Source organism: Lobosporangium transversale (assembly GCF_002105155.1).
Source record: "Lobosporangium transversale strain NRRL 3116 chromosome Unknown BCR41scaffold_16, whole genome shotgun sequence".
NCBI classification, from domain to species: domain Eukaryota; kingdom Fungi; phylum Mortierellomycota; class Mortierellomycetes; order Mortierellales; family Mortierellaceae; genus Lobosporangium; species Lobosporangium transversale.
In genome coordinates, this window is record NW_019028994.1 from 678966 (window position 1) to 746845 (window position 67880).

The window sequence follows — 67880 nt, forward strand, 5'->3', positions numbered from 1 at the left end:
GTCTTGAATCTTCTCCTTGTATTACATAATGTCTACCTTTTGGCTGTACTATGATCAACTTGGCGTATAATATTACTGTTCCTATTGTCCCATGTTATGAAGCATCCAGATAAGGATAGGAAAAAATGCTAATGATGGGCATCCAACACGATCTGTTTTGTTTTTTTGGTCCTTCTTCCTCTAAAGAATTCCGATCTATTTCTCCATATCTTTTTACGGATCTCTTTTTTCAGTAATATAAAGCATTTGTACATGTAAATACATATTAATATCGATACTCAAGTGGCGGCAAATTGAGACAGGGCACAGAGGCGCACATGCCAGGCGTCAATAATCTAACACAAAGTTATTCAGTCGGTCTTACATGGATCATTTCATTTATCCTCTCCTTCACAGCCCACTAAACCCCATATTTTTTTTTCATTTCTTTTGATACAACAACACTAAAGTCTTGAGGATTCATTTTGATTTTTTTTCTCACAGTGTGACACGAATATAAAACATCAAAAAATAAAAAATAAAAAATAAAAAATAAAAAATAAAAAAATTCGCTCTCCGCTTGTCCTTGGTATTGACCATATTAGATTTCGGATGGCTGTATTTGAACCATTCCTTCCTTTTTTCCATCTTTCTGATATCTCCCATCTACCTCTTATACCTTGTCTCGAGATTTTACCAAGGTGGGATGGTGGGAGAATCGAAGCAAGAATATGGGGGACATACAGTAGTCTTGCATATATATAATATATATATACATCTCCCATGTTGGGGTTGGCTTTCTTTTTTCTTTTTTCTTTTTTTTTCTGTACCGTGTTCTGTTCCTATTCCTGTGCTGTACTGCGTCTGTGTGTGAATCTTTTGGTTTTATATAAATCATTGTTCACCTCTTGCCCGATTGTACGCTATGAATTCATTTAATCCCCTTTTTTTTTTTTTTTTTTTTTTTTTACGACGATATAAACAACACAATCATGCATCAAATCATGTCATCCCACAGCTGCTCTTGACTTTTTGCTGCTTTGTTAAAATATTGATTCAGTCAATGATGACACGGATGTCCCAAGCAGGATTGTGAGACTGTCATCCATGCATCCACAGTACAAAAAAGAAAATACCACATCCAAACTTCTGTCGCGACAATCCATTCCGACGATTGACATCAGCTGCATAAAAAGAAAGCGTTTTTCTCCGCTCCGAAAAGGAAAAGGAGACAGAATGAAAAGAGAACACGTCCGGTAGTCAATCGTCAACGAAAGGAAAGAAAAAGTCCCCCGCCTTTGCACTGTCACTTCATCCTATTCAATCTTCCTCATCCTCTCTCTTTTTTTTTTTCTTTTTTTCTTTTTACTTTTTTTCATCTTTCACTCTTTGAACGATACTCCTCTCGCATCTCATCTCTCCATCCTTTTTCCCTTTTCCTTTCCCTTTACTTCATCCTCTCCATCAACATCAAGACCCTCTCTGGCCTTTCGTCTCTTTGTCCTACCCAACCCTTTACGACCAAACATCTTAATATCCAAGCTGACTGCGGTCGCTGACATATTGCTCAAACCTTGTACAGCAAATGGCCAACAATACACTGAGCGTTCCTTCGCTCGAGACGCTCCATCCAGAGCCAAAGATCTCTCGTCGCGCGCCAAATCGCTCGACCCCTAGCGAAAAGCCACAGACATCCATCCTTCATCGTCTCCGAAAATCATCTAGTAAGCAATTAAAGCAGCAGCAACAACAACGACAGCCTCAGGATCACCAATCTTCTCAGGTACAGCACACACACCTTCTAGTCAGACCTCCACCACTGGACCTGAATAAATCCACAGATACCTCCCCTACTATGGCTCAATCCTCTCTTCCTTCTGCACCATGCTCACCTGCCTCATCCATCTCCTTCAACTCCTCTTCTTCTTCTTCTCCTTCTTCTTCATCTTCAGACCTGCACGAGAATCTTGAAAGTCACGAACATGACCATGCCCATGACAATGCCCATGGATCATCGCGTCGATCATCCAAAGACTCGACCTCGTCTCAGTCCTCTACCGTCCCACGCACTTCATCCCATGGAAACTCTTTGGCCCGTTTGAAGCAATCATTCTCTTTGAAGGTGAAAGGCCGACGCGTCGGAACTGATCCTGAACCCTCCCCTGCCTCTGACCCTGTCCCCATTCCTATTGTTACTTCTACTTCTACTTCTACAACTACCACTACTATCGTTCGCAATAGTAGTAAAACTGGCGCAACGGAGAAAGCCCCTTTACCGATCACTATGAAGGCTAGCAACCAGGCTTCTCCAACGGTCGATTCATTCTCTAGAAAGAAGAGCACTCTGAAGCGATGGCAAAACAGAGGTGCAACCAAATTAAAAGATTGGTTGCATATTCAGCAACATCCTTATCCTAATGATCAAAACCAAAGCCAAAACCAAGGTCAAGGTCAAGGTCAACACCACCGACATCACCTCGTTCGCCACCCCTCGCGACGCGAGACTCCCTCGTTTGCACCACCACTAACACCACCCTCATCACCCTCTCTCCGCCCGGTCATTGGTACTGATAACAACAGCAAGGAAATTGTTGATGAACAGATCAATATCGTTGCACAAGAGCCCGAATTCTTGGATACACATTTGCTCTCACCCAATGTAGAAATCCCAACAGCCACCATTGAAGGAATGTTTGCTCTTCAGACCGTTTCGCAGGACGAAAATCATGCTCATGATCTCAACAACCACGTCACCAATGATAACGACGACACCGTCCCGGTTCATCGCCGTACATCATCATCCGACCGTCCATTATTCGCTTATTCTTCTCATTATCAATCTGCACAAGAGTACCAACGCACTCATCGCCGTCGACGTAGTGACATTGGCCCCTCATTGTCTCACAAGAAAGTATCTGCCTCTGTGGCGGCAGCAGGACCAGGCCGTATCCCACCTCGATCCTCATCCTTACCCCGTTCATTTGGTCCGAGAAGAAGTAGCTCCCATAATTTGCCTACTTTGAACAAAACCAGGGCATCACAATCAATCTCAACCGAACATCACAAAGATAATGACATCGAGCACTCTATTCATGATCAAGATGATTACTTAGATGAGTCTGATCCATACAATCAGATATATCCACAAAGTACTACCATCCTGGAAGACGTTCTCGAAGACAATGTTGAAGAACAGGAACTGGGATCAGAACTACGACTGAAGCTGCAGGAACAGGAGCCGGCCCTTTGTCTCGAATACCCTTCAGAAACTGTTGCCCTTGAGCAAGTCATAGTTGAGCCAATCACACCACCATCAGACCAACGGGTAGTAACTGTCGACGACTTGCTGGATCAAGTTGACGAGCATCTGAAACACAATGTGGCTCAACAACTCCATAGAATGGCCCATCCACCCCATCGTCGTCGTCTACATGTTCGTTCACTCCCTAGGCGTCAACTATGGGCAAAATTGGAGCTGAAACGTCGCGAAAAGAAAAACTGCAAGGCTTCAAAGAGCCAAGGTAATATACATTTACAAATTGTTACGGATCTTTTTTTTTTTTTTTTTTTTTTTTTTTTTTTGGTATACTGTTTAATTAATAATGACTATATAACCTTCACTTTATTATTAGACATGAAATCCCCAAGGAGCCTACAGATAATCAAAAAGATCCAAATCAACGCAACATCAGAGAAGGAGGAAGAGGAGGACGCGAACAGCGATAGTGATTCGCTGGAGATGTTATCTGTTGGATCCTCATCCTCTCAGAGTGATGTAGAATCAACCATGTTTGAGTTATTCAGGGCCATCGATGAGGCCATAGACGAGACTTCCGATACCTCTTTTAGTCTGTCTTCAAGCGACGATGACGGTGAAGACCAAGAAGAGGACCAAGACTATGCACATGGCCATGGACACATAGAGTCGATGATGGATCCAGATGACGACAACGACAACGACTACGACTATGACTATGACTATGACTACGAGAGGATGGATCGTTCTTTTTGGTCATCTTCATCTTGTACACTTCATGATGCAGTACTACCTGAAACAGAGCAAGCAGCGAAAATGACGGATCTCACAACGATAACAACAACAACAAGAGATGATGATGAACCTCTCCTTTCAAGAAAAAAAGGTGAACATCATTCTTTGGTTGTGGCCACGACTAACAACAACAATAGCAGTAACTCTCGAGGCATTGTGATCGGTACTCTCGAATCTATGTATCCAACGACCAGTACTCGGTGGTGTCGCCAGTCTGGACCATGCACCCTTGCTGTCATTGACTTTTGGTCCACAGAGCCCCACTTGAAAGAGCCGTTGGGTCTTTAAAAAAAAAAAAAAAAAAAAAAAAAGCAACAAAGTAATAAATTATACCTCCGTTTTTTTTTTTTTTTTTTTTTTTTTTTCTTTTTCTTTTACAAAGATTATATTAGCTTTCTGGACCTTTAATTCCCATCCCACGCTCTTCGGAACGCATCTACTGAGGCTTTTTTTATTTTTTTTTATTTTTTTTTATTTTTATTTCCTTTGATCAGTTGCAATGATAAATCTCGTATTCGCGACAGAAGAAAAAAAAAAAAAAAAAAGGAAAAGAAAAAAAGCTGATCGCGATCAGCTTGAAGATGGCATGTGGTTCTCACACGGCAACGACATACATGCTTTGTTTCGTAAAATACCCATATTTTTTTTTTTTTTTTTTTTTTTCTTGCTTTTATTTTCTCTTTCTTTCGTTTCATTTCATCTTTTTCACATTGCACATAACTCGAACAATTAACTACAAGAACAACAGTAATAAAAAAAAAAAGGAAATATACATATAAAAATGTGTCATGGTGAGTTTACGGCGTCAATAAATAAAAAAAAAGTTCAGTAACTAGAGTAAAAGTAAAAGCATTGGACTAAATGAGATCGATTGGAATCTTTCTGTGGGTTATAAAACACACACAAGCTACTCCCAAACAAATTTACTGCCGTCGAAACGGTTGCAGCTTGCCCATCAATGTAGATCTGGTTAGGAATACCCGTCATGGCTATTGCTCAATCGGCTGTGCTCGTGCCTGTGGTGAGAACCCACGCGTTGTCCCCCTTTCCGCTCTCGCTCCTGCTCCTGCTTCTACCTCTGCTTCTGTTTCTGCTTCTGTTTTTGCTTATGCTCCTACCTCTGTTCCTGCTCCTTCTCCCGCTCGCACCGGCTTCGAAATGGACCTGAAAAATCGTCTGGCTCAAGAGTCAAAGCCTCTCCCTCCTCTCCCCAGATCCGCTGCAGAGCGTCAATACCTGACCCCACCTGACACTGAAATGTCTTCTCCTGTTGATTCTGACATCAACTAGACAGTCTTTGGGATCATTAAATTGACTGCTTTCTCTTTCAAGTCGAGAAACATTTACTTTTTTTTTTTTTTTTTGTTATTGTTTTGTCAAGATTAAGACTCGTAGTATGCAGACACATCTTGTCATGTAATTCATAGTGGCAAAACATATTGATCCACTGAATAAAAAAAAACAATAATCATAATAAAAAAAAGATATAATATAGTGTATATTGATGATATGATAGATGTCTACGTTCTGAAGTATTAGAAAAGGTATATTAACACTTCTGAGTTAGGTTTAGTATATAATGGCATTCTTTTTTTTTTTTTTTTTTTTTTTTTTTTCTATACAAAATACAGTAATGCGTGATATGATATTTTCTTGTTCCAGCGACCGAAAGAAGAAATCCGTTGCTCTCTCATTTCACTGCCTCTTGGACCAAAAAAAGAAAAAAAGGAGTCCTTAAAAGTTCTCTGTAATAATCAAAATATTAAAGTAAGACAAGCATTAATAAATGAATATTATGAACATTTGTAAACATTGGGACAAGATGAATCAGAAAGGGGCTAGGCTTCTCTCTTTTTTTTTTTTTTTACCTTTGTGCCAGAAAAAGGATGTTCCTGAACCGCTGAATTTAGTACAGCAGGCATGCAACTGTTTACCCATCCTCTTGGGTCCGCAGAAAAAGACACCAATATCTGTGTCTGGATGGCTATTGCGGATGCGATCGAATTCCATGTCGAGGTTGGGGCGTCCAAATCGCGTCCTTGCTCTCAGTCCTGTCACTGTATCTGCGAATGCACTATCCTCGTTGATCATCAAATTACCGACTTCAGAGTGGCGCAGACGACCGGTCAAGAACGTGTGAATTTCAATGAACTGGTTCAAATCCTGGGACTCGAGCGCCAACAGCAATGACTGGAACCATTCGAACGACTCCTTGTCACGACAAATCCAGAAAAAGTAGACTTTATGCAGCTTTGTCGGTTTGGTCGGATAGTTAACTCTGTACCAGATACTCTTGAGGACACTGGCAAAAGGCGTGACACCAATACCTGCGCCCACAAGCACAGTCACCTCATATTTGAACACATCTTCTGAAGCTGCTCCGAAGGGTCCATCAATCATAATCCTTGGCAAGACTGTCACCAATCCATTACGGTCACCCAGATTCTCCTCCCACTCGCCAACACCCTCAGCATCACATCCAAGTTTCTTGCTCAGCTCCTTTGTAAAGTCTCCGACCACACGCATATGTACACTAATATAATCCTCTTCGGGCGCGCTGGTGAGTGTGAAAGGATGCCATTGCCATAATGAAACTTCGGGACAGCACAAAAAGATATATTGGCCAGCCAGAGCATGACAGTCCTCTTTTTTGATTTGGATCTCTACGACCTTGGAGGGATGGAGGATGACACGAGAAATGACGGTCTTTTGCTGAGCTCGATACTCGCGTGCAATACGTTCGAGTAAATAGACGAATCCACTGGCAACCCAGTACTTCCAGAAGCTCGAGATATCCTTGCAGTAGGGTGGGCGGTCTGGGGTGAGGAGACAGAATGCACCGTGGAAGGAGAAGAAGAAGAAAAAGACGAGGAAGAGATGGTGCCAGTACCAAAAGACCTCGAATTTCTTCATGCGGACACTAGGCAGGGCCGTGACGACGATGACGAGCAAGACAATGAGCATGATATGACCAGTGAGTCCTGGTCCAGATACAAACATGAGATGCCAAAAGTTATACTTTGAAGGATCCGCTTGAGAAAGCTTGTAGTAGTTGACATAATGAGCAATGGTGTGGACGAGACTGAAGATGACGATACTCCAAGCGATGGCCTTGTGGAAAGTAACGGCCTTGTCGAAGGGCACGATTCTGTTGAGAGGTGTGGATCGAAGCCAGGAGATAAGGGTCCTGCAGACTGGGAGCAGAATAACACCCGAGTCAACATGAAGAACCAAGGCTGCGCCACGGGCAATAGGAAGAGTAATGCCAACAATTGCACGAGCTTTTTCAAAGTTGTCCGAGTAAAAATAGTTGAAGAAGGCGAGGCCGAACAATCCAATGTGTACCAAGATCCAAACACCGAAAAAGATGACACGATTTCCTGGATTGATTTAATATACAAAAAAAAAAAAAAAAAAAAAAAAAGTTAAAGAAGAGGTTTTTTTGGAGCAGGTGCCCAGACCAGAAATGAAAACAATGTTATTATTGTTGCTTTCACAGCCTCAAACATGAACTTTCTCCGTTCAGTTTTTTTTTTTTTTTTTTTTTTTTTTTACCGACTCAAATAAATCAAAGATGGAAATAAACTTTGTACTGCCGGAAAATAAAGAAATACAATCCTGACATGAACTTTTTTTTTACCTTCATTGATCATCCAGATGCTAATCTTTTGATGCCATGAGAATTCTTTTTCTGCAAACTTGTTATCGTTGCTCGGAGGGAGGGGTCGGAGATGGTCTAGTTCACCTCTTGGAAGACCTGGAGCGGGTCTGCCTAGGTCGCTGTCGTCGTTGAGGCTGCTGAAAGGAGGCTTACCACCCATTTCCTGAAGACGAAAGTAAGTTGGAGAAGGTGGAGGAATAAGAGAAGAGTAAGTGGTAACAGGACGCTGTTTGGCAATATGGGCTTGATGGTCAGCAGAGTTTCGTCTGTTGGCAAGGGTATTGGCTTGGGTCTGGTCATAATTAGAGGAAGAGTTGCCAGTGGGCTGCACTCCTGTGCGGTTGCGTTGTGAAGCCATAATACTTTGTCTATGTGAAAAACAAAAACAAAAAAAAGGCCGATGAAGGAGGACTGCCTACAGGAGTCGTCTCTTTCTCAGGGGAAAGGATGGAATGGAAGGGGATAGGAAGTGATAAAGAGGGGGAGAAAGAACGAAGAAGAGAACTGAAGGTGTGGAGGCAAACAGCCCGAAAAAAGACTGAGTACAAACTCGATGTGAGACAAGGAGAAGAGACTCAGAAAGGGGGAAAGGAAGGCTTATTAAAGATTTCAGGAGAGAAGTATAATAAGAAAGAGAGCTTGAAATATGACCCGATGGAGTCAATGTGGAGTTGAAGAGATAACCAAGATGATGGAAAAGATGATTGACAATCAGATGATGGATGATGTAGGAAAAAGAGAATTAGAAAGAAGTCTGCATTGTGTATGTGAGATGAGTGGTGTCGAGGAAATAGACTAAGTCAAATAAGTAAAACATTTGTATAAATGCAAATGGCACACATATAACACACATATAAATATTATTATATATATATAAATGTGTATATTTATAAATGATCGCTAAAAATGTATTGTTGTAAACTGGTATGTTTACCCGAGGCACTATTTTGGAACTAGCTTTTTTAATGTGCATCCCACTGAAGACTATCTATATCACTTACCGATGTCTGAATGCACCTTTATTTGTATATCCAGTGTCCATGCGATTGCAATTGCGATTGCCATGCATCTTCTCCATCTTGCTTGCAGCACTGCATGATTATATATGCCCACAACATCCCCCCCCCCCCCACATCACTGTCAAAGATCATAAAGACAACACCGAACGGTAGATCAAAATCAAATGTCACAACTACGGACAAAACAACTGCTAAAAGAAATAGCTCTTATTCCTATAATTTCTATGCTCTAGTAATACTTCATGGATTGCCTAATCAAAACTAAACAAACGAACCTCCTGACAAGACTAGCCCTTGTTTTTGTTTTTTGCCTATGGCTGCATGGACAGGATCGATTTTTTGTTACTGCCGTCGATAATCTATCAACCCCTCCATCAACCCATCAACCTCATGATGATGCAGACAAAACACATTTGTGAATTCAGTGAAAGATGTTGAGCTAAAATTACAGATACTCAAGGACGCAATCAACCTTCTTTGATGGCGACAACGACTACAAGTGGTAGTTAGTTGGTGGTATACACTTTATTCCCACTCCTATTCTTATCAAGAGATAAGTGAAGTGTTAACATCTTGACAAAGTAGATAATCCCATAGGCTCAACCAAAGGCTGTTTCTCGTAATTCAAGTATGAAACCATGAAACCCTGACTCTACCCCTTTCTCTGCCCATTCTACCTTCTCTTGGACTTTTATGACATGTCGTACAAGAAGGAATAAAGAGCATTGGAGGTTTCAATTTTGATCTCTGGAGCCAAAAAGCTCAGTCAGGTCTCATTGCATTTTAATTGTTAATAGATCTAACATTAAAATGAAGGGCGATCTTAAAAGATAATCGTGCCCATTCCCGTTTCTCTGGTTACACATCATTTGTGGACGAATAAATATACATCTCAATCGTCTCCATCATTCTTAGCCATGAGACGCAGTGAGCAAGCAATTGGCTCCTGAATGATTTTTTTCTTTTTCTTTTTCTTTTTAAATTGATTTCTGTCATCAAGCAACGAGATGCTTGGTTTTACCCAGTTCATTGATGCAAAGTTCTTTTAGCTTGTTTTCTCATTAACATCACCTTCTTTTTCTCTTAAAAGTCTTTTTTTTTTTTTTTTTTTTTTTTTTTTTTCTAATCCTTTTAGTAATAGTCTCAACCACTCCTTCTTTTTTTTTTTAGGGGTAATCTAATGAGCTATTGAAGATGGCCGCATCTGATAAATCGGGATATCGCATTTTTATTTTTTCTTGTTTTTTCCTTTGGTAAGACTCTCGAGCCTATTTTCTTTAAACTTTGATCGGTGGACTGTAGGACAGGGGTATTGAAAATAAAAAATGACACTTTCTGCATCAGAACTACCCTGAGCACTGGCCTAATGTATAACCTTCTAGACGTTCACAATGCATTCGATCGCGATTTAGAGACAACTTGCTTACACTCTTTCCCGCACTGACCTGTATACATGCATGCAAACTGACTATGTAAAAGGAGTCAAGACCAAAAGAATACTGGAACAGGAGGAAGGGATGCCATTTGTTGACACTGTCGTTTGTAATAACTCAATTACTGTTGTTGGTGTTGATGAATGACGATGAGAAATGGAGAGGAGGGAGAAGCACAAGCAAGCACGTAAAAAGAGCCAAAACCGACAAAAACTAGATCCCTATCCCCCATGGGAAAAAGGAGATCCTCCTTCGAATGTTTGCGTTCACCCCTGTGTGTGAGGATCGGTGCAACAGTGTACAAACAAAAGTAAAAGGGACCGTTGTACTTGTCTTGTCTCTTTTTATTTATTTATTCAACTCTCATTCTCATCCCCATTCTCATTCTCTTTTCATTCATTTTCACATTCTTGCATTCGTTTGTATGTCAAGAGGAAATTGTCTACAGTTCCGTTGTGTCATATCCCACAATCCACCTCCTTTTTTTTACTTTCCCCCCTCTCCTCTTCCCCTTCCCCTCCCCCTTCCCCTTCCCCTTCCCCCTTCTCCACCAATCTAATCGGCACTATACCTCATAATTGAACTCTGCAGCAATACTGCACCCTATACCATGAGTTAGGAAACAGCATTTCACTGTGCGTAAAAAAAAAAAAAAAAAAAAAAAAAGAGAGAAAGAAAGAAAAAAAAAAAAAAAAAAAAAAAAAAAAAAAAGACGCGTCCGAGACTCGCCTACCTACACACAACATAGAAACTATAGTTTTGTTTATTTCATACCCCGCTCTCAGGTGACTAAAAAGAGGGCTAAAAGACAAACTTGTCCAACGCGTACGACGTTGTGGAGTGCTCTTTGGACCTTTTGACAAGATAAATAACCTGCAACAACAATAACAATAACAAAGCAAAAAAAAAAAAAAAAGGCCATTCATTATGCTTGCCGCGACATCTCCTACTGTCACGCCCAATGATGATTCATCTTGTAGTGCTCCTCACACCTGTCACCAGTCGCTAACCCTAAAACCAATGACAAAGGAGTCAATCTTGATTCCACATTTTCAACATGTCAGCCATACCCCACTCCATGGGATCAATGACAGTAGCATCAATAGAAGCCCTCCAATACATGTAGGCCAAACCATGCCTAGGAGCTTGTCTACCTCTGCTATTTGTACTAGTGAAAAGAAGTGGGCCATCATCCCGCGTGCTCTCACATCTACCGATCTAGTGTATCTCTCAATGTCAATGATGGCCTCTAACTCTGCACGGAAGCTTGATCGACCAACAGATTTACGATCGTCTACAGCATGTACGTCTCGAACTGACCAACAACACCAGGAATTGCATTTTCCAATGTCGGTTGTACAAGAACAAACAACAGAAATAGACGTTCATAGACCTAATCTTAATCCTACAAGAACAGATACACTGATGCTGAAGATGATGCCGTAAGTTAAAAAAAGTGAAAACGCTCGTAAGCTTGCCTTCCCTGCCAGAAGAGTTCGCTTTCTTCCATTTCAGAGGGTTCATGTGGTTTATTTTTGTCATTACTATTATCATTGTTCACGTCATCTCTTTTTTTTTTTTTTTTATTTGATGGAGGGAACTGAGTTTACTAACAATGTGAGCAATATCCAAATACGCAGAGTAGTAGAAATTAGGAGAGTAGGAGAGAAGAAAGTCTGGGCCTCCAATAGCTATTTGGATAGCAGGGTTGTGGACGAGTGAGAGTGGTGTACTCAAAAAAAAAAAAAAAAAAAAAAAAAAAAAAAACAAAGAAAGCGGATCTCCAGTCTCCAGAAATGAAAAAAAGGGACCAGTTGTGGATTATGGGTCATGGAGAGTAAAGACATTTCAAATCCGTTGGACCCTTAGAATTTTGTCTGCATTTGCTCATTCAGCCGGGCTTTTTTTTCCCTTAACCTTTACTCCTCCTCTTTTTCTTATTCTCCAACTTTTTTTTTTTTATTTTGCAGATTCGTGTCACATTTTTTTTTTTTCTTCCTCCTTTTCCATCCCACTGGCTTTCTTTTGGCGCACAAACCTCCCTCTTTTCTCCAAATCCCTGCATTTGGCTTTTGTAAAGTATAAAAGCGCTATCACCAGTTCTCACTTTCCCGACATACTGGGTCTTCTGCTTGTTTGGGGCATTAAAGATTGCAGATGACCACCCAGTTGCTCATGTCTATACTATTAAATAATAAATGCAAATAGACAACCAAACTCCTTTAATCGACCCGCAGCATCAGTGTCAGTAGAGCACAAGCGCCAGTCACCTGAACCTGTGGCTTTCCCTGCTATCTCAACCAACGAGTGCCAAGAAGAAGATAGCATGGGTGGCCAGATCATCAGTAAAGGCAACACTACTCATACGCGGGATAACACTTTTTTCCGTTACAACGGGAATGTTGAAGCACATAGTATGGTGACACAGAGCGAACTTGGACAGGAGATTTCCTCCCACCTAGACACATCTTTGCCCATGAATTCCCCGACCATAAATGAGCCACACTCTACGACAACTTGCCAAGGAAACAACATCAATGCCGAGCAAGCCGGAAGCACCAGCGATAATAGTAGTTACAGTACCAATAATGATACCGACCAGAACGCTTCATCGTCATCTTCAATGAGAATTGTCAACCAGACTTCTCCATGGGTTCTTCCTCCCATTCCTTCCTTCTCAGAGCTCAACTTGCGCTTCGACAAAAGTCGTACAAGCACTCCTTATCCCAACGCTTTTAGTAACTCTAGTAGTAACAGCGTCACGGAGCAGGTTCCCAGCCAAAAAGCGCATAGTGATCAGTCGGACAGAATCAGTATCGTCAGCATCTCAATGCCAATACCACAGTATCAACGGATTGACATGGATAGGCCAGGATTCCATACGGAAACGCTACTTTCCCCTGCACCAGGCATCGATGGTCGTTCAGAGACATTTTCAGCGAGTCCTACATCTATCCTTGCTCCCTCAATCTTTGATGATATTCAATCAGACGACAATGAATCATACATCATGTGGAGTGCTTCATCACCGCTGCCTATACACAAACCTTCCACTTCAGTGACAGTGAGTGCGCCGCCATCGGTAGGAGGGACTCCTACTATAGAGGCGGCTGTAACCGCTCCAATAACAGGGGGGCCTCGGAGTGAATATCCATCAACTATGAAAAAGCCAGTCCATTCATTATCACCTATGACAGCAAGCTCTAGCCCTATGGGAAAGCCTAGCAGTCCAACTATAACGGTATCACCTATATCACACCCCCCACATACCATCTCTATAGCGCGGCCAAATGATTCGTTATCACTTTCATCAACACAGAAAGGACGCACAGAAGCTGGACGGTGGTCCTCTGGAGAGCTGTCTAAGGGCGATATAAAGTTGGCTCAAGGTAGAGATAATCCTGAGTCGCATTGCGACCCTATAGAGCAGTCCTTGGAGGACAACAATAATATTCGCTCAGTTGAAGATGTTGCTCGGTTTGCAGGTTCATCAATACAAAAGAAACAGCTGTCGTATCCCCCCAGACTCCAGCTAAAGCGCAATAATACCCTGGAAGCGACAGCTACAAATATAAGGAGGAGCATTAGCGAAGGGCCACCACCACCGGCATTGAAAAAGTCGACTAGCAATACAGCATCCCCGTTAAACCAAAGTGAAGCTGAAGGGGATCGTATTATCATGGCTGCCACTGTAGAAAAGTTGGTGGAGAAGTTAACAAGTGAAATTGGTAAGAACCTTAGTGAAAGCTTTTTGATTTTCGAATTATCAGTTGGTCTCTAAATTTTTTTTTTCCTTCTTCTGAACTTCCCTTCCTTCCGGGTATATATGGGCGATAGATTATACATTTTTGACAGACTTCTTCCTGATCTACCGATTGTTCATAACACCAATGGCCCTATTGAATTTGATCATCCTTCGGTTTCAATGGGCTCTCGCTGACAACTCTCCTCATCGGCAGATTGTCCGCATCCGAACATTTGTCACTCTCCGCCATTGGCTTCTCAATTACTTTGGATATGACTTTATGCGATCCAGGGAATTGCGCAAAACCCTTGAGCTACATTTGAGTTCGTTGAGTCAACATCCGCTTGTGCTCCAAAGCACGCGCGACCAGCGTATCATTAAGGAATTGTGCCAATATTCTCAGAGTCTAAAGAAGATTTACTATAGGAAGGTGGCTCAAAAAAGGCTCGAAAGACTTAATCGTAGAAATGACGAGCGTCAACAACGTCGCCCGCAGGTCAGGCGGATGTCATCGCCAGGTATGTGAACCAACGCAGCTCTGATGGGTTTTTTAAAAAAAAAAAAAAAAAAAAAAAAGACAAGAAACACACCTTATTTCATTTGTGATCTTACTTTCAAAAAAATCCATTTGAATGATTATTATTTTTAGAAACGTCTACAGAGTGGTCTGATTACGAGGATAGCCAACAACACTCGTTCAGGTCACCAAGCGGGGCGGCATATGCTACAGCAGACAGAAGGAACACCACATCAGATTGTTTTACAGAAGAATTGGAGGTAGAGTTTCGATCCAGTGATCAGTCCAACGACGATGACACTGATGAAGTTGACTCTGAATTAGAGGACTCTGATGATGACTATGAGCTGTCTTCAGAAGGTAGTATAGATGATAACAAAGACAGGTCTGACTTGTCATCAGAGCAAGAAGGCTGTTGTGATAATTTCCATAGCAACGAGCCTCGCATGCAAGTAGACAGGCAAAAAGAGTTTATATCCGAGTCTGATTTTGAGTCCGAGGTTCTAAACACCCGTCGAGGCCCAACTCGCTCTGCTGTTGTTGCCACCTCAATAAAAAAGCAAGATGGAATTGATAATGGCTCTAACGTAGAGGTGATCCCACATTCACCTCAGTCCCCCAGGTCGCATGGGCAGGCACAGGGACACCAGAATGAATCAGATTTTATCCAATCTCGCCAACAGCCTGTCGATACTTTCAGTCCAACGTCACCGAGACATCGTGTCAGCATCCGGAGGACACGGCCTGCGCTTCCAGATTTTGACTCATTGGAGGAAGCTACCCATTCAGTAATGCTAGACTCCCCTAGCCCCAGTCACCACCGTAGCAAGAGCACCTCTCGATTTAATCGTAGTAAGGCCCAGGTTACTCCAGCGTTACTTCCTACTATGCCGGCAGGGCCTTTGCTTCCGACACGGAGCTCTATACGACCGGTTGAGCCCTACATAAACCCGCCCCCACGAGCTGCTTCATCAACAGAGAAGAAGAAGCCATGGTCCCGATACATGGCTGCCACTGTTGGCCATCTATCAAAGATGAAAAACGCATTTTCATCCAATACTAAAAAAAGCCATCGGCGTCCGCATTCATCTTCTGTTATCTCTGGAGCCCCTAGTAGCCGGACAACTTCTGTCGACCGGCCTGGACAGCATCGGCAAGGCGGCCGTTCAGGTTTAGAGGGTGAGAGGTTTTCGCATTTCCTCCTGGGGTCCTGCACGGGAAGAAACACGGTTTTTTCGCCGGAAGATTGCCGCCTTTCCAGCAATCGTCGCCTCGGTTTAGAAAGGAGCCGGCAGCGTGAAGAATCTGGAAGTAACTGCTCAAGTGGTGATGACTATCCTCAATATATAATGACACAAAGAAATAGCCGTCAGCTACCATTACGGGAGAATCACCATATAGAGCAACAAGACATGTTGGGTTCACAGCTGTCGGATAGAAGGTTAGAACAAGCACAGCATCCACCCAATGTGGGGCTTGCGCCAGTCTCATCTAGTGGACCCCAAAATAGGGGTCCTGTAGTCTGCAAGGATGTGATAGTCGATTTTGAGGGTCGTAAGGAGAGTCCTGTCTGTAATGAGATTGAATGTGAGCGAGTATATTCTGGGCCATCGTACCCACCCCATACAATCGACTCTGTGGCTTCAGGGGATAATGCTTCCGCTGCTCCTATGGGCACTGCTACTCCTGTTACCACCAATGCTTCAGAAGCGAGTCCAAGCTCCACAGGCAGGGGAGGCACCTGGAATGTTGTACCTCCTGCCGAAATGATTCAGGGCTTACAGCAGCGGAGCCCATCGCAACGAGCATCTTGGGTAGGATTCCCTCCGGAGTCCACCTCACACAGCCAAGATGTTACCTTGGTGAAAACGGGAAAAGTTGAGATCAAACAAGAAGAATGCTTCTTACCAAAGAGGGCTCAGAGTTATGGCCCAAGCTCCGCGGTGGAAGGTATGTCCACATTTGTTGATGACCTGCAGCTCCATCGTCGAAATAGTTGCCAACAACATCAACCGTCCACTCAAGGTCAAGGGAAAGTCCTATTTAATCGGACTCAACGACGGCATTCTTCAGATATGCTAGGTACTGACGATCAGTCTAAAAGACAGGTGTCGACAAGGCATATGAAGATATGTTTTATTTTGTACATCTTCTAATTCCATTCCTATACCTTCACCCGTGTAAACAACACAGGAAGCATTTCTAAGCTGAGCCATGTCCAAGCTGACCCGAATGTGCAGCAATCCTCTGGTCTCCGGCGCGGATCTCTACCTTTGGTACCCACTTTTTCAATCTGGAAGAGCCATTCCCGTCCCCAGTCTCATTCACTTAATCGGATTTCTGGCTTGGACATGACTATATCCGGCACCAGTCATCCGCCACAGATAGAGCCTACTCTCAACTCGCGTATAGAAGACTCTGGTAATATGTCTGTCACCGCTGGACAAGCTCAAGCACCCTCCAATACCATGGCTGACTCTTTGGCTAACAGAGCCGATCCTTGCCAATCGGAGAACCATCGAGCTGACCAAGCTATGTATTCCGATCAACAGGATTTTCATCATGATTCGGCCTCGTTTCATCCACTTGAATCTACATCGTTTTCAACGAAGAGGTCCCTTTCATTACCCTTAGTTCTCCGATATAGATCGGAATTAATTGCTCAGCAACTCTGCCTGATCGAGCGAGAGTTGTTGAGCCAGATTCAGTGGTATGAACTTGTTGATGCAGGCTGGACAAAAAAAGTCAATGCAACCACACATAGTGCGAACCAAAAGGAAAAAACGGGGAAAGGAACTCTCAATAAGAGACAGTATCAAGGGTCAGAGGGCGCAGCTGCGGGGGTCTATCCAGACGAACAAAATCCTGGTATCGTGCCATTGGATCATCCTGTTGAGGCTACATCCACATATGTATCTAGGTCTACTGCAGGCAAGAGGCCAAAAAATGCTTTGAAGGACACTAAGCGACGGCTTGTGAAGCGCGAGGAAAGTCGTGGTATCAGAAGGCTTGTAGAGCGGTTCAACTTGGTAAGTAGAATTATCTATTTATTTATTTTATTATTTTATTTTATTTTATTTTATTTTTTTGCTTGTTGGTGTTGCTGTTGTTGAACGCTTTATTTTTATTTTTATTTTTTTTAAAAAAAAAAAAAAAAAAAAAAAAAAAACGATTACATGAACAGACATGCCAATGGGTAACATATGAGATCGTTCGAACACGAAATTTGAGTATGAGAGTCAAGGTTGTGGAAAAGTTCATTAGGATAGCCCACGTAAGTCTATGGAAATACCAAATCCTTCTTTTGTGTTGAATCATGCACAAGAACGCGCGCAGCTCAACCATGTATATTTCCTCTGATCTCAAACAAAAAAAAAAAAAAAAAAAAAAAAAAAAAACGTTCATAGACCTGTTACAACCATTCCAACTTTAGCTCACTCATACAATTGATGCTCGGATTGCAATCTTTGCCCGTGTCCAGATTAAGCCAGACTTGGGCCAGAGTCCGAGCACAGGAAATGAAGACTATGGAGGAGTTAGTCGAGTTTACATTGCCTTTCCACAACTGGAAACACCTACGGGAGGCAATGAAGAATATCGCAGATGAATGGGGCGGTAGTGGTGCTAATGTCAGTACCAGTGCCAATAGTAGTACCGGTGGTGATGCTGATTCTGGTGCTAGTTCTGGTGCTGGTGTTGGTGTTGATGTTGGCGCTGGTGTTGGACCTTCTACACCATCCGCAGTCGCCGAAAAGCCGACGATAAGCACGGGTGGGGGAACGTTCTTCAGTCGGAAGCCTTCAAAATCTATGGCCAGTCTAAGTGTCAAGGTTGGAAGAGGAACCATTCGTTGGCCATCAACAACGCCTCAGCCTTTGGGAACAAACACAGGGACTGTTTCAGTATTATCAAACGCTCAGCGGATGAACCATCCATTGGAACAAAAGAGCGTGTCTAGTCCAGTCTCACCTGTAGCATCAGTGAAACAGACAGTGCCGCTGATACCGATTTCTGCAAGCTCAAAAGGTAAAGAGAAAGAAAGGGATAAGGATATTTCCAGATCAGGACAGCAGGGAGGATGTATCCCATTTCTTGGTATGTATAGTATACATATACATATATATTTGTATGTAAAAAAAAAAAAAAAAAAAAAAAAAAAAGATCGCGTGTCTGATAATTTGCTCACATTCTTTCCTCTACGCTCACTCTAACTCTGTAATATTTGTTCTTATTGAAAAGGTCTCTATCTGTCTGATCTTGTGTTTAATTCTGAGCTACCATCGTTTGTTGAGCCGCCGGCTTCGCCTTCGATGATGAGCTCAGCGAGCGAAATGCATCCTACCCCTGTCCCTGTCCCTGTTCTTGCCCCTGACCCTGACCCTGCCCCTGTACCGACTCGTGCTCCTACCTCTGCTTGTACCTCTGCTCCAACCCCTGGCCCTGTTCCAGTGATGAGGGCTGATAATGGTCGGTTGATCAATATTCACAAACATAGGACGACTGCCACGATCATCAAGCGTATTCTAGGGTTTAAGATCATGGCAGCACGATATCCATTTGAGCCGGAGGCAGAGATACAATATCTATTACAGACGATTGAAGGTGCGGAGTCAGCAGAACTGCTTCGATTAAGCAAACTTTGTGAAGAGTGATCATAAAAAAAGAAAGAAGAAGAAGAAAAAAAAAAAAAAAAAAAAAAAAAAAAGAGGGGGAGAAAGCATCTCCCAGAACCCAAGGCAGTGTATACACTATTTGATCACTGATCACTGAGCAAAACTTTATGGTTTCAACGTTATTTTCTTTGATTTAAAGATGGTTTTTTTTTTTTTTTTTTTTTTTTACAACGCTTGTATATATAAATATATAAAACTACTCCTCCCAGACACTACGATTGTGAGGAGAGGAAAGAGGATGTTTTTGCTTTTTTATTTTTTAAATGTTTTTTTGTTTGTTTTGTCAGGGCTAGAGTAGATTGTAATAATAGAAATAAATAAATACCGTACAGTACACAGTACAGAAACAAGGACGTGTAAAGATGTATAAGATGTATGTGATGTATAACAAAGAAAGAGTTGGAAGTAAACTCCATTTAGTGGCGCATGAAAAAAGACTATTTTAAGTGGCACAGGGGGGCACAGGCAGGAGGAGGAGGGGGCATAGAGAGGGGCCAAGCAAAAGAAAGGGCCAGAACACACTCAAAGTTCAGACAACTTGCAACGCTTGAAACTTTTTTTTTTTTTTTTTTTTTTTTTGTTTTTAATCAATTGGTGTTGGTGTCGGCAATATCCTAGCTCATCTTTTTTCCCTTTTTCCTTTTTTTTTGTTGACATTGACATTGACATTGACATTGTTGATCTTTTTAGACTAAGGGGGTGAAATAGTAGATAATTATTTATACAAACGTTGAATAACAACATGTGTATACAGTTGACCGTTTGTTTAGCAGGAATAACAAAAGGATTCGGGGGATACACATTTAAAAAAAAAGGGGGGAGAGAAAGATTATTGTATACTATTTTTTTTTACATTTTTACGTTTTATTAAATACTAATTATTATTTATTTATTTATTATTACGATGATTATTATTCCTTGATATATATGTATATAAAAAAAAAGAAGCTATTTTACATGATATTACAGCCACATCCAGTGGCCTGGGTCTCAAAAGGATCCTCCTTCTTATCCACTTCACCCCAAACGGTGGGAATGAACATGTCTCTCCTTGCTTGACAGTATTGAATAAGCCTATGATCAAAGACGTAAAGAGGAAAAAAGAGTGAGAAAGTTTGAGCTTGTTACACGGTCAGGAGTCTGATCAATTTCATTTTTGCATTTGTTGTCGATGTTTGTGTTTCCTGTATGTTTCTGTATTTGTGTGTACTCCTTTCCTAGTTTCCTGCTTTTTTATTTCGCTTCGTTACGATAAAATCTTTTTTTTTTTTTTTTTTTTTTTTTGTTTTTTTGTTTTGTTTTTGTTTTTTTTTTTTTTTTTGTTTGTATTGATTATAACCTTGTGATGAATTGGAGCTTTGGGTTGCACAAAAACAAAAAACAAGACTAAAAAATTATCCTTTTAATAATAATAAAAAAAAAAAAAAAAAACTTACAGGATGCTTGCCTGGGATACAGAGATACGTTCACGTTCATATTGCTCACGTAGCTTCTTGTTATGCTCCAGCTGACGCTGGAGCCTCATTTCTGTCGACATTGAGATTAGAAATGTCGTCTATTTTATTTTCTTTTTCTTTTTCTTTTTCTTTTTCTTTTTTAAATATGATCTATTAGGAATATAGAATAAAGAGTAGAAAAGGTGATGCTGCTGTGTAAGTTGGTGAAAGAAAAGGCAAGGTAGAAGAGGAGCAAGGCTCTACTGGTTTTTATTTCTTTTTTTTTATTTTTTTTATTTTTTCCTTTTTTCAAAGCAAAGTAATTGGAGAAAAGAAAAGAGTGGATCGATCAGATGTGTTGTTGTTGATAAAGTGAAATTGATTTTTATCGGGAGGGGGGGATGTGGAGAAGGAATTGAATTGAATTAAAGTGAAACGAATTGAATGTGGAGAGAGAGGAGAACGTGACAACTAGCAAATTACAACTTACAAGAGAGATAATGAAATGTAATGTTAGGGGGAAATATTAAGAGAGAGAGAGAGAGAGAGAGAGAGAGAGAGAGAGAGAGAGAGAGAGAGAGAGAGAAAATGAATGTGGAGATGAATATTAAAAGTGGATACAAAGAAACTGAGTGAGCGAGAGGAATTGTCGTAATGTGGTCAATGGATATGTGCCGCAAGAGCTTGGTTCTTTTTTTTTTTTTTTTTTTTTAACAGAAAAAGAAAAGTGTGGGGAAGAGGTGTGATGCAAAGTGCGAATAAAAAAAAGAATGAATAATAAAGTGGAATAAACAGAATGAAGAGATCAATGAGCTGAATGAATGAATGAATGAATAAATAAATAAATGAATAAATAAATGAACGAATGAATGAATGAACGGATGAATCAAAGTATCTTTTAAAGGAAAGAAAAAGAAGTAAGAGAGAAAGAAAAGGAAGTAAGAGAGGAAGAAAAGGAGGAAAGAAAGAAAAAAAGAGAGAAAGAGAAAGAGAAAGTAAATTAGGGGTGGAGATGTATGCCGACATCCGACATGGGATGATGTATGGGGTCCGGTACACACAGGACAGGTAAGAGAACCAATCCTTTACAGAATAAAATAAATAGAAATAATTCATTCATGCAACCCAAAAAACCCGCCCTAGTTTATCCTAACAATTCTTTTCAGGCATCGGGCTCTGTTCAGTCTAAAAACTACGATCATTGGCAAAAATGTTGGTTGATGGTTGTTTGTGCATGTGTATCACTTCTGTTAGGGGGCTGTTTAGAAACATCGTTGTCGTTCGTGGATGGCGGATCATTTATTTTTCTAATGCTCACTCCTTTTTGAAAAAAGTATAGCATTGACATTGGTGATGTGATGTTGTGTTGTACATGTTATGTTGTGTGGCGTAGACACAATTGCAAGTTCATCAATGTCCATTGCAGCGCAGGTTGGAAAAGATTATCACTCTTGCTCACAACTCTTTTTTTTTTTTTTTTTTTTTTTTTCTTTTAATGAGAGCAAGCAATTAGAGCCAAAACCCGTAGGAGTGGTTGGTTGATGAGGAATATCTATCCTTTATCTGGTAGAGTGGGATTAGAAAGCAAGAGAGAGAAAGTGTCGTGTGCTTTTATCTACGCTTTGTCTCCTCCCATCTTCTATATTTATCTGTAAAACACGCGTCTTTCTTGGAGTTGTATCCATTCACACAATACATACGTCAAACACCCTCCCGCAGCGTATCTTTCTTTGCTACTGAAACACAAAAGACGGAATATATTTATATATTTTAATCATAATCTGATGGTTTCGCAATGTTCATATGCTCGTGCATGCGTTATTCTCATAGTGTAAAGTAAAGATGAGACTGCAATTTGGGTTGTCACATTCCGGGACAGCTCAGTCACGGGGGAAAAGGGTCAAGTTATCAAGTTGCAGTCCCTCCAAGTTATCAAGTTGCAAGTTGCTCCCCTTCAATGTCCTTCCTCTTTACTTTCTTTTTGTAACCCATAGAATAAAAAACCCTTGAAAGGGTAATAAGTTTAACTTTTTCATTTCTCATTTCTTTATTTCTTTTTCTTTTCTTTATTTCCTTCTTTCTTCCTCCAAATACAAAGCCATGTCGACGGTCCCAACCGTCCAACGCTCGCCTCAAAAGAGTCGGTCTGACCAAGCTTTTACCCAGAACACGCGCCAGAACCTGTCCTCTACATCTCCAACAAATGCGTCCCAAGGTATTAAACAATACAACCTTTTTTTCTTTATTTATTTTACAGCAATTATAATTTTTGCTCAGTTTAAACATGTTGCAAACTACGTAGGCGTGTGAATAACGGTCTATGTGTGTGTGTGTGTGTGTGTGTGTGTGCATGTCTATGCAAAAGGAACGAGGAATGAAAAAAAAAAAAAAAAAAAAAAAAAAAAAAGTCTTTGCCAGGTCTGATGTAATTTAGCAAATGAATAGTTGCTGATCGTTGTTTTTTTTTTTTTTTATACCATATGATGCCGATGTTAATGTAGATGATCCCATGAAGATGTTCAAAATCCTCGAAGCATTGCAGAAAGGTATATTCTCTTTTTTTTATTTTTTTTTTATTCATTACATTCGCTTGCTTACCCTCTGCCCCATTCTTTTTCTTTTCTTTAGGCGACTTGAATTCACTCTCTGTGCTCTTACCCACCTACAAGACTGGACCGACCTTTCACAACCCCAGCGCCTCAATCTCCAGCACTCATTCATTCGAGAGTGCATCTCAAGGAAGTCAGACCACACCTGTTCACCTTGCAGTTCAATGTGCACAATACCCAGTCGTAGAATATGTCGTCAACACTACACCTCAAATAGATCTTAATGCTAGAGATAGTCATGGCTCAACCGCCCTTCATATCGCATCCAGTATGGGCCGTCTTGATGTAGTCAAACTATTGCTTTCGAAGGCTGAGGTGAACGACGGTATCTTGGACTATAAGGGCAAGAGTGCTCTCGATGTAGCCTCCATAGTTGAAGTGCGCGTTGTCCTCAAAGGTATAAACAACTTGAACATTGACATTGACATTAACATTATAACATTATTACAAGGCACCATGAAACTGCTTTCTTTCTTTCTTTCTTTCCTCCCCTTTTCCAACTCCTGACGAGTACAAGATACTAAATGACTATGCGTCTCTGATATTAAAAAAAAAAAAAAAAAAAAAATAAATCCTATTTTAGCCCATCGAACTGAATACCTTTCAAAGACGACAGCACTCATGCACCAATATGCAGAAGCAGGAGATTTGACTAGTTTGAAAGGGCTTTTTGATCATCCTCGTGCTGCGTTTGTACTCAACATCAGTCACCAAGACACCGAGACAGGATCAACCATATTACATTCTGCCAGTCGGCGAAAGGATATGGCTATGGTGCAATGGTGTCTGGATCAAGGGATTGATACACTTCTTCGAGACAAGAAAGGAAAAACTGCTGCCGATGTTACCAAGGATACAAAAATTAAGAATCTATTACGAGATTCTCGTTCCCAAGGTAATAATATAATAAGAAAAATAGAATGACATAACTATTTTACTTTTATTTTGATTGATTGATGTAATGCATTTCTTTGAAATGAAGCGTAAAATTAAAAAAGCTAATTATCATTATTATTAATTTTTTATTTTATTTTATTTTATTTTATTTTATTTCATTTCATTTTTATTTTATTTTATTTTTTTTTTATATAAATAGCATCCACTGCACCTATAGTTCCAACCACACCTGGGCAACCACCTAAACTTGAGGGAACACTCTTCAAATGGACCAACTACGCTTCAGGATATAAAGCGAGGTGGTTCGTACTTGAGGATGGTATCCTATCATATTTTCACAACCAGGAAGACGCTGGAAATGCATGTAGAGGAAGTATCAACTTGAGAATCGCCAAGGTCGATATCGATTCGAATGACAAGCAGCGATTTGACATCGTTGGCAAAGGCTCCGTTCGATATCATCTCAAAGCAGGTCACGCTCAAGAGGCTCAGCGTTGGATCCTTGCACTGAACCAATCAAAACAGTGGATAGAAGAGACCTCGGGAACCAATGATCGCATGTCATTCATGGAACCTCGCCAGAGCTTGAGCCTTTCAGGTACCGATCTTTCTCGACAAAGAGACTCGATGTTGGCTCGTGGACGAACCGTTGTTCGGGAAGGGAAATCTTTGGCTCGTTCACAACGATCCCGCTCTTCTTCTGCCAGCCCAGATGAGGCTGCTGTCGAGGACAGTGTTGTTCCACATGCAGAATCGTTTATCACAACAAATAACTATGTACAGTCTCAGATCCAGATTCACACCGAGTTTGCAGAGAACCTGATCCGACTCCAGAGAGCTGCAGAAGTCCCAGAGGACTCTGAAATCATGAAGCTGACCTTGGCCACCCATGAATCATCACTTGCCATCAAGAACTCGCTTCAAAAACTCCAGGCCATGACCAAGGATCGTGAGGATTATTGGAAGCGAATTCTACAACAAGAGTCACAAAAACGTGAGCTTTGGGAAGAAAATTTAAGGATTCTCTCTGAGGAGCAACTGCAGATGCAGGATCTCTTGAAACGCACAGAAGAATCTAAGCGAAAGTTGAAGAAGGGTCGACCAGCTCGTTCCAAGGCCAGCACGCCCACCTTGACCACCACTGCCGTAATGGCAACTTCCGAAAATCCAACAGAAGGAGCCACGGCCCATCCAGCATTAGATATGTCCAAGGTTGGGGCTGAAAAAGAGGCTAAGGATGACATTGACTCTGATGAGTCTAGTGAGTCTGATGCAGAGTCTGGAGATGAGTTTTTCGATGCTGTGGACGACGATGACATTGTGGAGCTTGAAGATGATGAAGTGCAGAATGAAAAAGAGACGGAGGGGCATCAGGAAATAGAGAAGAAGGAAGAAGTTGGGCAGAAAGAAGGTGCTGTAGCGGCAGGAACAGGAGAAACTGATCATGAAGCCACCTCTACCAAGCCGGGAGAGCCCTACGTTGCGCCTTCCTTCAAGGGATATCCAGCAAAGGTCCGCGATCGCCTTCCTACAAAGCAAACGTCGCTGCGTCCGGATGTGTCCCTTTGGGCCATTTTAAAGAACTCGATTGGAAAAGATCTCTCCAAAATCACGCTGCCAGTCTACTTTAATGAGCCAACATCCATGTTACAGCGCATGGCCGAAGACGCCGAGTATATTGAGCTTCTTGACAAGGCTGTACGACACCGTGGGGCGACGGAGCGTATTCTATTTATTGCAGCATTCGCTATGAGCAACTACTCCAGTACGATCGGCAGAGTTGCCAAACCATTCAACCCTCTTTTAGGCGAGACGTACGAGTATTGTCGTGAGGACAAGCAATTTCGCTACATTTCCGAGCAGGTGTCACACCATCCAGTATGTCTCATTGCACTCATTTCTCTTTCTTTCTTTTTCTTTTTCTTTTTTTATTTTTTATTTTTTTTATTTTTTTATTTTTATTATTGTTTTCTAACCATTAACCTTATTTGCTTCGATTGGAATCTTGAATGTAGCCTATCAGCGCATGCTACTGCGAGTCACCTAATTATAACTTTTACGCCGAGGTTGATGTAAAGTCGAAGTTCTGGGGCAAGTCCTTTGAAGTGCTCCCCAAGGGAACTTCGAACGTTGAGCTCAAAGTCCCTAAAGCCTTTGCGGAGGGATCAGAAGAACTTTTGACTGATCCGAATGACGAAAACAAGTTTATTGAACGTTATTCCTGGAGGAAGGTGACAACCTGTGTGCAAAATTTGATTGTGGGTACACCTTGGATTGATAACTATGGTGATATGATTATTACAAACCATCGTACAGGAGAGAAATGTCAGCTGACGTTCAAGCCTCGTGGTTGGAGAGGCAAAGATGCTTACGAGATCAGAGGATTCGCTTTGGATGCCAAGGGTAACGAGGTCTGGGAAGTAGCAGGTCGATGGAACGAACGTCTGGTGGCACGTCGCGCTGGCAAGGGCAATGGCGAAGACTTGGGGAGCGATGCTGTCGCTGCTGGCGCTGTCCATGTGGCAGAGGATGACCATGGTGAATTAGCTCAATCAGGAGCATCCCATCACGCAAAAGCAAGATCAGGAGGCGGATCAACCTATGCTGCTTCGCTTTCACCCAAGCAGGTGCTCTTGTTGTGGAAGCGTGACCCTGTTCCTTCTACCCCAACACCATTCAACCTTACACCTTTTGCTATGACCCTGAATGACTGTCCGGACTCACTCAAGAAACATCTCTGTCCCACAGATTCACGTTTGAGACCCGATCAACGAGCGATGGAGAATGGAGAGTTTGATCTAGCAAATACAGAAAAGCAGCGTTTGGAAGAAAAGCAACGTGCCAAGCGCAGGATGCTTCCTCCTGGGAAAGAGCATCAACCCCGTTGGTTCAAGCGTAATGGCCAGGATGATGGATGGGAATTTATTGGACGTGATCTCCCTGGAGAACCCAAGGGCAGTGGCAACCTCAGGGATGGACGTGCTGGCTATTGGGAGGAGCGTGAGAGATGCGCACCGACGAAGGATCGCCCCGAGCAGCTCAAGTGGGATATAGAAGATGACGATATTTTTTAAATAATTAGTCCATGTAATAGAATGATTACCATTGGCATGTAGTTAATAAAACCTTCTTCCCTTACTCTTTAAAAATAGCGACAAGTGCTGTATTAAAAGCTAAAAGATTACAATCAAAAGCGCCACATCTGCATGATAATTATGCGAATCCTAAACCAAATAGAAATATTGGTTACAGAATATCTACTTCCTATATTATAAATGACCTATTATACACGGTTTTGCTTGATTCTGGTTCCAACATATCCTTCAGCAATCGAGAGATCGCTAAAGACCTCAGAATAAGGACTACAACCTCGAAAAACACTGTAATTAAATTTGCAGATGACACTACTGGTTTTCAAAATGTTGGTATAGTAGATGCTATTACTCTATCATGTAATAACCGCACAGTTGAATGCAGAGTCAGCGTGACGCCTATGGGATATTACGACTTCCTTATCGGAATGGATCTATTTTACCGCTTCGGCTTTGGGATCCATGGCGTAGCCACAGCTGTTGCTGAAAAAGTAAAAGACTTCTTAGCTGAAGAAAGTAAACCGCCACTTGTGCCTTCTACTATGGAAGACCAAGAGTTAGAAACTGAATTCATCAAACAGAAGCAGTTCTTATTAGCCATTGAGTCCTTCCGTTGCTCCAATAGCCAGATTGGCCCTAAGAGTCACTGCCCATTAGACATTATGCAAGTCCATCTAAAAGTCAGAGATGACTGCGTGATTCAAAGAACGCTCTCTGAGTTCTATGCGCAAGTAGAAATAGACGAAGTCAACACCACCGTGCTACGTACCGAGGCTTGGGAGTACACCTCAGGGGCACGTCCATTTTTATTCATAAGGTCAGAACATTGTGTGACGGTCATGGCGAGCCCTTAATAAAAGGCTCCTGCCTGTAGTGATCTAAGCTGGAAGCGAAGCAGCAGCGATTTTTGAGAACAAGCACGTGCTGGTTAATTTTTTCAGCATGCTGGTTCAATTTTTCAGCATGCTGGTTCGTTTTTCCAGCATGCTGGTTTATTTTTCCAGCATGCTGGTTCGATATTTCAGCATACTTGTTAAAATTTATTAAAATTTTTAACTTGCATAACCAAGTGCTCCTCCATGCACTGCTACCTCAGAATCTCGAGCATCAATAAAAGCTTGATTACTCACAGCTACAGAATGGATAATCCTCATTCAAACATTTGTCAGTTTTGTATATGCACATGCCTAAAAAAAGATGTCAGCCATAGTTTGGCATCTGTTTTAGAAATTAAGCGTTGCCATAGAAGTCCTTTATTTTAATAAAAAAGTTAGCTGCTACTGCTAGTAATTTTTTCAGGGCAGAGACAAAGCTGTGATAAAATATGATGCTACGGAAGTTTTGATTGGTCATTCGGTTTCTGCGTGCAGACAGGATCCATCCGGCTCTGCTGAATAACCTTTCAGAATCATTGGAAGTAGCCTGGACAGAAAGGTATGCTCGTGCAAATGGAGCAATATAATCCATTCCTCTTAATCCCTTGTCCTTTTGCTCCTTCCAGTAAAGCTCAGGAGTAAGAGCAAAACGCGCGATGTCCATCATCGGCGTTCTTGAAATAGACGCATCATAATATACCATATCGACACTAACTATCGAATGGTAATATTCTTGTTCCAAAAGAGGAAGTTGATCCCAACATGCTCCATCTTGGGTGGCGGCAAACTTTTTTGCTGCATCTCTGGTCACCTCTAGAGCTTTCTTCCTGAGAGAGTCACCATTGGTTGTCATTATGTCTTTAATGATACTCAAGGTCACCGGGTTCAGGAATAGCGATATGAGCATAACATCGGGAATGTCATCCACGGCCCACATCGTATTGATAAGCCTGTTAAGGTTTCTCCAGAGCTCCTGTGCCGTCTCGGTGTCGTATGTGCGAGAGTCCGGTAGCAACTCTTTCAACTTCACATACATTTGTGACAGTTTTGGATGGTCGGTACTGCCCACCCATTCAGTGAATTTGACTGCATCTGTCATCATATGAATGATTTCACGGAGAGCTTTGACCTCATCACGATCGAGTAGGTTTGGCTCTAATTCCTTTGCTTTCAACCTTATCTCCCTTTTTTCGGAGGATTCCATGCGATGGTAGGTGCGAGAAATTGCTTGAGAGTAAAGTAGCACTCTATTTGCCATCTTGTACTGGGAGTTCCATCTTGTAATGTTCCTCGACAGCAACTTGGCACCCTTGCCTTCCTGTTCTTCCACTAAGATAGACATCGCCGCGGCATTGCCTCTGAAAAAAACTGAAATATCTTGGCACTTGTCCAATAATTTCTTAGCGGGTTCGCATAGCTCCAAAGACTTATTGATGCAAAGCTGGATCTTATGTGAGGCGCATGCCAACCAGTGCGCCCCCTTGTGATCTTCTTGGTAGAGAGCTATCGCTTTTTTTATATTAGCACCTTGGTCTGTTGTTGCGCAAATGAGTCTTTCGCTCATATCCATGCTATCAATAGCCTCAGCTGGTAAATGAATCAAAAGACCACAAAAAAAAAAAAAAAAAAAAACGTTAAGAACGTTAAGAACGTTGCAATACTTATGAAAATATAAAGATAAGGGGCAGATGTATCAGCATTTTACTTACCAAACTTCCGGTGAATATTTTGGGATGTTTGCACCCCATAGACTTGTTCCATCCCTATTGCAATAGATACTGGCTCGAAATTTGGCGTGAAAAAATGCATTGTAGTCCCCAAGAACTTCCTGTGATCGACGCTTGTCCAGCAATCTGTCGTGACGGCAGCGTAAAGCTTATAATAGGTAATGTACTCTTTGATTTCGCGTCTCATCTCTCGAACTCGTCGATCCATCCTGTCTTGCATAGCCATTGTGGTAGGGATATTGAAATAAGGATTGGTCATTTCAATGATTGATCTGAAGATCGTCGAATTAACTGCAGTAAAAGCGTATCCTCGAATGCTTCTTGTTCATGAGGGAGCGGCTTCTTGAGGCTCTCATTAACAATCTCATCTCGTGCGATGTCGAATTTTGCCTTTCTTGGTGGAGCCACGTCAACTTCTTCCGGATCAGGTGGCAGCATGATACCTTTAACCCTGCTCTGACAATTGCGAAATTCTTGGAGGGCACTATATAAATCGCCATGGCACTGAGTTAAGTGAACAGATCTTGAATATCCACTCCCAGTTTTCTTGTATGTAGTACCACAGATTACTCCATCTTTCAGGACCAGACACTGGAATTCTTCCTTGCTTGATTTGAAAAAATGACCAATCACGCTGTTTTTGCGAAAGGATTTTTGATTTGGAATCAGGGCTAATGCTTTTTGAGAGGGAGGGGCGTCAGAGAATTGTTCTGGCGTAGGAATGGTACCAAAATCCAGTAACTCGTACAAATCATACCATCCGTTTGATGCAAAATGACTATCCCTCAGCTCTCTCCGCCGGTTGGCCAATGCTTCAGCATCAATGGCACGTGTAAAGTCAAAAGAGGGAAGATTAATAGATCTTGAACGCGTAAATATTGCGCTGTTGCGTGGAGCTCAATGTAGAAATCGAGGAGACTGAAGATGGGCCTGGTTTTGACTCCCGATATTGGGAGAAGCTGTTGGATGAACGGAGAGATGACAGTGGGGCTTGCTGTGCAGCAAGTAGCGTATGATTATAACGTGATGTAGGCAAAGCTGTTGATGATTGAGAACGTCCAAACGTCCTTGGTCTGGCATGATGAACCGATTGCGCAAATCCACCGGGAGGAGAAGAAGTTTTGATGAACCTCCTCTTTTCGCGACCAATGCTTACCATGGGTCTCATCGTCTGGGATGAAGACGAGATTGGGTTCGCACCAAGATAGGAGTCTAGTACCTCAAGCTCATCACACGGCATATCTTGCGTCTCGAACGATTCGCCATTGTAGGCTGCATCACTAGTTTGGGGAGAATCGATTCTATTTGCTGGAAGACTTTTCTGGAGTTGCATTCTTCGTTCGATTTGATTTCGGCGAGGTATAAGGGTCTCTTCCTCGTCACTGGTGTGCTCCTCCTGATACTCATTCCCCTCCTCGTGTCCATCCTCATACTCATCCTCATCTTCATCCTCATCCTCATACCCCTGTTCTCCATTCTCATCCTGGTGAAGAGGATCATGTGTATGATTTGCCATTATTTCTTAAAGATTTTGTGTGAAAGTAAAACGGGTAACAATGGAAAGAAGATAAAGAAGATAAAGAAGATAAAGGCAACGTTGTAGCATTCAATTGGTGTTTGGTTTTGTGTAGCATGAAAACCTTTCTGTTCCACCAGCTGCAGTTAGCACGCCATTTTTGTTTTTTTGTGAAGAGGCAATGAAGGGTGACTACGGCTGACATCTTTTTTTAGGCATGTGCATATACAAAACTGACAAATGTTTGAATGAGGATTATCCATTCTGTAGCTGTGAGTAATCAAGCTTTTATTGATGCTCGAGATTCTGAGGTAGCAGTGCATGGAGGAGCACTTGGTTATGCAAGTTAAAAATTTTAATAAATTTTAACAAGTATGCTGAAATATCGAACCAGCATGCTGGAAAAATAAACCAGCATGCTGGAAAAACGAACCAGCATGCTGGAAAAACGAACCAGCATGCTGAAAAAATTAACCAGCACGTGCTTGTTCTCAAAAATCGCTGCTGCTTCGCTTCCAGCTTAGATCACTGCTGCCTGGCAACAATAATAAAAACAACTTTGGTCTCCTTGACTCGCGACCACATAGAAAACATCTCACACCATACCGAAATGGTTAGACAACGGAGTTATCGTTGAGGTACCTAAAGGCAATCCCTACAAAAACTCTCTCACGCTTGCAGCAAGGAAAAACTTAGAAGGTGAAATTATTAAATACAGAGTCTGTCTTGACCCAAGAACGCTGAACAAGCAGCTCGTGGATATTGATAACTTTCCTATCCCTATCATTTCCGAAATATTGGAACGAGCTGCAGGTCATAAGTATTTTACTACAATTGACTTGTCACAAGCATATCATAGATTACCTCTGGATGAGAAAAGCCAACCCTACACGGCATTTAAGCATATGAACAAACAATATATGTTTGCTCGTGCTCCTTTTGGGTTGAAGCCTATGACCAGTATATTCCAAAGAGGAATGTCTCAATTGCTTGGAGATCTTCACTTCGTTAGCGTTTATGTTGATGACATTGTCATTTTCTCCGACAGCATTGAAGAGCACACTGAACATGTCAAATTGGTGATCAAACTATTGACAAGTGCCAATCTGATTATCAATAAGGAAAAAAGCAATTTCTTCCGCATGGAAGTTTTGTTGCTCGGGTTCGTCATCGATGCAAATGGTAGAAGGATTAATCCAGAAAAAGTTGCTGATGTTCAATCATGGGCTCCTCCCACCGATGGCAAAATGGTACAAAGATACCTTGGGATGTTTAACTACTTCAGAGAATACATACCCCTCTTTAGTACTTTGGCAGCACCTTTGGATAAATTGAGACACGTCAAAGGACACTTTACACTTGGTGATTTAGAAATGCGTTGTTTTAATCAGTTGAAACAGCTCACCGTATCAGCACCTGTATTGTCATTCCCTGATTTCTCTCAGCCCTTTTATGTGGCCACTGACGCGTCCAATCTAGGCATTGGCGCAGTGCTTTACCAATTACCAAATGGTCCTGAAGATGGAACCAAAGTCAATTATATTTCTTTTATGACTAGAGCTTTAAAGAACCACGAACGCAACTACCCAGCATATAAGAAAGAACTTTTAGGCATTATCTAAGCTTGCAAAAAGTTTCACTACTACTTATGGGGTCGCAAATTCACCCCTATACACTGATCACAAACCACTCACTTATATTCATGAATAAAAGGAACTTTCTCAGATCTTAGCGGACTGGAGAGAAACCCTTCTCAGCTATGATTTCCAATGCATCTACAGACCTGGATTGCTGAACATTATTCCTGGTGCGCTATCGAGAGCTTTTCCTGATGAATTATGGGCCCGAGAAAATAGTCCGACCCATCCAGAGTCTTCTCAATCAGAGTCTACAAGAGTATCTGCAGTATCAACAAGATGCAGCTTACGTTCCATTGACACAACTGATCCTCCAATAGTTACGCAATCAGCAGATCTTATTCCAAGGATTGAAAGTTTTAATACTTCTTTACCTTATGTGCGCCAGATTCAAGATCAAGAAGTGCAACGAGTGACGCCTACTGATCAGCAAAAGCAACTTTTGAAAGATACACACAGCTTTGGACATCTTGGCATTAATGCTATGGTTGTATCATTGCAGCAGCAAGGGTATAACTGGCCCAAAATGCGTGAAGCCTGCAATCAGTGGATAAGACAATGCTCTGCTTGCCAGCACTATAATATCGTGCGTAAAGGCTATCATCCACTCAAAGCGATACATGCTACTCTACCAGGCGAGCACATAGCCATTGACCTAGCCCAATTTCCTGTCAGTGACGCAGGCAACGAATACGCTCTTCTCGCCGTAGATGTATGCACGAGGTTTGTTTTTATCGAACCAATACCTAATCGGAATGCGGTTACTGTCGCCGCTCGCCTTTTCAAATTATTCTGCTCCATTGGGTTCCCTAAAATTATCCAGAGTGATAATGGGACTGAATTTGTCAACTCTGTTGTCACATCGTTAACTACCAAGCCTAAGATTGATCATAGGCTTACAACGCCTTATCATCCTCGGGCCAATGGATTAGCAGAACGTAATGTCCGTACCCTTAAAGATCTCTTGCAGAAATCTATTCAAGGCGAAATCATTAAATGGGATGACCAGCTTCCTATGGTCCAGTTACAAATGAATACTAGAGCTTCCAGCCTTCATGGCTCGGCGCCTTTTTCGCTGTTTTATGGTCGATCTTTCGCCGGCATATCTGACTTCTAGGCATCGGAATCACGATTGCTATCTGAATCAGAATTGAATGAGCGCTTAAAGTATCTTACTGACCTTGTATTCCCTGCTATTGCAGATAAGAGTACAGCCTCGCAGCAGAAGATGGTGGATAAATTCAACTCAAATCATTTTATAACTGACTTCCCTATTGCCGCTTATTTGATGATCAAAGTCCCCTTGACTAATAGTACATTTGATAATAAGTACATTGGGCCGTTTCAAGTCGTGCGCTGCACTGTTCGTGGTACCTATGTTCTCCGTGACGCGATGAGACAACTACTACCTCGTAATTTTGCTCCTGAACAGCTTAAGCTAGTGGATCGACCACTTGATGCTTCGGATGATGCCGATGATCATTATGAAGTCGAAGCTATCTTGAGTCATGAAACTTCTGAGGGGGGGGAGAGACACTGTACACAGTTAAGTGGTAAGGATATGACGATGAGCACAACTCGCAACTTAGGTACGAAGACTTTGACTCCAAAGCAATGATCAATAAGTACTATAAAAAGCTTAATCAGTAAAACCCTCATATGATTGTCAAAATGGCTAAGAGGAAGCAACCCGCAACAGTTGTAGAGTCAAGGGTTCAGAAAAGACATAAGAACAGAAAGTAGAAGCAAAAACGAATGAAGCTTCACTGAGGTTTTTGTACGCATATCTTAACAAGCATGAACGTTTTCCTCATTTTCCTTCAAAGAATTTATTTATTTATTTAATCAAACAAGAAGGTTTTTATACTTTTCCTTCGATACTAATTATCCTAATAGGAAGATTTTATATAGTTTCCTTCCAAGCTTTGTAAGCACTCGCTCTTACCTGGACGCTCGTCTGGAGGAGTTATGTTGCGATTAGCAGTCATTTATATGGGTTTTTACTATAGCTAAGATTTTTACCCTTTTTATTTAACGAAGATCCCAGGATCATAATAAACACATCTTTCTTTCGTTCTCGTTACTTATTATGATCCTGGCATATTTCACCAAGAAAGCACTGATACAAAAAATTATTGTTCGCGTCTGAACACTTACAATATCAGTAACAGCTTCTTGTTCTTGGAATGAGGTATTAGACATGCTCATAGTGGGATGAATGTAAGGTGAAGAGTGGATGTGCACACTTTCGATTGTGTGGTGAAAACAAGAGAGTTAAAGAGATGAATAGTGTTTGTGTATTTAAATAATACATGTTCTGTCACACTCGGGGGCCAATTTAATCTTTAATCGCATGGCGTCTTGTGCAACAAGAAAAAAAAATTTCTCACACACACAGCATAGCCCAACCTTGAAATAAAGGAACAAATTTATCAATTGTCGCTCCTTTCTTTAACTTGCTTCACTTCATTTTTGCACTCTCCTCTTCCTTTTCTTCCTTTATCCTCTTTTCACTTTTTTCTTATTTCCCCCCAGTTTTGCTCCCTTCACATATCTTCTCCTCTTCCTTTTTCATTTATTCCAAGCTTTCATTCATTGCCTTTCCTTTCCTTTCCTTTCCTTTCCTTTCCTTCCTTTTTTTTTTTTTTTTTTTTTCTTTTCCTCCCTCATCTTCATCTCCACAGCTTACATTGTCACAATTTTGAACCATCCTGCTACTGACTTACCATACTTAACAATTTGATCAAACTTTTCCTGTTTTCTGTCCTCCGTCCATTTACACCCTTGTTTTTAAACAGTTTTGAAACCACAATGGGAAGCTCCAAATCGTCACCACGACAATCACCTCGACATAATCCGTTAGGAGCGAACGAAGGAAGAAGCATCAGTGGATCTAACACCCCCAAGCCAATCGATCTAAAGATTTTTTGCATTATCGAGGGAGAAGCAACTTCTTTTTCTGTAAAGATTCTTTCCAATTGTTCAGTCGATGAACTCAAGCAAGCCATCAAGGCAGCGAAGAAAAATGCGTTTAAGGACTTCGATGCTGACCAGCTCACGCTCTGGAGAACAGTCAACCCCAGGAGAGATAAGGACAATAAAGTAGATCTTGATGGCACCGTTGAAAAGACAGAGCTCGATGACGAGAGGGCACTTCTTTCTGAGCTGGACGAGCTGACCAGCCGAAGGACATATGTTATTGTCAAGCTGCCGCCGCCAGGTATGTATTTAGCTCTTGATGGACTGATGGCTGTTGATATTTTTAATTGACGAAGCTTATTGTCATTCATGACGTCATTGATGTAATTCAAAACAGCTCTTTATGTTTGAGATGTATCATGGCTAAACTATCTAACCAGGGGCGGCTTTGGATTTCTTTATAAAAAGAATTTGAAAAGTCGCCCCATGTTTCGTGCCTATACTCTGACTCTCACTGTCCTCTCGCGAGTCTTTTTACTTGGGCTTATTTCGGCTCCCCACTGCCCTATCGCATACAAGTACTTTTATCAAGGCCCTATCTAACTATCCTCTTGTTTGTTTATTGCGTGGATTTAAACAGCCCCAAGAAGTCCAAAAAGGAGCCTAGAAGACATAGAAGACGGAGGTTCAGAAGGTGAGTTCATCCCGCTCATAGTTTTGATGATTCTTGAGGAAGTTTGTTTATTTCATACTCACGTCAGTCTCGCTATTCTTTTATGCTCAAAGAGCACTTTACAAAGCGCCTTCGCCCCTCGGAATCCCGAGAAGTTTATACTTTAGCCAATGGGCAGACAGTATCTTTACCCAAGTTCATGATAGATATGCTCAATGAGACCAGCCTCCAGCCGGAAAGTCGCTTGAATTTCTCATCACTGAAGGATGTTAAGGTAGGCGAAGAGGTCGAGATAAGAAGCCTTGGTCGTAGCCCAAAGTTCTTTGGATTAGCTAGTCAGAATCTCCTTGTTACCGAGCAGATGATGGAATTATGGGAAGCGATGACCGAGTCTAAGTTTCCGTTTACAAAATGTTTGTCTGGCCCCATGGGAGTCGGGAAGTCCTATATAACCTGGTTTCTTGCCGCTAAGGCATATGCTCACGGCTGGCAAGTTCTTTACATCCCTGATGCAAAGAACTTTTCTGTCTGTAGGGCGGAAGATGACGCATCAGCAATAATTTGTCAGATCTTCCTAGATCTCAATAAGGATATCTTGACTGCAGAAGAACTCTCCATCATGGCAAACCTTGAAAGCAGTGGATCACTTATTTCAACTATTGCTAGGCATATAATATGCTTATTCCAACGAGGACGTCAAAAGACTCTCTTCATCGTCGATGAGCATGGTTCTTTGTTTTATGGTGACAAAGCAGCAACAGATAGGTTTCCTGTCCTGTCTAATCTGGATAGCTTCAACACTTGGTTAACAAATGGTGGTGGAGTATGTGTTGTGTTTACGGGCACTGCGCATGGCAAGTTTGAAAGGACCATCCTCAGGGATCCAGACGAATATCTCGTTTATGTCGAACCTTTATCACAAGATACATTCGAAAAACTATTCAAAATTACCATTGCTCCCTTCGATTTGACATCTCAAAAGAGCCTCATGAGCCGCATGAACGCAATTATCGGGATTATCAACCGAGTGCCACGTGATTTGGTCAGATTCGCCAAATCAATTATGCTCATAAAAGGAGGACAGCTCACGGTGGAACAGATCGACGACGGTTTAGAAGCATACGACAGAAAATGCTTCGATTCCTATTCCAATGAAATATCGGCTCATTTGAACAAGCTCGAAGGAATCTGGAAGGAAATAACTATCCAAGCGCTGACAAAAATGTTCTTACCTGGACGTCAGGGCTCACAACCGGGAACTTTTGGATGGGAGTTCCTTGATACGGGGATGGTTTATCGGTCGACTAACGAGAGAAATGTGCCTGAATACCGTCCCATTAATTACCCTGCACAAAGAGCGATATTGAATTTATACAGAGTCATCCCATTGCCAGATTCTCTTCGAAGTGTACTTGCTTCTGGTAATTTTGATGGGAGCCAATTTCAAGAGGCCCTATTTCGGGAGCTTATTAGAGGATATTCTCATACATTCGAGTCAACAGATCTTGCAGGCGGAAACAAGATGGATACTATTTTCAACATCTCGGGATACGAGCTATTAGGAAAGCCACCAAGGATGCTTGGAACTGTAGAAGAAGATGGCAAAAGGATCCTGATAAACGGAGGCTCGTATGCACGATTCGATTTTATATTGGGCTACATGTTCATCCAAGTGTCGGTTAGTTCGTTCACGGTCCATAACGACCCAAATCGCTCAACATGCATTGACAGGGCATTTTGGAAAAGGAAGACCACAGGCAAGAACCAGATTGAGGAATATTTGGATGTTGCATTTGGTGGTGTTCACCAAGCAACTATGACTGAAGAGCCTGCTGATGACAAGAACGACAATATAACCAGCAATAACAAGGGAAAGAGCAATAGGGGGAGAGGTAACAACCAGAGCGATGGCAAAGGAACCAATAACGGAGTTAAGAAAAGAAAGAAGGGAAATGATGAGGGTAGTGATAACAAGAATGGTGAAGGGAGCAGTAAGAAAAGAAAGACCGTCAAGAAGTTTGCGGTCACAAGAGATGGAAAGCCCTGCAATGACTTTCAAATTGTCTACATCTGTGGTGGAAATAAAGCTGATAAAAATGCAGAGCCTCCTAATCACACAGGCAAAGTCACCGAATATCCTCAAGTCAGACATATATGCTACGATGAACTCAAGTCGAAGTTATTTCGGGCTTAAATGTCGTAGTCACCTAAATCAACTCGAAATTTTGGACAGTCAATAAAAGACTTGTATTATACATCTGCATCACAAAAGGCGCTATTTCAATCGCCATTGCCGATCCACTCAAGTATCCATTCATTCATTCATAGCTATGGGAGCTGTTCTGTTCAAAACTGTGAACCCGTTTCATTGCTCCACCTCGGTGAAATGTTTAGCCGGGGACGACTTTGGATTTCTTTATAAAAAGAATTTGAAAAGTCGCCCCCATGGTCCGTGCGCGCCATAGAGATCCTCGCTCACTTGTTAAGGCGACTGTTCGATGCTTGTTGGTTTTCCAAATCTGCTCTGATTTCACCGCAATCTAGCGGAAATGATTAGCATCCCCTGAATAGCTGCCATCCAAAGGGACTAACTTCGAATGGACAGGATTTACTGTGTTGTTCAAAACAATAAAACTTGACTGAAAGTCTGCTAATCCTCAAACTATGAGGCAAATAATGCCTCTGAACGCTTCAATAGGATTATGGCGAGCTTTTGGGGTGCAGAAAAGACAAGATTGTCTCTTTTGAGCAATGAAGGATATAAGATTTGTTCCTTGGAGGCACACCTTTTTGAAACCACGCTTGTTGCTAGTAAAAACACAAATGGTTCCCGTTTTCCGCATAATTTCAGCGCTTCCACAATCCAAGGGCTGTGATATAGCCATTAATTGCTACATGTTTGTCGAAGTATTGACACATCCCTTGCAAAAGTTCAGATGTATGCTAAGAATATTGTTTAAGGGACGTAGAGTAGTCAATAGCATGTGGCAGTGTTCAGGTGTTTATACAGTATCAAATGGAGTCCGAACAGTCGCCATAGCAAGATGTTGTCTTAGGAGAATCTTTTCGTTGAAATCCAATTCCCTGACGAGGATATCGCGAGTTAAACTCTCGGCTATAGCTCTGTAGTGTTGCTGTTCCATTTCGACTCACTTGAAGTTAGCCATTCTCGTTATGCCTCCTCTTGCATATATCGCATTGCCCAGATTGAGCTCGTCGCAGCTTGTAGGTCCCACACTGGCCATCATAGTGTATTCTGTACAGATTCGTATGCTTGTACTGCGTAAATATTCTATGTACAACAATGAAAATGATAGGCATGGGCAACTGGCAAGGTAATATCATGACTTTAGATGCATATCCAAGTGCTGATGAAATCAACCGTATGTGGTTACGCTAGCGCCTTGGGATCCTGTTGGTACCTGAGGCTTTGTCCACTTTGGGCTGAACATCGGTGATGAAAAACTCTGCATCCATATTGGTGCCATGGGGCACGGATGAAACGCCTGATCGTGCCATTGCGTTTGCAGCTTCCCAGACACCGGATCCCCCTACTCTTGCTATGTACGCCCATGTCAATGTAGTCGCCTAGACTGTCCTTATATTGATCTTGCTTAACCCTTGGAACCTTGAAGTGCCACATGAATTTAGGCACATGCTGGTTGTTGTTCTTAAAGATAGGTTGATATTGTATAACAATGTGTAGTGACGCCTTAGACTTGGGTGATGAACTTAGGACTCGGGATTGATCCTCCGACACTGGGCATTCGGATGCATATTGGATACGTTGCTGAAGGAATTTCTCGAAAACTCGCTGCTCAAGCTGTAGGATCTTTTCTCGATTCTCGACAGGCGGTTTGAGAGAGGTTTGTAAACTCATAAAACGATCTCTTGCTATCGGGAGAAAGGCGAGAATTGTGAAGTAGATTCAAATGTTAGAATAATAGATGTCAATGCAGGTGATGGAAACAAGAGATGATTGGTAAAAATGAGGCTAGTGATTTGGGTGTGTGTGTAGGGCCGATTAGAAAGCGCCATCCCGTTTGTCAAAAGGGTAAGTGGATAGTGATGGCTTCGTTCATAAAGGATGAACGATTGTAAAGAATACTCAATAGATATGGTATTTTCATTACAAGACAAAATTCCTTTCACTTGACTGACATTCGACTCTTTTCTTCATGCTTGAACCTTGGCGATCCTCCTGCATATGCGGTATTGATGTGAGTTTTTATGACACACTGTCCCGCATGTTTTAAATATCTAGGTGTTGCCTTAACATTCTGATCATTGTTGGTAACGAGCTTCTGAATCTTAAGCTTGACGTGTATGTCGCCTGGGGCCATGGAACAGAGGAATGTGATATTGTCACTTTTCTCCGAGGTTTGATCGGTTTCTCTTCAAGCAGGATCCAGTAATATTATCGATTATCTCCTTGAATGATGCTTGCTTGATCGGATGTTCCTCTGATGTGACCTGGAATGGCTTGTCGGGTTCCAACACAAAACTTATGGGTGGAAAGATAGGAATAGACAATAGAAACAACTTGCCACTTGCTTGAGAAGATTCCGATAATGCAGCTGCTGTAGCAATCCGCTTGGTGTGCCCACTTCTCCTTGCTCAGGTTTACTGAATAGTGATATTTTAATTTATCTATTAGTGTAATATTACAAAATTGTGTCTGTGCCATTGTCATAAACAATGGCGAGTAAAAAGAAGTAAAAGAAACGATCGCTACTTTTTCCTTGGTTTCCTATCCCTGCTTGACCTATTGGACTTGTCGTCCTCCGCTTGAGTCGACTCACTTTTTCTTTTATTTGATCCGCTGGCTTTGCTCAACTCTTCCTTATTTTCCATAGCTTGAGCTTTATTGACAATTCTCTTTGATGTCCTCCTTGCCTGTGGTTCTTTGGGCTTGCTTCCTTCTCCCTCATCCTCCACAACTCGAGTCAATTCTGGCTTCTTGAGGGACTCCCTTGCACTTTCAAGGAAGTTCAACAAGCTAGTATTGAGTACATCGTTTCTATTCGTTTGTCTTTGATGACAGGGACCTCTTTGACTTTAGCTACTGAATAATCACCCTGTTCGTGATAAGACAACATGATAAGGCAACGTGATAAGTAAGGCCTAAACAACAGCAACAAGGATATGTCATTCGGGCAAAAGCCGGGTAGAGAGGACGGTGATGAGAGGTGTTCTTTGATGCAATTAAGGCAAGTTGTATTATGGGCATCTGTTGCGATTAGCAGTCATTTATATGGGTTTTTACTGTAGCTAAGATTTTTACCCTTTTTATTTAACGAAGATCCCAGGATCAGAATAAACACATCTTTCTTTCGTTTTCCTCCTGGCATATTTCACTTTTTTTAACGTAGAAAGATAAAACCCTTATTAAGCGGGGATGAGGACCTATTCATACTATTCATATCATCTCAACTATCATTTTCCTCATCATATTTACATATTTATCATACAACCCGCAATTTCTTTCCTTTGCGATTTCTACCACTACGACGAACAGTAGGGTAGGAGAAGGAATGGATTTCTTCAAAAGTTCTATATCAATTTCCAAACTCAGTATCCTCTCATCCTGCTCTTTAACCCGCTTGCAGAGGGCCCTGACAGTGTCCTCAAGACGTTCCTGCGTCGTCTTGCTAATGCGCTGACGACGCCTCGAAGGTTCAGCCTCTTCATCATCGGTCTCACTGCGGCTCCTTCGACCGAGCACAGTCTCAGTGGCACTGGAAGAAACGGCATGAGTGGAAGAACCGATCTCCAAACAAGGGGATCGAGAGATATCCCTCAACCCCTTCTCTAGCATACGCTGGTGTCGATTGTATTGCTCAAAGGCAGGATCAGCATAAGGATCCAAACTGAGTATGGGATCCTTCCTGGGCTTGAGAATCCTCTTACGTCCACGTTCCTCCTCACTTCCACTACTCTCCTCAGCGCCGGTCAGTGAATAATCAAGGGTGACAAGGTTTTCACCCTTCTCCTGAACAGATTGATTTTTGGCCTTATCCTGAGCAGCGGAAGAGGTGGAAAGGGTTTTAGGGGAAACAACGCTGGAAGACGAGTGTTAAGAACTTGTAAAAAGTGTATGTGAAGTGTTGGAAGTGCCAGAGTGTTAAGGTCAAAAAGTTTGAGGAGTGAAATGAGGAATGGAGGAATGAAAAATGACAAATAATTTATAATCACAATCATCCATCCATCACCATCCATTCTCCATTCTCATTCGCCATGAAAAGACGATGGCGTGATCCTCAGCTCTAATGGACCAATGAATGATTGAGATTTTGACATGCGTAAAAAAAAAAAAAAAAAGAGAGAGCTTTACAAATATTTTGCCTGTGCTCGCTCCATTCAAACACTCCAAACACAAAACAAAGCTTATTTGCTCTCAGCGATACTCTTGATATGTTTCTGCACTTTCAATTCAGGAACAGCTCACTTCCACACAGTTGCATTATTGAAATATTTATTTTAAATCAAAAATTATGATGAGTCGAAGAGCTTGACCCCAAGGTGTGATGAGCTTCTAAATATCGTATGCTCTCTAAAAGAGCATTGATAGTCTTTTTCTGCTCGTGAATGGTCTTGTCCAGATCATTAATCCTTTTGTATGCACCTCGGAGATAATGCAAGACTAGCATAAAGTCATTCGCACAATTACAATCTACAACATCCGGCCTAAGTTCAATCGTTCGATCTTGTCCTTTCAAAAATCTATTCTTATTAAGAGGAGAAGAGGAAAACCCAACAGACCCTAAGTCATCCTCACTAGGACACTTTCTCTTTTGTGACCCTCGTGAAGAGCCTAGTGCGTTAGTCTGACAAGACTCTTCAGTAGAAGAACTAATGGCACGTGAATATGATTCCGGCTATGGAGATAAGGAATCAGGCACTCTTATTCTGGCTCTTGATACGTTCCCCTGAAAGATGAGTCCAGTGGGTCGAGCTTTGATATTAGGAGACAGTGATAAAAGAAGACGGTTATTTCTTCGAGTAGGCCTTGACTCTCGAGCTTCTAACTCAGACTGTTGACGTATCGCTGATCTAGTGGTACGTGAACAAACAGAAGTGTTGTTGGTATTTGAAGACATATTGATGTTGCTTTATTGGTGACAACGGGTGCAGTTTGAGCGTATAAAAAAAAAAAAAAAAAAAAAAAAAGAAGACTTGATAGTGATCGTGGTTTAGGAATGAGGAATGGAGAAGCGAGAATGCCTCAAAACGATTCTTCAAGAATGACATTCCCCATTGACATTCCCCATCCAATCCGCATTCACCATGCATGGCATGACCATCAACCAATCACTGATCTTGATTTTGCCAATGTTACTAAGCGTCACACCCTCACAAAACAATTCAAAATGTTTATTTTGGACCAGGAGACAGAGCAATGTGGGGTAATTATGGATTCCTGCAGATCAGAGCGATCTATTGTTAATTTGCCTCAATTTGGAACGTGGTATACAAACCATGCCATCCTGACGCGTTGTGTCTTAACATGGATAGAGATGATGGCACTCGTATATATATGTATAAAAAAATATAAAAAAAAAAAAAAAAAAAAATCGGAACCTTTTTCGAACACACTCAATTCACATCAAGATATCCACAGATTCATCTCACCTTTCTAATTCACCCTCACTCAATCATTTTTTTTAAAAAAAAAAAAAAAAAAAAAAAAAAAAAGAACTCTACTTCAATCAATTCCACTCCCTCTTCCTCTGTCGTTGAAGCTCAAAACCCTACCGTTGCGATGCCCTCGACAATCGAAGTAAACTTGTCTCCCCAAGCCTTATTGAACTTAAACAGTCTCTCCAAGAGGCTGATGCGGAAAGACAGCAATGTATGGACGAAAAAACTCGCCTGCTCGCCAACTACAACAATAACCAAAAATCTAAATTACGACCTCGCTCCCCAGAAGAGCAAGAAGCTCAGCGAGAATTTCACAATCAGCTCAAATCCCTACAAGAAGACTATGACGCGGCTGAAGCCCATTATAAGCTTATCAAAGATCACCTTGAAGCCCAGGAAGCCATCTGCAAGGAACGTCAACGGATTGTCAAGCAACGAGCCGCTTCTTCTCCCAGCGATGTTGATATGCAGGACAGCGGCAGTCTTGATATCGCACCTGATTATGAAATCAAGAAACATGCTGCATTGATCCGAGTTTTCAACTACAAACGGATCCCTGTCCTAGACATAACTACCAAAGAAATCGACTTCTCAAGGGTCCAGCTGGAGAAGAAAGCGAATGCCCCTACGCTTAAATTCCAGTTGGACAATGTACCTGAGAAAGAAATAGCTCTAAAGGTGGCAAGAACTGTTATCGACTTCCTCAAGGCTTTCGAGACGTACTACCATAACTTCCTGACGGACGATCTCTTCGAGGACTTAGCTTGGCGGTACATGGGATTTGCTCTAGAACAGATCCGCTTGGATAACAAGTACAACCGCCTGCTAAAGACAGAAGCTTATGGCGATCGCTCTTGGAAGCAAGTCAAAAGGAGCATCCATTTGGCCCTGAAGCTTGATTTAATTCGATCCTGGATCACTTGCCAAATTACAGACCTTACTGTCTTGCCTCACGAAGATGCCAATACCTTCGCGGACAGAATAGAGTCAATTGTTGAAGCTGGTGGGCCTACAGCCCATGGGCGTGCTCCTTTACGGCAAGGTCATAACGGCGTTGTCCGATGCCGGTCAGGAAAGAGTCTTCGGAGAATTCAAGTCCTTAGACGCTATAAAGGACATTGATCAGTTGTTGGATTTTGTATCAAATTCTAAAAAACCACAATCAAAAGCACCACATCCGCATGACAATTATGCGGATCCCAAACCTAATAGAAATATTGGTTATAGAGGACCTGAACCGGAAGACAACAGAATATCTGTTCTCATAACTATAAATGGCCTATTGCACACGGCTGTACTTGATCCTGGTTCCAACGTATCCTTCATCAATCGAGAAGTAGCCAAAGCCCTCAAAATAAGGACTGCAACCTCGAAAAATACTGTAATTAAATTTGCAGACGACACTACTGATTTTCAAAATGCCGGCACAGTAGATGCTATTACTCTCTCTTGTAATCACCGAACAGTAGAATGCAGAGTCGGTATGATGCCTATGGGCTATTACGACTTCCTTATCGGAATGGATCTATTTTATCGCTTCGGCTTTGGGATCCATGGCATAGCTACAGCTGTTGCTGAAAAGGCAGATGATTTCTTAGATGATGAAAGTAAACCGCCACTTGTGCCCTCCACTATGAAAGACCAAGAGTTAGAAACTGAATTCGTCGAACAGAAGAAGCAGTTCTTATTAGCCATTTATCCCTTCCTTTGCTCCAATAGCCAGATTGGCCCTAAGAGTCACTGCCCATTAGACACTATGCAAGTCCATCTAAAAGTCAGAGATGACTGCGTGATTCAAAGGACGCTCTCTGAGTTCTATGCGCAAGTAGAAATAGACGAAGTCAACACCACCGTGCTACGTACCGAGGCTTGGGAGTGCACCTCAGGGGCAGGTAACCTTCAACCGGACATCCTATTAATGGATAGTGACTCAGCAATGGATACGGCATGTTCGGAAGTGTTCAGAGAAACTCGTATCGTAAATTGTATATGGTATATTAACAAAAAATCTCCGTTCAACTGTGCAGACTGTGCTCGGTGAGAGGGGATTTATTATCTTCAAGAAGCGGTTTGAACAATTGCGCGAGGTCCTAACAGAGGAGGCATTCGATTATCTCTGGAGAGAGTTATTGGTTGAGTATGAAGATGCTGTCAAGATTGCTCCCTATTTGCGAACTCTCCATAACCGACGGTCTCTGCAAACGTATCACTCACATCGCTCGCTACTATATACTATACATTACTCATATTAGTGCCGGCTCTCACGTCGCTACCAATTAGTATAAATAACCAGCACCATCTTTCAACTAACAAAGGCTTTGTTTGCCGACACTACTTTTGGATGATGCAAGAAGACGACAGGTTTACTTACCACATCAAAATGGTCCTAAGCCGATGACTCCAAGAGAACAAGCAGGAAGACATGGCTGTTGATGACATGATCGAAGAAGAGCCGTTCATCAATACATCAATCCGCAAGGTCCTAGACTTCATTGACACTCTACCTGACGAAAGTACGGCGATCCTACAAGATTTTTATCCTCCTTTATCTGTACCTAAATGCAAGCGAAATTACTATTATGATACTGTACGACACAGCATTTCGCCCAATTTTCTAGAGCATTCGTTGCAGCAGGACGTTAGCTAGTATAAATAGACTCACTTTTCTATCTAGTTCTGCAGCATGAATTCCCTGACTAAAAACACGTTTATTATACCCTTAGATCCCCTAGAATACTACTTTGACTTTTGCACTAAATCTAACAGACGATCAAAGAAGCGTTTCGCGGCAGTGATAGGGACATCGAAAGCCATTGCGGAAGATATGGCGGGGGCTTCAGTACAGAACGATGATTTTTGGCAAGGTCATGGTCAGTTTGGACACGATACAAAAAAGTATGAGCACATAAACAAAAGTAGCTGGGCTTACCGCAGATTCTGATGAGGTTGTCAAGACACAGGGTATTGGGATGGCTTGCGACCATATTGCTTGCAGATGCCTGGATGGTCCCCCGGCGTCTACCCTATCATTCTATCAGAGGCCATGTTTGTAATAGTAGGTGCTTTGGAGATTGTTTAGTTTGATAGACAGTCAGTCTACTTCATTAGATGTGAAAAATAACGTGTTGACGTGTGAAAAAAAAAAAAAAAAATAAAAAAAAAAAAAAAAAAAAAGATATGGCTGGGTAAGCTTACAAAGGAGTATGGATAGAAGTGTTGAAGACAGAGAGAGTCATCTTGGAGCGATGACACCTGATAAAGAGCAATGAATGCGAAACTTTTTTTTATTGACATTGCTTTATCTGAGTCCCCACAGCTTCACAGCTCCATCTTCAAGCCTGCGTCGTAACAACTGATAATAGAAAAATAATTAAAATCTTTGGTTAGTCTGTTTACAGATCGGTAAAATACTCGAATACAAAATAAAGAATAACGAATACAAAAGACTGAGCGAGATCAGCCAGCACTCCAACGGTTCTTGTGTAAAAGAACCAGTTTCCTGAAGTACTGCCCGTTAAATGGTTGGTGGCGGACGTCCCACGTGACTAAAATAAACCAAACAGCATTTAAATTTCCGTGTAGCAAAGCCACCCATTGATCAAAATGAAAATGACACTGACACTTGTAACCATAAAAACAAAAGAAATAGGAAACATGAATGCAGACCCCGATCAAGGATATATCTGTACATAATATATACATGCGTTTTTTTTTTTATTTAATATTATTCACAATCTTTAGATGAAGGCTGATTCCTAACATCCTTGATTCTTTGATCTTTTTTTTTTTTGTTTTTTTTTTGTTTTTTAAGCTGTTCCCCACCAGTGCATTAGACAAGCCAAAAGGACAGTGCTACTGAATCCGCTGAGAAGCTTAAACTTTTGAAGATCGCAAGGACGGTTCTCCCACATGGATTCGGACAGGACTGTGGGAACGAGAACACCAAAATACAAGAAGGCACCGAGTTGAGCTGCTTGCGAGACTGTATTAGCTTGGGTCAAATTGAGAAGCAGTCCAACAAACCATGACTATTTTATTCACATTATTACAGAAAAAAAAAATTGTTTCAATTAAAAACAGACGCGTCAGTACAATTTAAAAATTCAATTGATACATTTGGTTTCTGATGACATCATAATACTGCATTAATCTTCTTTTTTTCTTTTGGATATTTACTTTTCCAGCGTTCAATGCGAATTCTTTGAGTAATGATACAGTCATATTGTTTCTTGCGTTCTCACGCATCCAGCTATCATTTCCCTTATCCTAAGGAACAAGAAAAAGAAAAAGAAAAAGAAAAAGAAAAAAAGGAATAAAAAAAAAAAAAAAACTCGTTAGCAATCAAAAAGAAAAAACCTCCAAAAAGTTGGATAATTGGATCTTGAAAACTGATGAGATGCCTTTGTATCTAGATGTGAGGTCATTTGAATGGACCCAATTTCCGTCTTTGTTTTTCCCTTACCTTCGACATGGCATTGCGCCAGACCTGACCAAAGAGAGGTCCATAGATAAATGCACCAGCACACTGATTGTAAATACTACCCAAGACTATTGATGATAATAGAGAAAGGATAAGAAGATAAGAAGCCAAGTCAGTGATCACATTAATTACAATAATAGATCTTTTTTTTTTTTTTTTTTTTTTCCCTCTCTTTACATTTTGACCCGTTGCCTTGTTTGAGGAGGACATTGAAATGACTTTCAAGAGAAACACTTACGGACAGATCCTCCGGCGACATATGGGATATGAATCATCTTTTTTACTTTGTGTATTTAGAGGTTAGATAGTCAGTAATTTTGAAGATTAAAAGGAAATGATGTGTTATAATAGGAATGACAGTAGATAGTAGTGAAAAATGTGAAAAGAGTATAGAAAAAAGAGTTATGAGTGACAGAAAAAGTCTTTACTTGTAGGCTTTGCCCAAATTCTTTTAAAAGCCATTTGCATCACGTGCACGGACGCGACCTTGCAAAAATGCGCATTGCATTCGCCACCAAAAAAAAAAAAAAAAAAAAAAAAAAGATGCATGTTGGAGGATTGCATTTCTCATTCATTTTTAGAAAAAACAGATCAAAAGACCTTTTTCAAAAAAAAAAAAAAAAAAAAATGTCCTTCTTTGCAAAGCGACAAACCGCAAGTTCATCATCAAGTGTAGCTGCGGCAGCAGCAGCAGCAGCCGCTGCTCAAAAACCTTGGATCGAGAAATAGTAAGTTAAAAAAAAAAAAAATTAACATATAAAGTAATTTCTCCAAATGAAGACTTCATTTCACAATTGCGGACAATTGTGTAGTTCGCTTTCTTGGGTTTTGAGACTTGACAACGTTTCTACTGACTTGCGCTTATTTATTCATTCATTTATTTTCTCTTGCTGGTATTGATTTTATTTAGCCGTCCAAAAACTATGGACGATATCAGCTCTCAAGAACAGGCTGTTGCTGTTCTCAAAAAGACAATGGAGTCGCAGAACGTAATGATTTAGTTTGATTTGATTTGATTTGATTTGAGACTCTTAGTCGTACTACTTGAAGCCAGGAAAACATCAGCATAACCCGCTTTATATCGGTTATTATACAAATGACATCAATAGTTGCCTCACTTGTTGTTTTATGGACCACCAGGAACAGGAAAAACCTCGACCATTCTAGCCCTCGCTAGAGATATCTATGGGTAATGATGGTCAATAATATGCTGTCTTTTTTTTTTTTTTTTTTTTTTTTTTTTTTACAAATGATCTATAAACCATCTTTTTAATCATCATTTTGGAGGGAATTGCTTTCCTTTTTCTTTTTCTTTTTCTTTTTCTTTTATAAACATATAGCCCCGAAATGATTGGGTCGCGTGTGTTGGAACTTAATGCCTCTGATGAGCGTGGAATTCAGGTTATTCGTGAGAAGGTCAAGAATTTCGCGCGATCAACTGTCACTCATAACATTGGGTATGTCCCTCAGATGCGGTTTAAATCCTGAAGCGTGCTTGACGTTGTTACGGATGCACTAATGTTTGAATGTCTGCTCGACAAATTTTATATGTTTATATAGCAATCAAACTTGTCCTCCTTACAAGATTATTATTCTGGATGAAGCTGATTCGATGACTTCGGATGCACAATCAGCACTTAGGAGAACGATGGAGACATATTCAAAGCTGACTCGGTTTTGCTTGATCTGCAATTACGTCACACGTATTATCGAACCCCTGGCCTCACGTTGTGCCAAATTCCGATTCAAACCATTAGAGGAAATGCACAGCAAGGAACGGTTGGGGATGATCTGTCAACAGGAGAATGTAAAGATTACACCAGAGGCTACCCTTAGTTTGGTCAGGATTTCGGAAGGAGATTTACGCAAGGCCATTATGTATCTTCAGAGCGCATCACGTTTAGTGGGCAAGGATGGTGAAATCGATATAGATGTCATAGCAGATATCGCAGGTGTAAGTGCTCTTCTCTAGTCTTTTGATTGTCAATATTGCAACGGTTAATGATGACTCTTATATACTGACAAACAACTTTCCACGATATACAATAATGGGAATGAAAAAAAAAAAAAAAAAAAAAAAAAAAAAGACTGTACCTGAATCGATCATTGATAGTCTGGAAGCATGCTGGCGTACCAAGGACTATAGCAAAATTTCACTTGAAGTTCAGAACGTAGTTGCGGATGGACATTCTGCTGCAAAGGTACTGTCTCAACTTCAAGGAAGACTATTGAAGAACGACATGTTGAATTCGATACAGAAGGCCAAGATTGCGGAGGTTTTTGGTGATATGGATAAGGCCCTCTGTGATGGAGCAGACGAGCAGTTGCAGTTGCTGAATATGATGACCCGTGTATCGACAATTGCTGCATAGAATACACCAAGTTTTTTTTTTTTTTTTTATCATTAAGCATAAAAATATACAACAATTTAATAAGTCAAGAAAAAAAAAGTGACGTATTTTCATGCAATTTTTCTCTAGTCGTTCAGGACTCCTTTTTAATTATGACAGAACGTTGGTTTGGCTGTATGCCTTTTTTAATCTTTTTTAAGACGTTCTGGATTCTTTAATAGTTTTTGGGTAAAATATAAACGGACGACCACATCTCTCCTTCTTCTCTATCCCCTTCCTGCTTCTGTTTTACCCCTTGGGTTGCCTTTTTATTTATTCATGCAATATCCTGCAGTGCATGTTGTGCATACTTAGCATACTTAGGGCTTTTTTTTTTTTTTTTTTTTTTTATTCTTTTTCATCCCTTTGCCGAGCTTTGTCGAGACTTGCTACCTATGAGAGAAGCTAACAAGGTGGTTTTGTATTATCAATTGCATCTTTAGTAGTCTGATTAGGAAGATACAAAAAAGAAAAGAACATTCCAACGGATTCCTTTATCAGCTGCCTTTCTAAACGTTCATTATGAGTCTTGATCAAACTAAGAATAAATTAAAAGTGTGGAATGTCATATCGATTGCATAGATTACACAATACGCGAATGACTAGTAGAATCTTGCCATGCTAACCTGTCCTGTTTAATAAGACAATAGGGACTTGAATAGATGTGACATGACTGTTTTTTCTTTTATAAAATATAAAAGAGAGAGAAAGAGAGAGAGAGAGAGAGAGAGAGAGAGAGAGGAAGAAAAGCAAAGCACAAGAATAGCCTTCCAGGGGTAAATATAATAATGGATTCAAGGGGGGGGGGGAGGAAAGAGAAAAAAGAGTAGGACACAGGTTGATGGGAATGGGCTCCCTCCTGGATACTTGTACATGTACACATTCTGTATAAATATCTCGGTCTATGTGTATCAGTTATTTCACAAAAGGACGAGGGAACAAAGGAATGAAGAAAATGTCAACATGGCCACGGTAATTTATACATGTGTGTGTATTACCATCATATGCCCCTGACTGCCATGTAAAAAAAAAGGGATAAATGTGTTCCACGCCTATGCCCATGCCCATACCCTATGCCCATACCCTATGCCCATACCCAATGCCTATGCCTATGCCTTTGTCTTTTCTTTCCAATCAAACATTCACAAGTCTTTTTTTTCCCCCATTCTTCTCCATTGCTGTGAAATGCGCTAATTGTAAGTACGTATACACACGCAAATAACGCCTGGAGTAATTTTTCTTCCATGAACTTCCTAAAGATCTCTGTGTCACTGTCTTTTTTTTTTTTGGTGTTTATCTGTTTGTCAAACTCAAGATCAGTTGTTAGTTGTTGGACATCAATGCATGCCCATGTCCATATTCATTTGTCCCTTCCTTTAATAGTGAACTGAAAGAATGGGCTTGGCAGTTCACTTTGCTCACTTTATTTTCCTTTTTCCGCTGCCAATCATGCATGAAATGGTTCATGTCCAATGCTTAGTTTCATGGTCGTGAACGTGTAAAGGGGAACTAAAAACAAAAGACCAAAGCAATTATCGTTTATGGACACATACTTTTCACATTGAACTCTTTTTTTTTTCTTCTTTCTTTTCTTTCTTTCTTTCTTTCTTTCTCTCTCTCCCGCCCCCCCTGTTTCTTTTTTGTTCTTTTTAACCTTGACCTTGTTTGGACAATAAAGAAATAAAGGCCATTCATTGGTATCATCTTTTCATATCACTCTTGTCAATGTCCGCTTGGATACTTTGTATTAGTTGCTTCTCATCGAACAAAAGATAAAAAGAGAATGGTTCTCGCAAGGACCCACGTTGAGATGACACATTCATTCAATTCTTTGTTCCCAAACTCCTGAGCAAAAAAAAAAAAAAAAAAAAAAAAATCCCATCCTTCCTTTCCCTTTCCCATCCATTTATTCAGCCCACTCCTTATTTTATATTTTACATTTTTATTTTTTATTTTCCCTGCCTTATCCATTCATTGTCAGATTTTTTTTTTTTTTTTTTTTTTTTTTTTTGTTGTGGAACGATCTCTTTCTCTCTCTCTTTTCATTCTCTTTTCTCTTCACAAACTTACGACCCTTGCAAATCCTCAGTTCTCGTTTATTTCCTTTTCGGACCTTATTCTCCTCTCTCGCACAGCATTCTTTCTTTCTCTCTCTCACTTGTTCATCTAATTCTCTCTCTTTCCTTCAATTATACCAAAGCATTAACAGTCATCAGCAACTTCATTCACCTGTATCTCCGATACCTTTTGTAGAAAAATAACCAAAGATCATTTTTTCATTCCTCTCCTTCGTTCAGTTGCTTGTCGTTTAGAAATAAGCAGGTATTAACGCTCAATTCCAATCAAAGATCATTCCAACCCAACTTTTTTTTTTTATTTCAACGGTCTCTTCGAAATCTTTATTATTTCAACCTTATCCTTATCACACACACACCATCCTCACCCCTTTCCCCCTCCCCTCCCATTGTCATGTATTGTATACATGTACAAAAGTGTCCAACAGCAAACTTCGCGGACCTAATTTTGTCACACATGCATTCAATTCTCCAATGCAACAGTTTTCTTTTCTTTTGCAACAAGGAGGTATTTAAGCAGGAATGCTGGCTATTCAGGCTTTTTTTCTTTCTTTCTTTCTTTTTTAATTACCTATTATTACTTTTTTTTTTTTATATATATCATCAAGCACATTAATTACAGCAATAAAAAAAAAAAAAAAAAGTAACTAGGAGAAAAGAAAAGGACTACAATAGTAATTATACAATAAAGAATGAAGGGTAACAGAACGAAAGAGAGAAAGAGTAAGGACAAGAGGAAAGAGAAAGAGAGTGTGTGAGAACGAGCAGGTGAATAAGGCTGCAGAAAACAAGGCATTAAGGAGAAAGAAGCATTTGTGCGCGTGTGTGAAAGAGGAAACATGTCGATCCTGAATTTGCCACAACAATTTTTTTTTTTTTTGTCGTATGTGGTTTTATTTATTTACTCATTTTACTTTATTTTGTCATATTGATTTTTAAATGAATGGATCCATGTGCATCTTTGTGCATTTGTGAATCATATCAACATTCATCTTCTCTATCCTCACTTCCTTTCATTCTCTTTCTATTACTCTCTCTCTCTCTCTCTTTCTCTTCCTCTTTCTTTCTCTCTCACTTCTCATTTGTTTCGCGCTCGACTCCTTTTTTTCTCCATGCTCATATTTTTCCCGTTCATTTCTGATCAATCATTTTTCTTTTATGAATCATAAACATCAACATTCATCGTCTAACATCTCACTCCTTTTCCTTTTTTCCTTATTATGCGGCTGCAGCAGTAACTGCATCCGACAGAAAAGAAAAGAAAAGACGTTTTTGCATGTACATGTGTAAATAATAACGAATAAAGACAAGGCGAAAGGGTGACAAGGTGAGTTAGTTAGTGGAGTGGTTTTTTTTCTTTTATTTTTTTTTTTTTCACTGTCAAGGTCATTGGTCAATGGACTAAACGATCCAAAACAAATAAAAAGTCTTTTCCCTCCCCTTGGACAACCTATGCTTTTCATACCATTCACCATTGTTTGCAAACAGGAAGGGACATTTTCTTTTCTTCTTTTGAGACTAATTTATTTGTTTACATGTAATTGGACTTCCATCCCATCTCGTAATCAGTCTTCTTTAATGCGGAAGAAATCAACTCAACTCTGTCTGACAACGTGTTCCCACGTTTTTTTTTTTTTTTTTTATTTTTATTTTTATTTTTTATTTTCCTCTTGTTTCAGCTTTTTCCATTTTAGATCTTTCCAGTAATCGCTCTCTTAACGCCACCAAATCGTTTATTTTATTTTATACTTTATTATCATCACCAACATCGACAGTCATAAAATCATTTGTCATGCCAGAGCAAACTGATAAGCGGCGCTCATGGTGGGGCTTCCTTGCCCCCCTAGATCGAGCATCCCATATGGAACCAGGACCACATCCATCCCACTCCGACCTACTAGTCAGTTACGATCTTCATCGGGATATGGATGCAAAGAGTCGGATGTTTGACTCTGCCAGTGAGGCTGATCTCACCATCGCACGGAACGGAGTAGAACAAGAACCAAAGGTTGGAACAGGAGTAGGGAATCATCATGAACAATCATTACGACGCACACCCTCCAAGATGGATCTCTTCAAGAAATCAACCCTTCCCAAAAAAGTCAAATCCAAGGGCGGGTCCAAAGGTGGATCCAAGTTTGCGACCATCACCACAGCTTGGTCTTCAAGCCGGACAACTCTTTCAGGCAGAACAACCGTAGGCTCTATCTCCAGCGGTACTGTAGACTTGAATCACTGTGAGAAAGCCAATATACAGGAGCATAGCCACAATGACCTGATGGTATTCATGGTTTCTGAGCTGCCTGAGATGGTGAACGGTGAACGCGAACGAGATGTTGTATGTTTTTTTTTTTTTTTTATTTTTTTTTTTTTTCCTCTTTCTTTCTTGGGAGGGGGTCTATCTACCATCGTTTTTTATCTCAAAGTCTATTCTCAACCTTTTTCTGTTTTATTTAACCTCTGCTCTCTGCCCTCTGCCCTCCTCCTCTTTTATCGTTTTTGCCTCTTTCTCAAGGCTTATACTATCCGAGCTGAAAGCGCCCATAGAATCATACAGATCACCAGACGTATCTCTGACTTTCTAGACTTTGATGAAAAGGTAACTCGGCACTTTCACAACCATAGATGTCATTGGAGGGAAATAATAATAATAATAAATAAATTGCTAACAAGTAGCAGTACCTTTTTTTTTTTTTTTTTTTTTTTAAAAAAAAAAAATGTTACAATTCAAAAGGTTCGAACCCAATACCCAAAGTCCCGGCCAGCACTGCCCTTACTGGATGAGAGGCGTAAATCATTTCTAGTCAGTACCCGTCAGTTTTTCTTTCCTCGCAAAAATACGGCCGAGAAACTCGAGAGCTATCTTCACAAGGTTGCAACGCATGAGCCTCTTAAAAGCTCCACACTCTTTCGAGAATTCTTGGCAGTGGCACAGGAGGGTGATATGATGCGTTCAACGGATCGACCGGTTCATTCTATGTACTATGCCTCTTATCAACCATCCAAATCCGAACTTAGTCTGGATAGCACAGATCAGTCAGATGACAGTCCTGGACAGGATACACAGATTTCACAGATCTCGGATGACGACCAACTCGATGATGATGTGGATGATGATGACATTTCAGAGCAACAAAGGATATTGGCTCTTAGAATGAGAGGAAAGAAGATTCGACCGGCATTGCCTCAAGTCCAGGAATCTAAAAAAGTTACCATAGATGACTTTCAGCTTATCAGAGTTCTTGGTAAAGGATGTATGGGCAAGGTAACAGACAACAACAGTGATTAGGATAAGGCTGAAGATGCCTGGTTATTGGTTAAATATCAGTTACTTACTTTTTCTTTTTCTTTTCTTTTTTATACCAAAACCGGTTACTATTCATGTTAGGTGATGCTGGCTCGGGAACACAAGAGTGGAAAATTATTTGCGTTGAAGGCCATTTCAAAAGAATGGGTGATCCTGCAAAGAGAGATCGAGCACACTAAATCAGAGCGGAACATTTTAGCAAACGTCGCACGGATCTCACACCCATTCTTGATCAAACTACGACACTCATTCCAATCCCAAGCTCAACTCTTCATGGTCTTGGACTACTATCCTGGAGGTGATATAGCAACCCAACTAGCACAGTATCATCGATTTGAGCCAGCAAGATGTCTGTTCTATGCAGCAGAGATTGTATTGGGCATTGAGGAACTCCATCGGCAGGGGATCGTCTATAGAGATCTGAAACCTGAAAACATTCTTTTGGCATTGGACGGACATATTGTATTGACTGACTTTGGTCTGTCAAAGCAATTCCTTACCTTTTCATCATCCACCTCTGACTTGGCAGAAGAAAAGACGAATACTTTTTGTGGAACAGCTGAATATTTGGTGAGGATGAGAGAACTCAATGTTACTTCACTGCGCTGACAAATCCAATCCTCACGACATTCCATTCTAACTTGATTTACATATATCCATACACATATTCTCTAACTGTACATTAAAATAGGCACCTGAGATCCTATTAGCAGTTGAATATAGCTATGCTGTAGACTGGTGGAGTCTTGGTACATTGGTGTATGAAATGCTTGCGGGTATTGTAAGTATCTTCATATGGAGTATAGACGCTGTCGTTTTGTTTAGCCACTACTTTCTGACCATTCTATTTTTTTTTTTTTTTTTTTTTTCCCCACCCACTTTGGATACAGACGCCATTTTGGGCAGAAAATCATGCTCAAATGTATCAGCGAGTGTTAGAGGATGAATTAGAGATTCCAATAGACATGGAGCAAGATGCTGCCAACTTTATTGCTGGAGTAAGTCAACCTTTGCTTGACATAGATGATGACTAAAAGCGAGAGAAGATGTCTGGAGACTAATATTACCTATTTTGCATATTCTGCTTTTATCTAAACCACAAATAGCTTCTACAGCGCAGCCCTGATGATCGGCTCGGAGCTAGAGGAGCAAGCGAAGTAAAAGCACATCCATATTTCAAGTCAATTGACTGGGATATGGCCTTACAGCGTAAATTACCATGTCCATATATCCCAAAGCTGGAGTCAGAATTGGATTTGCGGAACTTTGACAATGCATTCCTCGATATGACTCCTCGACTCTCACCAGGACAGCACACTCTTAGCAACAGTATTCAAAACTGTTTCCAAGGTTATTCATACACAGACAATATGTCAAATACACTTCCTCGGACCGACAGCAAACTTCGCATGGACCGAACCAAGATAGAAGATGATGATCAGGAGGGGATTACAAGGACGGAGACCACCAACGGCCATCAGCAACAACAACAACAACAACAACAACAACAACAACAACAGCAGCAGCAACAACAACAACAACAACATTATCATCATGGGAATGGTCAACATAAACCTATTCATCGGTCACCATTAGCAACTGTAGAGGATGTGGAAAACGAACCGGAGGAAGGCATTCATCAGTATCGACGTCCAACGTTGTATGCGCCACCTAGTGCAGCCATCTCCACTTTTGTTGGTGCCAAGGCTCAGATGACATCACCCACGTTGACACCACCATCAAGCTATCCCGAAGATGGCCAGATCCCAGTAGAACGAACTTCAATCACTCGCATAGGAGCTGCAGATATCTTAAGAGGATATTCAGGGCGGTCAAGTGTTGATTCATATCGACATAATAGTCAAGGATCATCACATTCAAGCGAGACTATTGGCCGACGTATAAGTAGAGGTATAATAAAAAAATAAAAAAGATAAAAAAGATAAAAAAAATAACAATTACAATAAAAAAAAAGAAAAAAAAGAAAAAAGAATGTAGTTTTTTACTGTCTCTTAATAAGCATATTCTACGTGAGGAAAAAAAAAAAAAAAAAAAAAAAAAAGGAAAGCTCTCAGCCATCCGGAGGTTAGTTTGTAATAATGCGTGTCCTGGCACTCTAATCAAATAATGCACATAAATGGCAGTTGCACAAAGGAGAGATCAGAATCCAATTTCTCAAAGGGACAACGCGGTTCAAAGAAAAAGTTGATGGCGGGAGTGGCTTTTTTAACAAAGTTAAGTCAGGTCATATGATCCAAGTGCTTCGCCCAAATTCCTCCAGTTGGAGCTTTGATAATTAATGAGATACTTGTCAGAGGCTAAGAAAACAATACACACCAGTAGCTGTCTCCTTTATCGGTGGTCAACAGGGCCTCGTAATATGTTTGAGTTGATATGGACTTCACAGCACATTATGAAAGAGGTCTTGGAAAGAGCTACTGATAGACATGAGTGAAGTATCGCGAGAAGCCTTCTCCAAAGTGGTGGTAGTTCAATTGCCCCACAGAGACACAGGACGAACCTCCTCATACTTTTCAATAAAAAGCAATGGTTGATAACGTTTCGCTACCAATCTTGACACCTGTTATTCATATATTACTCATGTAAAAGACGTGTACACAATACTCTTTTTTTTACGGTGATTCATCAACAAATACCTCTTTACTCTCAACGGCATGCTGTTTATTGCTTCACTTAGTCGCAAGGTCTACATGATATAACATGCGCAAATCTACATTCACTGCACATACTGTATTTGAATCGGTAGTCATTGATCGATTGACTTGCTGCTGTCACTGTTGTCTGCAGTGTTCCTCCTCTAAAAGCCTCTGTCTCCAATGATGTCTCTACTGATGGGACTTGATGATCATCAGCTTGACTTGAGGCTGCTTTGGACTTGTGTCCCATTGGTGATGCTGTCACAAACTATTTGGATGCCTCATATATGACCAAAGGAAGGGATTGCTCTTTTATTGCTCCTCGTTGCACCAGAAGCTTCCTGTTGACTTCAATCAGCCCAGTTACATCTTGAATACAAGTGTTGTTGACATTAAGAGCTGTTTGTTTGGTGCTCCATTTCAGTCGATACTGATATTGATCGCCCTCCTTCACAATCTGCCACACCCGAATAGAGACATCCTTAGATCCTGTGACCAGAAAGTAGCCTTCTTCAAAGATATTCCACATAAGGGTTATAACAAACCCGCCTTCAGATGGGATTACTACCAAGCACTCGCTTGTCTCTGCATCCCACACTCGCACCGTCCTATCACGGCTGCTCGAGGCAATGTACTTTCCATCAGACGAATAAGCTATCTCTATGATCTCCTTAGTGTGCCCTATAAGCGTATACAAAGCAACTCCCGTTTCTATATCCACCACATCAATTTGTCCATTCTCACAGGCACAAACCATCCGTTGGCTACATGGTGAAGATAGCCCTATACTTTTATAACGCCCAGGTATTGTATAACAAAGCTCACCCGTTTCTGCATTCCGTACTTGCAGCTCATGTCAGGGATAGCCGTGATAAACCACTATTCTGCAACCAGCAAGCGTGCAATTGATAAAAATGCCCATTTTTCCACCCTTTACTTCAAATCAAAGGTCACCTGAATGAACTGTCCAGACTCTAAGAGTACCATCGTCATCATATGAAGCAAGGTATTGGCCATCAGGTGAGAACACTACACAGCTTGCAGCTTTACTGTTGCCCTGTAGAGTGTGGATGAGCTCTCCTGTTTGTGTGTTCCATATAGTCACATCTCCATTGTAATGACCACAGGCATTTTGATGGTCAATAGGTGAGAAATCAAAGGCGTAGATTCAAGATGTTCTTTTCAAATAAATTATTAACGTTTGTATTTACTCAAGTTATATTCTCTTAGCGTGGACATGTTGATGGACCCACCTATTCCAGATCGATGTGTCTAAGCAACATTCTATCAAAGACTAGCCCTTCAAAAGTATTCTTAGCGACCTCCGGACAAAAGTGTCTACACCGTTACATCTAATGTTTTTGTTCCACTTGAAAATCTTGCTGCTTTCCAACTGCAGAACCTCGCTAAATCCACTGACCAGTATTCACCTTCATCCGTATTGTCCATTCACTGCTCTGTCCTTCTTATGCTCCTTGTCCTTGTGCATGTCTCCAAGTTCTGCTTTAGATCAATCTCATAACATATTGCTTGACATCTAGGAGCTCCTTTGTAGGTTTGGAATCCACACCATCTGCCTCGGTCTTGTATTTTTGTTTCTTGAACTCCTTGACCCGGTCTTGCGGAACAACAAAAATAAATGCGACCTCCTTAGAGCATCGGATCCACTTTTCTTCTTGCAGCATTCTCAAAAACTTTTTGAAGGACTCACTTTTGATTCCATGATCCTTGTTCGTCGTAAACTGGAATAGCTAATAACATATCCACGCAGTGAAAGGTTTTGCTGCTTGGGATCCATAACGATCCTTGCATACTGCTCACATAGCGGTTAAGGGTACTGAAGAAGTTAACTTTCGGCTTAGCTTTGGGGTTGATACTTATTTCAGTGTTGTCATCAAAGTTCCTGACCTTAAGACTACAGTTGCCAATCCGCAGCATGCGCTGAACATAAAATTCGAACGTTATTCCGTCGCTTTGTTCAGGACTAGTCTTCTGAAGACATGTATTTCAGCTCATTCTCCACGCGCTTAACAACTACATCAGCTGCAGATCGGATAAAAGGATCCTTTTCCAAAGACGGTCTTTTTATCTTTCCAAACTTCCACCATTTATGCTGGATCATCATTACTTTCAAAAAGACTAACTCTACGTTTCGCGTTCATATCCCCTGAGTTGTATGCCAACATTGGAAAACCGTACAATGGCAATTCTTCTTTTGCAGGGTTTGGAAGATCCTGCTAACAACCTACTGTTTGTCAGCATACTCTGGGCAAATTTGGGAACGAATTGGAAGTTAGTTTTTGATATAATGTCAAGAGCAATGTTTAGAGCAAAGCAGAACGCCTCTTTCTGTGAGATACTTTTTGAGTTTTAGACACAACTGTAAAATGTTACGAGGGAGTTTTTGTGCCTGAATGAGTCACGTGCATTTTTAAAGTAGTAGGGACAAATGTAATAATGGACGAGGGCGATGGATTATTAGTAGGATTGAATGTAATGACATCTAAGAGTGATCTCTTCATTTGTGTGCAAGAAGAACATTTGTTTAATTAATTGACATGACAGAGAGCAAGTTATTCGCAAGTTGACATTCGTTGTAAAAAACTACACTGAAACTACTAAAACTGCCAATAATGTAGACGTTCCACAGAACAGCTGTAAGGCGAATTGCTTTGTCCTTTTAATCTCCACATCACACAATTCCCCATTGGAGCTCACAAGAAAACACTTTTTCACCCACCACTGAACAAACGCCTCTTTGAAATCATTCTTCTTTCAAGGACGAGGATAGAATAAAATCCAAAGGGCAAAAAGGGAAACAACAATCCATGTTCCGTACTATCAATCCCCCATCACGAAGTGTACTCTCGCCAGCACTGGCTCTGAGACTCTTCGATTTCTACATGAAGGGCGCCTGCACCATAGACGATGATAATGATATCGTGATGGAGCTATGCCTCGATGCTGACTCTGTGTTGTCTCGACTTCAGCGGCCAGCACGAAAGTCACTCGCCTCAATACCTTTCACCTCTTCAGCCTCTCCAGTTTCCAACGGAGACATAACTCTACGCCAAAACATTGCCTCTGCCTACTATAAGCTTGCTCGTTTATTTGAACATCTTGGTTACTCAGACGATGCCCAGAGATGTGACAAGAAAGCTAAGAAATGGGGATACATCCAAGGAAACAGCAACAATGACATCAATAACAGCAATAATAACAACAACAACATCATCATCACCAAACACGAAAGCACAAGAACTAGTAGAGCAGAACAAGTACGGACCACTGCAACCATTTCAAAGAACATATTCAATCATAATGAGCCTCCAACAGCCATCAGGTGCAGCTTGCCAGATGCTGGTGCTCACCTGAATGACACCCATCAGCTCGCGTATTGTCTTTCTCTGCTTCTTACTGCCCCTATCCAAACAAATGACCTCAATGACCATGAAAAGGACTGGTGTCAGGCCATATTGAACGATCAAGATGAGCATAAGTGGTTGTGTAAACTGGCATCAGATGTGATTGAATTGTTCATCAATGATGAGATCAAGGCTGAGACATCTGTCGCTGAGGTTGTGGCTCTCTCCCCAGTCCTCGATCAAGCACAATTCAGAGCACTGCTCAAGGCTTTGATCAATGTGATCAGCCAGAACATTATTCTGGAGACTCACCTGTTAACAGGACTGGCTCAACTGATGCAGCATGCCCCTCCTGGTTATCTCGACTCGGATGACCTTGTTGCCATCCTCAACTCTCTCAGTTCTCGCTTACAAGGCACACATGGTCAGTCCATCGAACATCTCTATCGTCTGTCAGCTACAGTCTCACATGTCCTTGATGCCATGGTCAACAACCAAGTCAAAGGTCTGAAGCGAGAACAACTCCATGAACCACTTGCTGCATACCTCCAGGGACTGAAAAGCAGCTCAGATCCGCATCTAGTCTACCAAGCAGCTTATGCCTTCCAAGCCTTGCAGTATATATCTGACGACGAATCAACATTACAAACCATGCTCCGACGGACATCAGCAGTGGTCCGAGGAGTGTTTGGAGTAATAAGTGCAGTCAAAGGCTTAGATCTGAATGCCTTCATGGATGAGATAAGCAATATTCAGGAAGGACTTCCTTCTGTGACAGGTACCATTGATATGAGTCTGAAAGTATATACTGGTGCAACCTCACTCTATGAGAGTGGATCGACATTCAGACAGTGTATGGAAGAAGGACTCAGCTTTAGTCACAAGTCAGGATGGTATCCAGCACTGCGTGGAGCTGATGAACTAATCCAGAGCGGCGAGTTCACCAAGTTCAAGACCCTTGTGTGTGAAGCACCCTGCCGAAATGATACAGCATTCCAATGGGGACTATGTCAGAGACTAGGACAGATTGCAGCAGATACACAGTGGACCATGAATATTCGACAGGATGCCATCACACTCTTAGGAGAGATGTACAAGAATGACCAAGAGTGGGGTAATCATACACATGTCAAGCAGTGGATCTTAAGTATCCTTATAGAGCTATCCTCATTATCACCGAATGATCTACAAGGTACATATTTCTACTCTTCTTCTGTGGATATGTTTGGATGTTGGCAGTGCTCAGTACATGATGATTTATCAACTCACTCCATACACATATCCCTATCCTTCTCTTTCCAGCTGTAGACATTCTCTTGAATGAACTCAAGAAATATGGAGATCTCAAGGAACAAGAGCTATATAGGAATTGTGTTCAAGGGCCAGTGACCCAGCATCCCTTTATCATCATACACCCTCCACCTTCATCTTCACATTTACTTGACCTTGTACAAAATAGACCTGGTGTTGAGGACAGTCTACGGCAACTAAAGAAACGGCGGATGGAGGTTGGAAACAACCAAGGATTCTACATCCAACAGTATGCCAAAGCAAGTCCTCAAGCAAGCGATGACAAGCTGTTCTTGCTGATGGACAAGGTGAAAGAGTTCCTGGATAGCGACCAGAAAGTGCTACTTGTCCAAGGTGACTCAGGAGCAGGCAAGTCCACATTCAATCGTACACTAGAGCGTACACTCTGGGACGCATACCAAAAGAGACATGGTCGGATCCCACTGTTTATCAATCTCCCAGCCATTGACAAGCCAGAGAAGGATCTGGTTGCAAAGCAGCTGCGACACTACGACTTTACAGACTCACAGATCAAAGAGCTGAAGAAGAGTCGGTCATTTGTTTTGATCTGTGATGGATATGATGAGAGCATGCAGACCACCAATTTGTATGTCTCCAACCAACTGAATAAGCCTGGAGAGTGGATGGCTCAGATGATTGTTAGCTGTCGCAGCGAATATCTCGGATTGGACTATCGAGATCGATTTCAACCTATGGACCGCAATCACCAAGCAGATGATGGATTGTTTGAAGAGGCTGTGATCATGCCATTCTCTGAGACTCAGATCGATGAGTATATCAAACAATATGTCGATGCTATGGATCCAATGTGGCGTGTAGAGGACTATCATTGTGCACTCAAAATGGTCCCTAGTCTACAAGACCTTGTGAAGAACCCATTCATGCTATCGATGTCGCTAGAAGTACTCCCACGAATGGTAGATCCAGACCAAGGAGTTTCCAACACCAAGATCAAACGCGTCACACTGTATGACCAGTTCGTTGAGCAGTGGCTTGAGCGAGGCAAGAAGCGACTAAGCGATGCAATAGGATCGGAAGACAGAAGAGTGTACAACAAACTATTAGATGAAGGATTTGCACAGAATGGGATCAGGTATCTCACTGAGCTAGCCATAGCAATATACAAGCATCAAGATGGCAACCCAGTGGTGGATTACTCACCATCGAAGGACAGGGGTACATGGAAAGAAGCGTACTTTAGCAAAGAGAATGGAAGGAACCTTCTACGAGAGGCTTCACCACTTACACGTACAGGCAACCAGCACCGGTTTATGCATCGGTCACTTCTAGAGTACTGTCTGGTACGAGCGATGTTTGAGCCTCAGAAAGCAATGAGTGGTTCTGCGATCGATGAAGTAGCAAAAGCGACAGCAACAACTTCTCGTCGGCAGAGCATTAGTTCAGTATATAGTTTCGAAGCCATGGACATGAAGGAGGACGAGCAGGAAGTGGAAGTAGTGGAGGTGGATGAGGCGTCACCTTTAGTATGGAGAAGCTTTGTGGATGAAGCATCTATCCTTCATTTCTTAGAGGACCGTGTCCGCCTTGAACCGGTATTCAAACAGCAGCTATATGAATATGTGAAGCTCTCGAAGAGCGATAGCAGGTGGCGGATAGCAGCAGCCAATGCGATGACAATCTTGGTCCAAGCAGGCGAGTCATTTATCGAAGCAGACTTGCGAGGCATTCAGATCCCAGGAGCAGACCTCAGTTATGGTATATTTGAGTATGCTCAGCTACAAGGAGCAGATCTGAGGAAGGTCAATTTACGGAAGTGTTGGCTTCGTGAAGCAGACCTGAGTGGAGCAAAGATGGCAGGTGTACAGTTTGGAGAATGGCCACTTCTCGAAGTTGGTGGCGCTGTACGCTATGGATCATACTCGCCTGATGGGAAGACACTCGCTGCCGTTATCAAAGATGGCTCTGATAACTATTCAGTTGCTATCTATGATACATCAACATGGATGATGCTTTCAACTCTGGAGGGCAATGGGATTGGCAATAGGTTTATATACTCGCCAGACAGTCGATATATCGCCTCTTGGGGTTCTCCGCAAACTGCTGTTTTAGTTTGGAATGTAACCTCAGGAATATTAGTTCACCGATTGGAGGGCCATACAAATCTAGTGAACTGCGTAGTGTACTCGCCAGATGGAAAGCACCTTGCCTCAGCTAGCGATGATAAGTCGGTGTTGGTGTGGGACATTCAATCAGGGGTGCTCAAATACAGGTTAGAGGGCCATACAGGCCGTGTGAGAAGTGTGACATACTCTCCTGATGGACTCCGGATTGCAACCGGCAGCCGTGACGGGACAGTACGGTTGTGGGATGCGATATCAGGGCAGCAGCTGATGAGGATGGATCGTGTGCCTGGAATTGAGCAAATTGTGTATTCACCCAATGGCCAGGAAATTATATCTCACTGTGCTGGTAAAAGTTATTTGTATGTGTGGGATGTTGGGTCTAGTCAAAAAAAGTACGGGTTGGATCATGATAATAGCGTCTGCGGCATTCAATATTCTCCTAATGGGAAGTTTGTTGCTTCATCTGCCGGGAGTACGGTATTCCTATGGTATATGCAAACAGGAATGCTCATCCATATTCTTTTAGGGCATACCGAGCGTATCATGGACCTAAGATACTCACCAAATGGAGAACAGATTGCCACTTGTAGTATCGACAGCACAGTCCGGCTTTGGGACACGAGATCAGGACAAATCATGAATACCTTTTATGGCCACTTCAGCGAGATATGTTGTGTGACATACTCACCAAACAACCATCAACTTGCATCCTTCAGCGATGATAAAACAATACGCCTTTGGGATACTCGATTACAGAAATATAATCGCAATTCATATGACCATCCATTGCTGGTCTACCCCATTATGAGCTCATCGGATGGAAAGCAGATAGCTTTGCACAGCACTAAACTACTGTGTGTTTGGGATGCAAGAACAGGACAGTCCATCCATGTTTTACAAATCCCCGATAAGTACACATGGGACATCAAGTATTCGCCTGATGGTCGGTTGCTTGCTTCTCGCCGTTATAATTCTTCACGTGTCTACCTTTGGAATGCTCGAACAGGCCAAGTTACCCATACCTTGGAGCTGCAGGACAGGCAATACGATTGGATCTACGCCTTTGATTTCTCACCTATTGACCATCGAATTGCCTGTGGTCATCGCCGCGGATATGTGACTATATGGAACACACAAACAGGAGAGCTCATCCACACTCTACGGAGCCACAAGAGTGTTGTAGGGTGTGTAGTATTCTCACCAGATGGCCACCATCTTGCTTCAATTGATGAAGGTGGCGCTCTTAGAGTCTGGACGGTTCATTCAGGTGGCCTTTGTTATAAAGTGAAGGATGGAGAAAGGGGCAGCAATCCTGTCAAATACACGCCTGACAGTCAGAAGATAGTGTTTTGTCCCAGATTTATCTCTCGTGGGCTGAAAGTACGAAACGCAAAAACGGGTGAGCTTTGTTATACACTACCTGGGCACTATACAGGAATAGGGACATTTTCACCATGTAGTCAACGGATGGCTGATGCCCGCAGCAATGGACAAATTGATGTGCTGCATATGGAAACGGGAGTTGTTTTGTATACTCTTAAAGGGCACACCAGGGAGATCAGAGAGATGGCTTACTCGCCTGATGGAAAGTACATTGCTTCAAGCAGCTATGATAAGACAGTGCGAGTGTGGGATGCAGAGACAGGCGAGTGCCTGGTAGTAATCCTATGTGAAGGCGGGTTTGTTAGAACGCTTGTGTGGAATACCTTTGAAGAAGGCTACTTTTTGGTCACAGGATCTGAGGATGCTTCTGTTCGGATGTGGCAGATTGTGAAGAAGGATGATCAATATCAGTATTGGCTGAAATGGAGCACCAGGCAAACGACTCTTAATGTCCGTAACATGTGTATTCAAGATGTAACTGGGTTGAGCGAAATCAATAGGAGGCTCTTGGAGCAACGAGGAACTATAGGTGAGCGTTCCCTTCCATTGGCTGTAGATGAATTATCTAAACAGATTGTAACGACGCCATTAATGGCGCTCAAGCGTGATGCTTCCTCTGGTCAAATGGATTTGCATCAAGGCCCAGTAGTGACAGTTTCAGGCATGCCGTTGACAGCAGCGACAGCACCAAGCAGATCGATCAAAGACTTTCAGTTCAAATACAGCGT

General features: G+C 41.5%; 12 protein-coding genes across 12 annotated transcripts; 6 read left to right on the forward strand and 6 right to left on the reverse strand.

Annotated features, from left to right (window-relative positions):
* Positions 1–1564: 1564 nt before the first annotated feature.
* On the forward strand, positions 1565–4318 carry BCR41DRAFT_395861 (hypothetical protein; the record flags this gene model as incomplete). The annotated part of the gene is made up of 2 exons (XM_022028760.1): positions 1565–3500; positions 3612–4318. The coding sequence occupies 2 exons, from the start codon at positions 1565–1567 to the stop codon at positions 4316–4318; spliced, it is 2643 nt and encodes an 880-aa protein (XP_021881968.1).
* A 1333-nt stretch (positions 4319–5651) lies between these two features.
* On the reverse strand, positions 5652–8469 carry BCR41DRAFT_322050 (ferric reductase NAD binding domain-domain-containing protein). The gene is made up of 3 exons (XM_022021459.1): positions 7671–8469; positions 5899–7410; positions 5652–5775 (listed from the first exon to the last, which is right to left on the reverse strand). Exons 1-3 carry the CDS (start codon positions 8047–8049, stop codon positions 5765–5767), a joined length of 1902 nt encoding a protein of 633 aa, XP_021881969.1. The 5' UTR covers positions 8050–8469; the 3' UTR covers positions 5652–5764.
* An 8102-nt stretch (positions 8470–16571) lies between these two features.
* Positions 16572–18774, forward strand: BCR41DRAFT_51078 (ras guanine nucleotide exchange factor domain-containing protein). The gene is made up of 4 exons (XM_022030886.1): positions 16572–17434; positions 17590–17679; positions 17813–18531; positions 18645–18774. Exons 1-4 carry the CDS (start codon positions 16757–16759, stop codon positions 18658–18660), a joined length of 1503 nt encoding a protein of 500 aa, XP_021881970.1. The 5' UTR covers positions 16572–16756; the 3' UTR covers positions 18661–18774.
* Positions 18775–19981: 1207 nt separating this feature from the next.
* Positions 19982–21046, reverse strand: BCR41DRAFT_352768 (guanine nucleotide-binding protein subunit gamma). The gene is made up of 3 exons (XM_022024009.1): positions 21005–21046; positions 20515–20685; positions 19982–20152 (listed from the first exon to the last, which is right to left on the reverse strand). Exons 2-3 carry the CDS (start codon positions 20613–20615, stop codon positions 20032–20034), a joined length of 222 nt encoding a protein of 73 aa, XP_021881971.1. The 5' UTR covers positions 20616–20685; positions 21005–21046; the 3' UTR covers positions 19982–20031.
* A 1417-nt stretch (positions 21047–22463) lies between these two features.
* Positions 22464–27154, forward strand: BCR41DRAFT_386196 (Oxysterol-binding protein-domain-containing protein). Its single transcript, XM_022027769.1, has 6 exons — positions 22464–22729; positions 23016–23060; positions 23143–23520; positions 23707–24018; positions 24220–25898; positions 26036–27154. The coding sequence occupies exons 1-6, from the start codon at positions 22615–22617 to the stop codon at positions 27092–27094; spliced, it is 3588 nt and encodes a 1195-aa protein (XP_021881972.1). The 5' UTR covers positions 22464–22614; the 3' UTR covers positions 27095–27154.
* Positions 27155–34755: 7601 nt separating this feature from the next.
* BCR41DRAFT_352774 (hypothetical protein) lies at positions 34756–35132 on the reverse strand (the record flags this gene model as incomplete). Its single annotated transcript, XM_022024010.1, has 2 exons — positions 34756–34891; positions 34913–35132. A coding segment is annotated over one exon (195 nt), but the record flags the coding sequence as incomplete, so codon positions are not given.
* A 399-nt stretch (positions 35133–35531) lies between these two features.
* BCR41DRAFT_352776 (hypothetical protein) lies at positions 35532–38694 on the forward strand. The gene is made up of 3 exons (XM_022024011.1): positions 35532–36087; positions 36427–36480; positions 36573–38694. Exons 1-3 carry the CDS (start codon positions 35679–35681, stop codon positions 38651–38653), a joined length of 2544 nt encoding a protein of 847 aa, XP_021881974.1. The 5' UTR covers positions 35532–35678; the 3' UTR covers positions 38654–38694.
* Positions 38695–39855: 1161 nt separating this feature from the next.
* On the reverse strand, positions 39856–43559 carry BCR41DRAFT_421791 (hypothetical protein; the record flags this gene model as incomplete). Its single annotated transcript, XM_022030076.1, has 6 exons — positions 39856–39965; positions 40015–40353; positions 41262–41458; positions 41976–42521; positions 42976–43337; positions 43383–43559. 6 exons carry the CDS (start codon positions 43557–43559, stop codon positions 39856–39858), a joined length of 1731 nt encoding a protein of 576 aa, XP_021881975.1.
* A 4331-nt stretch (positions 43560–47890) lies between these two features.
* Positions 47891–48986, reverse strand: BCR41DRAFT_352791 (hypothetical protein). The gene is made up of 4 exons (XM_022024012.1): positions 48819–48986; positions 48563–48648; positions 48277–48366; positions 47891–48128 (listed from the first exon to the last, which is right to left on the reverse strand). The coding sequence occupies exons 1-4, from the start codon at positions 48853–48855 to the stop codon at positions 47907–47909; spliced, it is 435 nt and encodes a 144-aa protein (XP_021881976.1). The 5' UTR covers positions 48856–48986; the 3' UTR covers positions 47891–47906.
* A 207-nt stretch (positions 48987–49193) lies between these two features.
* BCR41DRAFT_421795 (P-loop containing nucleoside triphosphate hydrolase protein) lies at positions 49194–50960 on the forward strand. The gene is made up of 6 exons (XM_022030077.1): positions 49194–49308; positions 49491–49569; positions 49690–49769; positions 49921–50037; positions 50141–50534; positions 50668–50960. Exons 1-6 carry the CDS (start codon positions 49208–49210, stop codon positions 50950–50952), a joined length of 1056 nt encoding a protein of 351 aa, XP_021881977.1. The 5' UTR covers positions 49194–49207; the 3' UTR covers positions 50953–50960.
* Positions 50961–54837: 3877 nt separating this feature from the next.
* Positions 54838–58386, forward strand: BCR41DRAFT_395876 (kinase-like domain-containing protein; the record flags this gene model as incomplete). Its single annotated transcript, XM_022028761.1, has 8 exons — positions 54838–55383; positions 55561–55644; positions 55780–56310; positions 56434–56922; positions 57044–57133; positions 57243–57350; positions 57459–58263; positions 58373–58386. 8 exons carry the CDS (start codon positions 54838–54840, stop codon positions 58384–58386), a joined length of 2667 nt encoding a protein of 888 aa, XP_021881978.1.
* Positions 58387–60514: 2128 nt separating this feature from the next.
* On the reverse strand, positions 60515–61195 carry BCR41DRAFT_395878 (hypothetical protein; the record flags this gene model as incomplete). The annotated part of the gene is made up of 3 exons (XM_022028762.1): positions 60515–60760; positions 60861–61001; positions 61154–61195. The coding sequence occupies 3 exons, from the start codon at positions 61193–61195 to the stop codon at positions 60515–60517; spliced, it is 429 nt and encodes a 142-aa protein (XP_021881979.1).
* Positions 61196–67880: the final 6685 nt, after the last annotated feature.

What these genes read in the sequence shown, in the direction of transcription:
- BCR41DRAFT_51078 (XM_022030886.1), top strand. Translation starts at nt 16,757, where the DNA reads ATGACTATATCCGGCACCAGTCATCCGCCACAGATAGAGCCTACTCTC. An exon ending in TTGTAGAGCGGTTCAACTTG is followed by an intron (nt 17,435 to 17,589) that starts GTAAGTAGAATT and finishes TTACATGAACAG; the next exon opens with ACATGCCAATGGGTAACATA. An exon ending in AGTTCATTAGGATAGCCCAC is followed by an intron (nt 17,680 to 17,812) that starts GTAAGTCTATGG and finishes AAACGTTCATAG; the next exon opens with ACCTGTTACAACCATTCCAA.
- BCR41DRAFT_421795 (XM_022030077.1), top strand. Translation starts at nt 49,208, where the DNA reads ATGTCCTTCTTTGCAAAGCGACAAACCGCAAGTTCATCATCAAGTGTA. An exon ending in AAACCTTGGATCGAGAAATA is followed by an intron (nt 49,309 to 49,490) that starts GTAAGTTAAAAA and finishes GATTTTATTTAG; the next exon opens with CCGTCCAAAAACTATGGACG. An exon ending in CTCGCTAGAGATATCTATGG is followed by an intron (nt 49,770 to 49,920) that starts GTAATGATGGTC and finishes ATAAACATATAG; the next exon opens with CCCCGAAATGATTGGGTCGC.
- BCR41DRAFT_386196 (XM_022027769.1), top strand. Translation starts at nt 22,615, where the DNA reads ATGTCGACGGTCCCAACCGTCCAACGCTCGCCTCAAAAGAGTCGGTCT. An exon ending in CCTCGAAGCATTGCAGAAAG is followed by an intron (nt 23,061 to 23,142) that starts GTATATTCTCTT and finishes TCTTTTCTTTAG; the next exon opens with GCGACTTGAATTCACTCTCT. An exon ending in ACGAGATTCTCGTTCCCAAG is followed by an intron (nt 24,019 to 24,219) that starts GTAATAATATAA and finishes TTATATAAATAG; the next exon opens with CATCCACTGCACCTATAGTT.
- BCR41DRAFT_322050 (XM_022021459.1), bottom strand. Translation starts at nt 8,049, where the DNA reads ATGGCTTCACAACGCAACCGCACAGGAGTGCAGCCCACTGGCAACTCT. An exon ending in CATCTGGATGATCAATGAAG is followed by an intron (nt 7,411 to 7,670) that starts GTAAAAAAAAAG and finishes AAATCAATCCAG; the next exon opens with GAAATCGTGTCATCTTTTTC.
- BCR41DRAFT_352776 (XM_022024011.1), top strand. Translation starts at nt 35,679, where the DNA reads ATGGGAAGCTCCAAATCGTCACCACGACAATCACCTCGACATAATCCG. An exon ending in TGTCAAGCTGCCGCCGCCAG is followed by an intron (nt 36,088 to 36,426) that starts GTATGTATTTAG and finishes GGATTTAAACAG; the next exon opens with CCCCAAGAAGTCCAAAAAGG. An exon ending in AGAAGACGGAGGTTCAGAAG is followed by an intron (nt 36,481 to 36,572) that starts GTGAGTTCATCC and finishes TTATGCTCAAAG; the next exon opens with AGCACTTTACAAAGCGCCTT.
- BCR41DRAFT_352768 (XM_022024009.1), bottom strand. Translation starts at nt 20,615, where the DNA reads ATGTCGACAGAAATGAGGCTCCAGCGTCAGCTGGAGCATAACAAGAAG. An exon ending in GTATCCCAGGCAAGCATCCT is followed by an intron (nt 20,153 to 20,514) that starts GTAAGTTTTTTT and finishes CTTTGATCATAG; the next exon opens with GCTTATTCAATACTGTCAAG.
- BCR41DRAFT_352791 (XM_022024012.1), bottom strand. Translation starts at nt 48,855, where the DNA reads ATGATTCATATCCCATATGTCGCCGGAGGATCTGTCC. An exon ending in TGTCGCCGGAGGATCTGTCC is followed by an intron (nt 48,649 to 48,818) that starts GTAAGTGTTTCT and finishes TATCATCAATAG; the next exon opens with TCTTGGGTAGTATTTACAAT. An exon ending in TCGCATTGAACGCTGGAAAA is followed by an intron (nt 48,129 to 48,276) that starts GTAAATATCCAA and finishes TGAATAAAATAG; the next exon opens with TCATGGTTTGTTGGACTGCT.